This window comes from Felis catus, chromosome B2, assembly GCF_018350175.1.
Source record: "Felis catus isolate Fca126 chromosome B2, F.catus_Fca126_mat1.0, whole genome shotgun sequence".
Lineage (NCBI taxonomy): Eukaryota > Metazoa > Chordata > Mammalia > Carnivora > Felidae > Felis > Felis catus.
Window position 1 is genome coordinate 60,238,917 of NC_058372.1, and position 72,089 is coordinate 60,311,005.

Consider the following 72,089-nt stretch of genomic DNA (forward strand, 5'->3'; position numbering starts at 1 on the left):
GCCAAACTTTTGGTGAAATTCTGCATAAAACACTATCTTTCTATTATTTCCTATTTCTTTTACACTAAACATATATACTACTTTATTTCTACTAACATGAATAAAACCTAAGCATGAGTGGGTCAAAAGGAGATACATAAGAGATAAATCATTAAGCAAAGTGACACTTCAGGATACAAAAGTGATTTTTTAAAGTTATTCATGTCACTTGGAGTAAGTTGATGGCTTGACTCTCTATTAAATAGTACTCTTTACATAATAACTTTCTTAATGTCTGAAGGAAAAGTCACTTAAATCTTTTGCCAAAGTACCAATGCTTGCTTACCATTTAGCAGTTTTCTCATTCCTATTTTTTTTTTCCTTAAAGCTATTTGCCGGGGCGCCTGGGTGGCTCAGTCGGTTGAGTGTCCAACTTCGGCTCAGGTCATGATCTTGCATCCGTGAGTTCGAGCCCCACGTCGGGCTCTGTGCTGACAGCTCAGAGCCTGGAGCCTGCTTCAGATTCTGTGTCCCCCTCTCTCTCTGCCCCTCCCCTGCTCATGCTCTGTCTCTCTCTGTCAAAAATAAAATAAACATTAAAAAAACTTTAAAAAAAAGCTATTTGCATATTCCACAGGCTCATTTGTTATGTTTATCTTTCTTACCATATCTAATTGAATGGAATAGGATGATTTGTCTCATTCTGTGCACAGTGTGGTCTCTGCAGGCATGCTTCTCAACTCATTTTCATATCCTAAAAGAAAACCCTATTAGTGCAAGATAACTTTCAGATTAAAATGTAAACATGCCAGTCTATTGCCTTACCTTGTTTGAAGTCACAGGAGTCATGAGACAGAAATTTTTAGGGTCTAATACAAATATCTTTGAGATAAGGATAATGAACTTTGTATCATAGAGAATAGAGCTCCAGAAGAGTCTTTTCCTTTATTCTGGTCATGTAGAAATGCTATGTAGTGCTTAACATATTTATCTAATTTACTTTCATATTGTAACTGCAGTAAAGGAAATAGAAAGACTCTGGAGTTAAAAATGAATTTTAACAAAACTCAATAAATAAGAGGAAGGTAGAGACTAAATCAGCTAATCAAAAAGGACTAAGTAATCAGACATTCATGAGTTTACTATATCCATCTCTACCATTGATAGGCCAAGATATAATAGAGAATGATTATTAAACAATTAGGAAATTAAATTTAAGGAAAAAGAATTGATGTCATAAATTATCATAAATGCTAAAGACTAAGTCAATGGCATAAAATGTAGTAATCAGGTCTTTATAATTTCTTTTTTTAAATTTTTTAATGTGTTATTTATTCTTGAGAGAGGTGAGAGAGAGAGCGAGCAAGAGAGAGAGAGAGAGAGCATGAGCGAGGAAGGGGCAGAGAGAGAGGTAGACACAGAATCGGAAGCCAGCTCCAAGCTCCGAGCCGTCAGCACAGAGCCCTACGCAGGGCTCAAACTCACCAGCCGTGAGATAATGACCTGAGCTGAAGTCGGACTCTTAACCGACTGAGCCACCCAGGCGCCCCGAGGTCTTTATAATTTCAAGTTCAAATATAGACCTTGGAGCTAGACTGATCACAAGAAAAAGTTTTCTGCTCATTTGGAGAGGTTTAAGTTTGGTGTTACATATGTGTTTATCTTTCAGAGAAAACTGTACATAGGTAAAACAGAGGTCCATTTAGAGGTAAAGGGTAGTGAGAAAACATGGAAGCAAAGGGATAATAAAAATCTGTCAACAAAAAGAACATCCACATTTATGAGGACCTATCAATAACACACTATGTCCCTACTTCCATCTTAGCTCATTTTGGCATTGGTATTTTCAGAAGCCACTCAAGGTTTAAAAAGAACATTGATTTCAAGAGAACTATCTGCCAAGGTTATTTGAGAAAATAGTCATAGGATATTTATTCATTTATTTAACTGTAATGATTGTGATTGGAAAACATTTCCTAGGAAGAATAAATTACCTTGTAGAAAATCATCTTTGGGCAATACTACCTTGAAATGTGCAGGCTAAAGTTTTGTTGCATTTGTTCAAGCCAGGGAATAAGGCCTTCCAGTAGCATGCATTTCTGAGATCTCTCTGAGCTTTCTGGTTAAGACCAATGTTTAACTGGTATTAACATAAATAAGCCCAGCAAGTGGATAAATTCGGGGTTCTCAAATTGTAGCATATACCAGAATTACCTGGAAGACTTATAAAAAACGGATTTTTAATTTACTTTCAGAGTGTGTGAATCAGTACCTCTGGAGTGGAGCCTGATAACTCATATCTGTGATAATGTCTCAAGTGGTGCTGATGTTTCTTCCCTGGAGACCACCTTTCGAGGATTAGTTCCATAAGGCGTAGTATAAATATTGCTAGCATATGCATATTAAAGAAGATACTAACAATTTAGATCTAGTTAGACAGCCTTGATTCCTATAGCTTTATGTATTTGTATATTATACGACATTTCTACTATTATTAATATATGTTATATGATATAAATTGTTTAAACTGAACACAACACTGTACTTTCAGGAAAATGACCATGGGACATACTATATATCAATAATTTGAGTATTATTCCCAATTTACGTGAAACTGTCATGTAATTTTACAAAATTTCCATCATTTTAAGACATATAAACAACTGCCAAGAGAAGTGTATTGTTTAAGGTAACTTATATACCCATATACACTTGCCTTATTGAAAAATTGCAACATATTACACTGTCATTTGTGGCTACATAGCCTTATCAGAAAAACTATATGGACTCTTAGGTCACCAGAGTACTTCATAAAAGCAACATTTTTACACGATAAATAGGGCAATTAATTTAACTTAAAAAACAAATGGAACATACGTACAATGGTGAGCTATGTGGCAAGATAAAAAGCAATATGGTTGACCTCATATTCTTCCTGTGGAGATATTAATGTTGTGACCATGGCTTTAAATGAAGCTGTAGTTGATACTTCCAAGCCAATTTCCGCAAAGAATAAAGTCACAAGGTGCTAAATTCTGTTACAAAGTAAACCTGCAAATTTCTGTACAAGTGATTGCTCAAACTTTACTTTTTCTCTTTCTTTTTTACACACTGGATATTCATACTTTTTTTTTTTTAAGTTACTATCTTGGCTTTCTTATTTTCATCTAAACAATATTGTGTTAAAGATAAGATGAGCCAAGAGAACAATATGATCTAAGTAGTTTTTTTAACTTCAGAGAGAACAAGAAATTTAAATTTACATTGGAAATTTCTAATTGTGATTTTTATGATCCTTATTAATTTAGTTAATATTAGCACTTCTGGTCCAATGTAAACTGGGATGGATTTAGATAAATTAAGCTCATTATGTGTATAGCACCATGTACAAATACAAACACACTCACACACATGCTTACAAACACACACTATGCACATCCGTGGAGCACATCCATATGAATTGAAGGATCAGACTCATGTTTAAGGGAAATATGTCAAACATTTTGAAAGCCACACAATGGGCAAGCCTATATATATATATATATATATATATATATATATATATAGAATATTTTATATATTTTATATATTTTATGTTTTTTGTATATTATATATATTTTTTTTATTTCAGAAGCTTTTTTGTAAGAAGCTCATCTATGACTTTGCCTCCATCGAAACCTATCTATGTTCTTTCTGTCTGGACAGAGACTGAACTTTGAGCTCTTATCCAATAGAATACAGAGAATGGACACTATGGGACATCAAGGGATAGGATATAAAAGGGAGTACAGACAGGTTCTGCTTGTGGCTCTCCCCCTCTATTTATATGTGTGTGTGTGTCTCATTTTTATCTCTAATACTTCAAGCTCTTTTACTGGTTTTTTTTCACATTCTATATCCTTAAAATTGTCGTTCTTGTTTATTTTACATCAGTTTCTGCTTTTTTTTTTTTTATATATGAGGTTAGGTGCATGCAAGTTTTTTTGTTTTTTGTTTCTTGTTTTTTGTTTTTGTTTTTGTTTTAGAGAGAGAGAAAGAGAGCACACACGTGTGAGCTGGAGAGGGGGCAAGCTCCACACAAAGTTTGCAGCCCAACATGAGGCCTAATCCCAGGACCCTGGGGTCATGACTTAAGCTGAAATCAAGAAGTCTGAAGCCCAACCAACTGAGGCATCAAGGTTCCCCACAAACAAGTTTTTTTTTTTTTTAATAATGTTTTGGACATAGGAGAAGGGGAGGAGAAATAAAATAAGAAAAACAGAGGGAGGCAAGCCATAAGAGACTGTTAACTATAAAGAACAGGGTTGTGCGAGGTGGGTAAAGGGATGGGCTAAATGGGAGATGGGCCTTAAGGAAAGCAATGGTTGGGAGGAGCACTGGGTGTTGTAAGTGATGAATCACTGAATTATACTCCTGATACTCCAATACTCCAATACTATACTATGTTAACTAACTTAAATTTAGTATTTAAGTATGGAGTATACTCCAATACTACACTATGTTAGCTACCTTAAATTTAAATATAATCTTGGAAGGAAAAAAGAATTGCACCTTTAAACAAAAAGAATAAAAAATGTTTTGGAGGATATTGTTTTCTTTCTTTCAGTAACTATCATTCCCATTTATCTTTAACCTTTTTTAAATTTTTTTAAAATCATTTGAAGTATACCAATATTACTGTACCAGCTATTTTCATTTATCATTTACAAAAACTTTCTGTTAGAGTCTGTTTCTGATAATTATCTTTTAAGAGTCATATAGATTAGTCATAGCCTTATATAAAATCTCAGTTTGTGTCTTTTAATAGGTATTATGAATTTATGAAAAATTACTCTGATAATATAATATTTGAATCATTTCCAAATGTCACTTTGTATTTTGCCTACGATTCTTTCTCTATGTATATTCTTTTCCTTTCATCTTTAACTGAAAGATAGATATTAATATATACTTTTTCCCATGATGGTTTTCTTCTTTGATAATTTACCTTAAATATTTTTTACACCCAAAGATGTTTAATGTACTTATCCTTTCCCAGATCAAGACAAGGAACTTGGCATGTCTTAGATTTTCTCAGAAATGTGTTCCTGGACCTTATTTGTTATTATTGTGTACTATTTTAGATTTGCTTTTCTTAACTCACATGCAAAATGATCATTACCGCTTAAAATTAATTAGATGTAAGATCATATTTTATTAAGTATTTTCTAACCATTCTCTCTTTGATCACTTATGTTTCAGCTGATACATACTTTCAGCAACAGTTTCAGAGGAGATATATATTTGTATTGGTATGCCTAAAAATATTTCTATATATTTCTTTAAGTCTTAGAAGATATATATATTTTATTTTCCCTAATAAATGAAGTGGTATTTTAATGTATTTCAGAAACTGATTTTAAATATAGGAAGCCTTTAGTAATCTATTGTAATTGTTCATAAACAATTCTAAATTTTCTCTCTAGGTGTCATTAGTATTCTGTCATTTACTTCATATTTTTTTATTTCTCAGTGTTTATTTCTATTCATCCATACTTATTTTCCTTCATGTGTCTTTTTGATTTAAGGATTCATATCTTTCTGAAGTTAAGAAACATTCCAGATAATATGTAATTGAATATTGTCCTGTCAATATTTCCTATATACTTTTCTTATAGACTATCTATGAAACGTGTACTTGAAGCTTTCCTTCTGAGCTCATTCTACAGTTTATCTCATTTATTGATGCATTGTTTTTGTTTCAATAACTAAGTTTTATAATTATTTATATATCTTCCATACTCACATGTTTTCTATTCACATCATTAGTTCCTCCCCACGACCCCCCCCCCCCTCCACACACACACACACACAAGTTCTTGTCTTTGGTAATGGAGATAATAACTTCCTTTAGATTTGACAAACTTACACACACACATAAAGTGCCCTTTTTCCATTGCATTATAATTGTAATTTCCTCGGCAATACAGTCTTTAATTTATTGACTTTGTTGGAAATGATATAGATTTCTTTTCCTGGGTTTAACAGTTTAGCTTGTAGGGGTGCCTGGGTAGCTCAATTGGTTAAGCATTGGACTTCAGCTCAGGTCACGATCTCAGGATTCATGAGATCATGTCCCACTTTGGGTGAGCTAGACTCCCACTTCTCTCTCCCCCCCTCTCTTTCTGCTCCTGATGGGATTCTCTCTCTTTCCCTCACTCACTTGTGCCCTCTCTCTCTCAAAATAAATTTTTTTTTTAGCTTGCAATTTTGTTTCTTCTGGTAGCTTCCTTTTTTTTCATTTTCTTTCCTTGACTACTTCTCTGTATTTGGTGACTTTATTCTCATCCTTCCCTTCTCTCTGCCCTTCCAGTAAAGTCTTATGGAAAGAAACATTCATATATTGGTAATTTAATTGTAATATCTTGTAGGGATATTGCAAATTTATTCCTTAAGCCAATGTCCTGTTATCCATTTCGTAGGGAGGTGGGTATGATCTATACTGTCACTTTACGAAAGCTGCTACTTTTATGAGCAACAGCCTACAAAGTGTAGGCACATTTTCTAAATCTTTGGTTCACACAGTGAATCTGGGCCAAGTCTTAAGCCACCATTTTCTATTTCCTCTTCTAGTTTCTACCTCCACAATCTGCTTTATCTGTTTCATATAAGGTCAGCAAGAGAGATTTTCTTTTTATTTTACAAGTATTGTTATGTTTGGATTTTTCTGTATATTAATTTTATTGTCTTGACCAGAATTACAAACACATATAAATATATATATAAATATATAAATATATATAAACATATATATATAAATACACACACATATACATATACATTAATATATATGTGCGTCCATATATATGTGTGTATGTGTGTATATATACATATATGTGTATATATATATATGTATATATACACACATATGTGCATGTATGTGTATGTGTCTTTTTTTTAAGATCATGATTTTCTCTTTTGAATTAGAATACAGGGTATAGGTATAATATGAGGAAAAAGATTAACTTCTTTAATATCTTTTCTATACCTTTACTTCAGTTTTATGCTTGTCATAGAATGATATAAAGACTATTCTGTGACTGTTTCCAAGAAGTGTGATGCTGCGAGATACCCTTTTTGCAAGACTGTCAAAGTTCCAAATTTATTCTAGTTATAAGACTTAATTTGTAAAATATGGCTCCATTTAGGAAATACTTTTCTAATATGTCTGTTTTCACTATAAGCACAGAATTATTAAACATTTCCTCAATATTTGGGTCATATGCAATAATGTGAGAACTGGCTATATCTCAATATAATGTGTCATCTGATCTGTAGACTCACCAGCTACTTGGTTTCCAACAAGAGCTATTCTAATATGATTAAATATCCTTAACAGTGAAGTGTATCTGTTGCTACTTGAAAATGTATTATCTTTTTTAAAAAAATTAACCAATCTTTTAGACCGCCATATGCGTTCTTGAATATGTTGCATGTGTCTACATCAATCACCACTGTTTTTATATTTTAGATAAGTTAGTGGTTAATATCAGTTTACATATATATATAGTGTAAATATACATTAGTTGTGTACATTATATATTAATATATATTATATATACATCATAAACTTTCTCTTACAAGAATTCTGCACCTTCTATGCCCATTTTAACATAAATTTCCAGAAATAATTATATAATAATTCGAATCTTTGTTAATAATTGTTAAATATAACAATCTGATTGTAAACACGTTCTTTTGGAGAACTGTCAATCTGAAGAATAAGAAAGGAGAACTGTAACCAAAAGAAGAAAAATAATAAGTAGAGTGCTTGAAGGCAAAGAGAATATCTGAATGGGGTCTAAAAGAATATCTTTATAATGCTGCTACCTAGAGGTTGGAATATTAATCAAAGCTAAATATTAATTCTCTTTCTTACCTTTCCATCTAGAACTTTAATTTGTTTTTTTTTAAAGTAATGCCTTATTAAAATTAATAGCTCTTTTCATTTTTGACTTGGCTTGTCAAAAATTGTGATTTCAAAATGATAACTTTCCTATTTGCCATTATTATGAGCAAAGACAATGAAAATTTGAGAGTACAACAAAATAAAAATTACCTTAAAAATAAAAGTATACCATAGCTTAAAACAAGGACCAATTAACATACTCTCTTTTTATTCATGAGTGTATTTCCTAAATATCTAGAGCTTAATGTTTTGCACCTATAGTTTGTTAATCTTTAGCTACTTAATAATGATTATTTTCTATGAAATGGTCAATATTTTGAAATGCTTAACATTGCTCATCATCAAGGACATACAAATCAAAACCACAATGAGATACCACCTCACACCTCAGAATGGTTAACATTAACTCAGGCAACAACAGACGTTGGTGAGGATGTGGAGAAAGAGGATCTCTTTTGCACTGCTGGTGGGAATGCAAACTGATGCAGCCACTCTGGAAAACAGTATGGAGCTTCCTTAAAAAATTTAAAATAGAACCACCCTACAACCCAGCAATAGCACTACTAGGTATTTATCCAACGGATACAAGTGTACTGTTTCGAAGGGACACATGCACCCCCCATGTTTATAGCAGCACTATCAACAATAGCCAAAGTATGGAAACAGCCCAAATGACCATTGATGGATGAATGGATGAAGAAGATGTGGTAAAAGCTTTTATATATAATGGAGTATTACTCTGCAATCAAAAAGAATGAAATCTTGCCATTTGAAAATATGTGGATGGAACTAGAGGGTATTATGCTAAGTGAAATTAGTTAGAGAAAGACAAATATCATATGACTTCACTCATATGAGGACTTTATGATACAAAACAGATGAACTTAAGGGAAGAGAAACAAAAATAATATAAAAACAGGGAGGGGGAAAAAACATAAGAGACTCTTAAATATGGAGAACAAACAGAAGGTTACTGGAGGGGTTGTGGGAGGGGGGATGGGCTAAATGGGTAAGGGACACTAAGAAATCTACTCCTGAAATCATTGTTGCGCTACATGGTAACTAACTTGGATATACATTGAAAAAATAAATTAAATTTAAAAAAAGAACAACAATTTACTTATGTTTTAATAAAGCTTTAATTCTGTAAATTTGAATAAATTAATGCAGTTGAAGACTTGCCTTATTATTTGGAGGCCCAATATCCTGTCATAACTTCATAGATAGGCTAGATTTGCCCTTAATCTGATATTCTGTATATAAATGTCATGCCAACATCTACTTAGGTTCACACACCAACATCCTAGAGACCTCTTAGACTACTCCTCTCTTTCTATATCTCCTGTGGCTAGTCAATTACCAGGTCATATGCTCTGTTCTCTAAACATACTTAAAATCTATCCCTCGTCACCACACTCTTTCTGTAGTAATTTCCAAAATAGAGAACATTTTCAAACTTCTTCAGGTTCATCAAACCAATCAGTCACAAGTGATTGTTGCAACATTTTCAGATCTGATAATACCTCTTTCCTAAAAAAAAAAACAAAAAAAAAAAAAAAAAACATTTAAAGGGCTTCTCCATTTTCTTTAGAATAAAATCCACTTTCATATTAATGTCATCTATGCTTTTCCCCAATACTCTCTCTTGCTTCATTCCTTTTCATATATTCACACAATAAACATTTTTAGAGCGCTTACTGTGTATCAGGTACTGTTCTAAATGCTTTACAAAAACCTGCTATATAAGTAGGTATTACCCTCATTTCCATTTAACAGCTGAGGAAGCTGAGGAAGAGAGCAGTGAAGTCACTTGGCCATAGTCACAGCTACTAAGCAGCCCAAACTGCATTTGAATCCAGATTCTCTGGGTCTAGAATATTGGCATTTGATCATCCTTCCTCCTGTGTCTGTTATTTCTGTTTCATGAAGAAATTAACCATACTGGAAAATCATAATTATAGAGCTTTTTTTTTTCCTACTAGATGATTCATATTTCCTTTTATAGTGGTGTCTTCAAGTATTCTATACTTTCTCTTTGGAGTGTGTGTGTGTGTGTGTGTGTGTGTTTCTCTGTATATATTTTTTTCTCATGTTAAAAATGAACTCAAGCAGGAATTCTTTGAGACTTTAAATTTCAAATGTTTCTCTGATTCCTTTTTCCTTTGCCTTCCCTCAGTTAACAAGATATCAAGTGCACACATCTTTAACTTAAAAAAAAAAAAAGAAGGAAAGAAAGAAAAGAAAAGAAAACTTTGGGGCGACTGGGTGGTTCAGTCATTTGGGCGTCCAACTTCAGCTCAGGTCATGATCTCTCTGTCCGTGGGTTTGGACCCCACGTTGGGCTCTGTGCTGACAGCTCAGACCCTGGAGCCTGTTTCAGATTCTGTCTCCCTCTCTCTGCCCCTCCCCTGCTCACGCTCTGTCTCTCTGTCTCTGAAAGATGAATAAACCTTAAAAAAAAATTTAAAAAAAGAAAAGAAAAACTTTTTTATTATCATTTCTTTATCTCCATGGGTGTCAGTGTAGTTCTAGCCATACATCCTTATGCACAGGCCTCAAAAAGAACAGTTTAACAAAGAGGCAAATTCACAGTGTGGCCGGGGTAAAGAGAAACCACATAGAATAGTGCACAGACTAGTATGATTCCTTCTATAAAGGTGTTACAGAACAGTTAACGGAACCAGGAAACAGGGCCCTGTGCAGAAGACCACTTTGCGCATAGTAATGCTTCCAGCCAAAGGCCACCATGCAGGGAGTGATCCAGGGAGATACACACCTTGATCTCAACCTTCTTTCTACTACATGCTTTTTCTAGGGCTCTCACTGATAGAATCCACCTGGAATCTAGAAAGTAGGGAGGTTTGTTGATCTAGTACATAAAGGTCAAGCTCCTGGGGCAGAGAGCAACATGAAAAAAAGTGAAGAGCAAAATTGGAGGGGCAAGATGAAGATTCCTGGCACACATATCCCTCACATTAGAGAATGACATTTCTCAATCCTTGGGCATTTGCCAGGATACATAGACTGCTCTACAGTAACAATTAAACTGGTTTGTTTAAGATTGAATATTTAAGCAGAGTTGAATGTTTAAAAAATTAACGTAAGTAGTGTTAAGCATTATGGTTGTCAATAGCTAATCCGTATTAAGACCAACAGACAAATAAAACTTATACAAAATAAATGATTTCTTGCTTCACCTATTTAACATTTCTGGCTCTTTGTTTGCTACTTGCTTTTCCCAGTCAAGAAATATAAGGTTACAGACCTGCACTTCCATTATATCCCCACTAGTGTGTCAGAGAATATAAATATCCACCAGTATTGATATTTTTAGGTCAATCATTAAGCAAATTATAATGTGACAAATTAGTTCTGTTGATAAGATACACAACATAACTAGATACACTATTTTTAGCATCCTGTAGTCATGGATGCCATTTTGGCCTAGTTGTAGATGATTAGACTAACCAAAGGGGGAGAGATTAGTGCTGTTTAGGTCAATTAAAGCAAAAAAATTAAAATAAAGGATCTTAGGATACCAGTTATGAGTTTAGTGACTCTTGGTTTTTATTCTGCCTCCTTAAGTAGTGTAAATTTCAAATATTTGTTGTTAGTACACACAGTGGTCCCTGTGTTTTTGTTATAAGAGCTGAAATTCTACACAGACTTCTAATACTTATAGTCTCTTTTGGAATGGATTATTAAAAATGAATATGTATACTGGTGAAGATAAAGAGAAAAAAAGGATGGTGCTATGAAGAATTTATAACGATACAAATTCTGATACAACCAATATAAGCTATAGGGTGATTTCTACTTCTAGCATTATGGGAATTTAGATTTCTTGCACTACTAATCTTGTGACCAAAAAACCAAATATGCTAGATAAAATCATATATGCATAGCTGAGCTGGCAAAAACTTATGGGATCCTCAGAAACTAAATGTAAAGTGAAATTCCTAATCCTGAGAAGAAAGCAGTCAAGCTGATTTTGTTTTTGAGCAGGTTCCAAATCCTGGGGCCTTCAGTTTCTGTTTCAACCACCACCCATATAGTGAACAATAGAAAAACCTAGGGTTTTCTCCCCAAGTGGGAGTCTAGTAGGAGTCTGTGTAAAACTGTTTCTACTCTTAGTGAATGGGTGGACTAGAAATAAACCTACTCCTGAGAAGGTGAAATTAAGAAAATTACTTGAATTTGGCTCTGTGTAAAGACAAATGTATTATCCCTTGAGAAATTACAACCACAAACTAGATCTCATGCTGTTTTTCAGGTGAAATTCTCACAATCTGGTCTGAGAAAACTTTCTGAAAGTATGGTAAATGTGTGCTATGTTGGGGGAGCCCATCAAACCATGGCATGGGCTATAAAAAATGAAAATCACCATCAATCCGAATCAGACCTTTGTCCCAAAAATAAAAGAATAAGAATTCACAATCCAGAATGACCAAATGAATGAGATCAGCAAAGATTCACATGCTGGAAATACCAAATACTGATTATAAAGTAAATATATGAAATATGTATTAAAAAGCAAAAGGTAGGTATTAAAATATGTGAAGAAATAAAAGGTGTAAAAATAAGCAAGCAGGTCCAAAAATATATTGAAGGGATCACCCAGAATTAAAAAAAAAACGTAATAATTGAAAAAATATAAAAGAGAATATTTAAACAGTGGAAGCTGTCTTTAATGAGTTGGAGGCACGTGTAATGATTATCTAGAATTCTGTAAAGAGGCAGGCAGCGCTGGATAGGGACATGCAGCAAGGGTACTCATCACATACAGTGAGTGTAGTGGTCCCTGAAAAGAAATGGGGAGGAGGGGGAGGCAAGCATAAGAGACAGGAAAAAAAGTGGCAGTTCTGACATATACCTTATGACAGTAATGAAAATAATGAGAGATGATAGCTTAAAATTTGCCAAACTCAATGGAAGCTACTCAAATTCAGTAAATGCAATCCAAAGAAAATTAAATTTAAAAAGATGTAATGAGACCAATCTTACTCACAGTGTAGTATATACCAAATACAACCTAAGCATTTCAAAACTGAGAGTTTTACTTCTTTTTTTAAAAAAAATAAAACAAAACAAAGGCAAAAACAAAACAAAATCTTATGAATAGACTGTTTTTTTTTATATGAAATTTATTGACAAATTGGTTTCCATACAACACCCAGTGCTCATCCCAAAAGGTGCCCTCCTCAATACCCATCACCCACCCTCTCCTCCCTCCCACCCCCCATCAACCCTCAGTTTGTTCTCAGTTTTTAACAGTCTCTTATGCTTTGGCTCTCTCCCACTCTAACCTCTTTTTTTTTTTTTTCCTTCCCCTCCCCCATGGGTTCCTGTTAAGTTTCTCAGGGTCCACATAAGAGTGAAACCATATGGTATCTGTCTTTCTCTGTATGGCTTATTTCACTTAGCATCACACTCTCCAGTTCCATCCACGTTGCTACAAAAGGCCATATTTCATTTTTTCTCATTGCCACGTAGTATTCCATTGTGTATATAAACCACAATTTCTTTATCCATTCATCAGTTGATGGACATTTAGGCTCTTTCCATAATTTGGCTATTGTTGAGAGTGCTGCTATGAACATTGGGGTACAAGTGGCCCTATGCATCGGTACTCCTGTATCCCTTGGATAAATTCCTAGCAGTGCTAGTGCTGGGTCATAGGGTAGGTCTATTTTTAATTTTCTGAGGAACCTCCACACTGCTTTCCAGAGCGGCTGCACCAATTTGCATTCCCACCAACAGTGCAAGAGGGTTCCCGTTTCTCCACATCCTCTCCAGCATCTATAGTCTCCTGATTTGTTCATTTTGGCCACTCTGACTGGCGTGAGGTGATACCTGAGTGTGGTTTTGATTTGTATTTCCCTGATAAGGAGCGACGCTGAACATCTTTTCATGTGCCTGTTGGCCATCCAGATGTCTTCTTTAGAGAAGTGTCTTGAATAGACTGTTTTTTGACTATCACTTCACCTCTCAGCAACAGGGAGAATATGAGAAAGAAAATAATTCAAACATTTCAAAGAATGCAAAAGTATAAAAAAAATGGGAAAAAATATAATGAAAAAACCCTTTACATAAAATGACTACAATCAATCCACGCACATCCACATTTAATAAATGGAAGTTAAACCACCCAATCAAAAGACAAAGATTGTCAGACTATTTCTTTAAAAGCTCATAAAATGAAGTTATATGTTATGTACTGCAGGCACACCTAAAATATAAGATCATTGAATGTTTGGCTAAGTAGCTTGTAATTTGATTTTGATAAACTTCCTCCAAGAGAAAAAAAAAAAAAAAAACATCCTTAAACAGATAGTTTATGTAAATCACTAGATTTGGCAAATCAGTCATGCATTAGGAATATATTGGAAATGTATCATGTGCTAAGAATTATATTACCTTTCTTGGGTAATTTGGGGAAGAATTAGGAAAATAAGCTCTGGCTATATAAAAAAAATCATCTATTAAGAATAAAGTCATATTTTCTCTGTATGTGTATCTATAGTGTTCAGACAAGATGAAAAACAAGGCTGGCTCACTTAAGTGAATTGCTTTATAGGGGCAGACAAGGGAGTAATCATTTAAAATATCTGGGAATTAGTCTGATGGAGCAAAGAGAATCTTTGAAAGTTTTTGCTATCGGATATAAACTAACAGAAATGTACGACATAGATATATACTATAGGGAGAATAACAGCTAGTCAAAGATGTCCATGTCTTAATACCCAGAGCCTGTGAATATGTTAGGTTACAGGACAAAGTAGAATTAAGGTTGCATTTTGAATTAAGTTTGCTAATCAGCTTAATTTAAGATAGGAAGTTTATCCTGGAATACTTGAATGGGCTTAATATAATTACAAGGGTCTTTAAAAGTGAAAGAGGGAAGCAGAAGAGTCAGATAAGCAAATGTAACAAAGGAAGCAAGTTTACAGTGATGCATTTGCAAAGAATTTGACTCACCCTTGCTAACTCTGATAATAGAGGAAGGGTGATTTTAACCAAAGATTTCAAGCACCCATTAGAATCTGGAAAAAGCAAGGAAACAGATTCTCCCTGGGAACTGCTAGAAAAATATGCATCCTACCAATACCTTGATTTTAACCCAGTGAAATTCAGACTTCTGACCTCCAAAACAGTAAAATAACACAGTTGTATTGCTTTAAGCTGCTATGTTGGCAACTTGTTACAATAGTAATAAAGTGAATACAGTTCCTAAAAAAAAATCAGATGTTCTATAACTATTACTTGTACTCTAGCATCAGAAAGGTTTAGGGGCGCCTGGGTGGCTCAGTCATTTAAGTGTCTGACTTTGGCTCAGGTCATGATCTTGCAGTCTGTGAGTTTGAGCACTGCATCAGGCTCTGTGTTGACAGCCCAGCCCGGAGCCTGCTTTGAATTCTGTGTGTGTGTCTCTCTCTGCCCCTCCCCTGCTCATGCTCTGTCTCTCTTCCTCTCAAAAATAAATAAAATTTAATTTTTTTTAAATAAAAAGAAGGAAAGGTTTAACAAGACCTAAGTCATTAAAGTCAATCAAACCATATTAAAGCACGGCTATGTATTTAACATTTTGCAGTGGCAATACAAATTAAGTATAGTCAGTTAAAAGCTGTTTAAAGGATTGGAGGAAAGAGAATATGTATGCATTAAAATATTAAAGCACACAGCTGTTAACGTAGAGTCAAATATGGCCCAAAGCAATGAGAGAAGATAGAGTGGTAAACTCTAACCTGGAGGAGTCTGGATGTACATATGAGAGTGGGACAGCAATAACCATCTCTAAGCCAGAAGGAGCACCTGCACAGGGGAGACGCAGAGGGAAAGGAGCCGCAGCCTACCAATTTAGGAATCTCTCTTACACATACCTTCCCACAGTGTATACCTAGGTGACCGCCATCTTTCTTATTCCCTGTCCCCGACCCCCAATTTTTTTTTTTCTTCCCAGATCCTATGGCTTTGCTTAACACTTTCCCACTCTGCATGCCATACCTTTTCAGCTCTTTTCAAGTTAGGTTATAAACTCTTTCCAAATGCAGCTCAATGATACTTTTTACATGTACCTCTCTCTTGTATGACCATTTTGCTTTTTGTCATAGGGCTCAAAACAGTTTGTTTACTTTCTTAACATACCCTTCTTCTCCCAGTATAGGTTCCTCAGTGGAGTTCCCCACAGAATGATTTCTAGGCAACCATTCTTTGCATTTCAGAGGAGTAGTGTGTAGCTGATAGCAGGCATTACAAACAAGTAGGGAGTGAGGTAAGCATGTGATTTTTTTAATACCAACATATCAAATTTTCAAAAATTTATAAATCTCAAGGAATATGTTCAAACTTCAAAGACAGACACTAGCTTACTAAATTTTTTCTCTTGTTTTGATCAGGTAAATCTTTTGTCATGTATTGATAAAAGATAGAACAAGTCCTTGAAATAAAATTTGAATTAGGCGCGCCTGGGTGGCTCAGTCGTTGAGTGTCCCACTTCGGCTCAGGTCATGATCTCGCAGCTCGTGGGTTCGAGCCCCGAATTAGGCTCTGTGCTGACAGCTGGGAGCCTGGAGCCTGCTTCACATTCTGTGCCTCCCTCTCTCTCTGACCCAGCCCACTCGCATTCTGTCTCAAAAATAAATAAACATTAAAAAAAATTAATAAAATTTGGATTGTTTTCTGTCACTCAAATTATTTTCTGCTACTTAAGATCAAAGCTAAATGATCTTGTTTTTTAAGCTGAAAGAAAAATAAATGAGTCCGTAATAACCATAATAAATACCTAGAACCCTAAATAGGTCAAAAATATTATTTTTAAGAAAAAGTGAGCAATGGAGATAACAATGATTATAGAAATGATTCCATATCCCAATGAGTTTAATTTCATTTCCTATTGCTTTCTCTTCCTGCAAATAATAGCATAAGTGAATAAAGCATACTTTGTTCAAAAAAATATCATTTTATATAAGTTATAAAGGGGATAGGCAGAAGAATCATTTGGCAGATTTGAATCACATTTCAGTAAGGGCTGAATCAGTTGGAAATAGGTTTTGGGGTGAAAATTACAATAATGCCTTTGTTTAAATTCCTGTAAGTACTACAGAAAAAATGAGCAAAATTATCATGAGACACTTAAAACAAAAACAAAAACAAACCTTTGGACATTTAAAGGAAATAGTGAAAAACCATAATGTTTGAAAAACATGGACTGTCCCAAGAGCTACATAAGCCAAGCCGAGTAAGAAAGAAAGAAAAAAAAAAAAAAGTAACCCCAACATGCTTAAGGATTTTTTTTTATTTTTCTTCCCTCCAGAGAATTGTATGGGAAAAAAAACATGCACACATACACATATATATTGATTCAGTAATATTTGCTTGAACTGTTCCTCTATTTCCTGTTGTATTTCTTTTGCAGTCACATTTTTCCTGTCATAATGTTTCCAGAGAACAAAGAATAGGAAATTATATGCTTGAGGAAATGTTAAATGTAAAAGCAACATAAGTTTTTCCTGCCTAAGATAAATTTCTCAACAAAACTTAAATTTTCTACAGAACAAAATAGAAAAAGAAAAGTGAACAGTCTGCGGTTTCCATGTTTTTTTAAAGTTAAAGAACAAGTTACAACGGCTACATGAGTAACCATTTCAGTGAATTAGATTCCCCATTCACTGTGAATAGAATCTGGCTCTTCGATTAAAAATAATATTCTTCATCTTAATTATGATAGAACTTAGCAAGGCTAGATGTTAAATACATTTGAATTCCATTTCTTCGTCACCAACCAACAGATACCAACCATACCTCCATTACCAATTGGAGCATCATAGTAAAAAAAAAAAAAAAAAAAAAAAATCATTTTGTGCTTCTTTTCCTACCATGATCAATAAAAGTTTATTTCAAATGAAGGTTTATTTAGCTCCTAAAATAAGACAATTTTTTTTAGATGGCAAGGATGTGGCAATTTAGGTGGATTAAGTGATTAGATATAACTTGGTTTGCCCTCCTTTTAGAAGAGGCTGAATATATTCTATCTGTATAGAATAGAGGAAGAAAGGAAGAGTAAAGGATAGAGGAGGAAGAGTAAAATGGATTCTTGATTATTGGAAAGAGACTAACTACCTCTTCAAGTGTTTTATTTGCTTCCTGGGCATAAAACCAAACCTCTTGTCCCACTCTGCTTTTTTAGTTTAATGTCACCTGTTCGATTTGTAGCCAATGGAATGTGAAAAGATAGAAGGTTCACTTTCAGAACACTTCCATGATTTAAGTCAACAAAATCTAGGAAAAACAAAAATAAAAACCTGGGAGCCACATATTGAAATGAGCCATGCCACAAAGTGGAACAAGCCTTAATTCTAAACGAGCACTTGGAAAAGAACTAATTCCTGATACAAAGTGTGCTACTCCACTGAGATGTGGATTTTTAATCTTTAACAGCAGCTTGTAATTACACTAACTAATGCAAAGATATCCTATAGTAGATCACACTTTTAGATTAACTACTTTCTGATAAACAGTTGTCTGGATAAAGATAAAAGATAAATAAAAATGCATGAGTTATTTAATAGGCATGGGCTGTAAAATTAAACTTGATATGTATTTCAACCCTACCGACTACTATTTATGATACTTAGTTATTTAAACTTAAGGATAAGCATCTTTTAATTGTTAATTGTGGTATCTTCTTTTGGGAAGTGTTTTGCAGATGGAAAAAACATTTGTAAATTTTCTAGCCCTATCTGTCAATACCAAGAGTGCTCAAATGCTGGTTCCAAATATAAAAGATGCAGTCACTCTTCATAAATAGCTGTTTCAATTTCCTTCTACAGATTGGATTTATAGTAAATCACAGGAAGATATTTACTGTATGGATGAGAAACTTGAACAAATATATTAACATTTATGATTATGTTTTGCTATCATATATTATATATCTTTGATTTCATGGCTTTAGTCCCTTGGATACTTTTTTTTTTCTTTTCGTTTTCTCTTTTCTTCAAAGAGATCCCCTGTAGGACAACCTCTTGACATTGTAGCACTGTGGTTTAATATCCAGAATAACTCCCAGGGAAGGAAAAGTCCTCATAGTTTAAGGCTATAATTTGAACAACACATATATTTTTTAAACTACATTGGAAAACTGCATCTTATGCTTGGTTTTGGGACTCAACATCTGAAAAGATGCAAATGCACATTTGAAAACTTGACTAAGTGAATGCCTATTAAAACTTTTGAACTAGGGGTACCTGGGTGGTTCAGTTGGTTGAGCATCCAACTCTTGATTTCAGCTCAGGTCATGATCCCAGGCGTTGGGCTCCACGTTGAGCCTGGAGCCTGCTTAAGATTCTCTCTCTCTCTCTCTCTCTCTCTCTCTCTCTCTCTCTCTCTGTGTGTGTGTCTCCCTTCCTCCCTCCCTCTGCTCTTCTCCCCTGCTCATGCCCGTATCTCTCTGAAATGAAAAAGAAAAGTGCTTAAAAAATACTTTTGAACTAAAATAAAAAGTTTCTGTCATACATGTGTTTTGGGAAAAGCGTCTCTGGTAAGTAAATAAGTATTTGAAATAATCAAATAGTTGGTATAAATAAATAATTTAGCTTAGAAGTGGCACGGTTAAATGAGATTTCAACTGCAGGGAGATAATAATCTCAATACTAATTATGTTATATATAATGTATCCATGCTTACGTTAGAATATTGATGTCTCCCCTCCCTTACAAAAAAAAAAAAACAAAGACTGAAAATTCCTAATGGGAATTAAATATGCTTATTTTTCCAACAAGTTAGAGGTGAAATAAGAGACCGTAGTTTTAATTTTTAAATATAGATCTAGTTGTAGTATACAAAGGGGTCTTGTCTGAAAACAAGTTTTTCTGATTTGGAAAAGAGATACCAGTTTGTATACTACAGAGATGAAGGGAAGTAATTTTGATGTAACAGAGACTTGTACATAGCATGCTCTTTTGCTGCCTCCAACTGAAGCCTGTAGACTCAAGGAAGAGTCCTCCAGGAAAACACAACAGGTAGTAGATGGAAAGTTTGGATTTATTGAGGAAAGTCCATGTAAGATTATATTCCTATTTAAAATTCTTGCCCCTTACAGTAGTTTTGTTTTTAATGTACACTTATTTATTTAATTAATTAATTAACTAATTTATTTATTTATTTTGCGAAAGAGCACAAACAGGAGAGGGGAAGAAAGAGAGAAGGAGAAAGAGAATCCCAAGGTTCGCAGTGCTCAAACCCACCAACTGTGAGCTCATGATCTGAGGAGAAATCAAGTTTGGATTGCTCAACTTACTGAGCCACTGGGTGCCCTACTCCTTATCGTAGTTCTATTATCAATTCAAACATCTTTTTTTAGCTGCTCTGCACATTTTTGAAAAACAAAAATAAGCTCTCTGTGGATTTTTCTGAATTTATTTTCAAACATTGGAAAAGCAGCATGATTACTTGGTAATATACTGTGACCTGCAAAGCTGCCTTGTGGCCATTTTCTCAGATTCTGCCATCATCTTTCTCTGAGTAAATATTTTCCTCCTTATATATAGCTAAACAATTCAAAACTGTATAAAGTAATCCAGTACAACAGTTAATATTATTGTATTCCTTTTGTTCAGAGGTTAATATATTATTTTGTTCATTTATTGAATACATACAATAAATGTACATATAGAGCACTAGAAATTCACCACCTACTGTTCCAAGCCCTGAAAATGTGATGAATAAGTTAGATCTGATGTTAGTAGGGTAAAGTGGTCAGTTAATTCTTACCAATGAACAGAAGTAAGTGATTTTCAAGAGTAATAACAGTGTTCTGAATGAAGCAAAAAAGGATTATAGGAGAGTGACTTGGGGAAGGGAGGGTTTCCTTAAATGGCAGGGTAGTGAAGGAGTCTTGGAAAAAGATATATTTTAATTAGATCTGAATGGAAAAAGCAGCTAGACATATAAACTTCCTTATACAGATTACATTTTGCACAGGAAAATACAGTTTAAGAACTAAGATGAAGAGAATTTGGGGAAATTATGGAAGAGAAAAAGGAAAGAGCCTGGAGCATTGGCGACTAGGCATATTCACAGCTTTGATGGAGGTCTGAGTTAGAAGGCTGGTCAAGTGTAAAGTAAAGACTCTGGCTGGGCAAGGAATTGCATACTCATTGAATCCCTTTGAAATGCATCCTGACAGTCCTTTATGGGCCAGAGGTGCAGCAGGGAAACTTGTTAGGTTCTTCTAATTATAGAAGTTTAGGGAAGAAGAAAGAGAATATTGGACTAGAGGAGTCGCACAAGTGTTGGGGGAAAGGATCATCCTTTGGAGACATGATCAATAGTATTGCGATTAATTTAGATGAGGAGAAATCAGGGAAATGCAATTATTAAGGATGACTGCTAGGTTTTGGAGATAAAAATATTTATACATCTTTATAAATATGATATTAGGAAGGCTGAAGAAAATTATTGTAGGGAGGCAGGAAGGCATCAATATTTTCAAACTGGAGATGTTAAGTTTGAGATGTTTTATATGAAATCTAAGTGAAGATTAAATTTGCTATACTAAGTAATATATCTGTATTAATCTAGAGCTCTAGCACAGGTAAGAAGTGAGGATATAAAATGCAGTATGTAGATAGAATTGTCTCAGAGACCTGAATGAGTTCACTTGAAGAGAAACTGAAAATAGAATGTTGAGGGAAGATATAGAAGAGGAAAATAAAGAAGAGCTAACGACTGAGACCCAGAATGTCCTTTAGAGAAAGAAGGTCCAGCAATGGATCTGAGAAGGAGGATACTTTTGAAAAGATTATTTAGCATATTTCAGATCCTTAGACTATATTGCATCAATGCACCTATAACTTATTAGATGGTATTATGATAATTATATGAAAGAAACATTTCTAGACTGAAGGAAATCTGAATCAATCATTCTTTCTGAGTCTCTCTCATTCCCTCTCCCCTCCTCTTCTCTCCCTCTCTTTCCTATCATTCTCTCATGACCTTAAGAGTAGAATTGAATGAATTTAATTATAGTTACTGATTGAATTAATAACAATTAAAATGTGGGGCACCTGGGTGGCTCAGTTGTTAAGCATTTGACTTCAGCTCAGGTCATAATCTTACAGTTCATGATTTCAAGCCTGCTTTGGGTGAGCTCATGCCCCGCTTTGGGTGAACTTGAGCCCTGCTTTGGTAAAACACGAGCCCCAGTGAGCTCGCTTCTCTTTCTCTCTCCCTCTCTTTCTCTCTGCCCCACAGTCATTTGTGCCCTCTCTTAAAAAAATTAATAATGAAATTTTTCCTTAATGTTTGTTCATGGGAAATGTTATTTATTTTCTTTAATTCATTTTTACCTTTAAAAAAGCTCTAAAAATTCTAAGAGTAAGTTGTGTCTTGAATTGCTCTTCACTTTCAAAAGACAATGTTTAGGGGTATGTGTGTGTGAGAGAGAGAGAGGGAGAGAGAAAGGGAGGGAAGGAGAAAGAAAGGGAGGAAGAGAGAGAAAGAGTGAGAGACATATGCTAGTTATATAAATGCTACTTAACCTTTATTTATCTCCCTTTCTGTAAAAGAAAGAACATGATAGCATGTGCCTTTATAAAGTCATTGTCAAGATTAAATGTGTTAAAAAAAAGATTAAATGTGTTAATATATTTGTGTTCTTAAGAATATCTGGCAGTTGGAATAATCAATATTAACTATTTTATTATTATCATCATCATTATATTTTATTGCTGTTGTTCCTACTCTACATAGAGTAAAAATTTATTAGTTAATCAGTATATGTTTGATACATGTTAAGTGTAATACATTTTCTTTTTTTTTCATTTAATACATATTCTTGAGGAAGTCAATCATGTAAGATAGAGTAATTAACAAAAACATTTTTAAATTTTATTTATTTATTTATTTATTTATTTATTTACAGAAAAAGGGAGAGCACTGGGAAGGAGTAGAGAGAGAGGGAGAGGGAGAATCTCAAGCAGGTTATGTGCTATCAGCACAGAGCCCAACATGGGGCTCGAACCCACAAACTGTGAGATCATGACCTGAGCCAAAATCAAGAGTTGGACACTTAACCAACTGAGCTACCTAGGCACCCTAACAAAAGCTATTTCGAATTTCATTAAATTTAAATGAATATTTTATGAATTATATAGTTCATATATGCACACCACTTTTAACTAATTTATTTAACTCATATTAAAAATATTAGTCTCAAAGGTTTATCAGTAAATGTCCTAAGTAGTTGAACTTCCAGAAATGCAAATTAGACAGACTAATGCTGGGAGATATTCTATACTAGGGCTACCTTTCTTGTATTTTGTGACACATTATTTTGACAAAATCTCACTGGTGTGCCCTGGAATGATGGGTCCCTGGTTGATGAGCTCCTCTCATGTCGGGGCTACTTCATACATGCTGAATGATGCATGGTTCTCAATTCTCTTGTTTTCCATTTTTCTAGGAATTCTTTTGCTTCCTTTATGACACTTCCTCCTTCTGCATTGCCCACTTCTCCACAAAATGCCCTTGTATATTTATAGTTTATATATTCTAAAGCCAACTCTGCCAGGAAAGTTAAAATTTTCTAATGATTAATAGAAGAGATTATTTTGCCAAAGACCAAATGGGCCAATAAGGAGAAAAAATGAGGTTACTTTTATCATTTGTAGAAGGTTCTCAGAATTAATTTGACACGTGATTAAGGATTCAGAGAAGTCTATATTTTACCGAAGCATAAGGATAAAAGTCATATAATGTTAATGCTAACTGATCAGCTGGAAATGCAAAACAAGGTGGATTGGGTTAACTCTAGGTAGTGAAGTTCTTTCACAAAGAAGCGTTTTCATTGTTTGAATAACCAACACGGTCAAATTAATTGCACAGAGTTTTCTACTTCAATGATTTGATTAAGCTTACACTGACAGTCCCCTTTCACAAAATGCTGTGGCCATTACTTTTAAGTGTTGACAGTATTACTTAATTTTGTCTGATAGACATAATGGCAGTACCATCTTTCTTTACTGGCTATCATTTCATTTAAAATTGCATCTCTTCTTATACTTTTTAATAAGGACTACACTCAAATAATGGTATTTTTAAAAATTCATATGGGTGGATGAAATATATGATTATTAAGAATAGGCACTGATCATTCAAGAACTATACGATAAAATCTGAGGTTATTTAAGGTAGGTAACTGTAGAGTCCTCTGTCCAGATTAAAGCTCTTTATTTAAAATGATGTCAGCTCTTAGTAAAGCCTCCATGGAATCATCAATAATCAATAGTGATTTTGAAAACCTTTTTTTTTACAATAGGGTGTCACAATTTCGCTAATATTAGAAGGCATAACACAAAATATTGAACTAATGACTTGTCCAAAATGTCTAAGCCCTTAAAAAGAATGTTGTTTTAGTGACAAATGCAAAAGACAAAAGAGCTTATGATATAGAGAGAAATGGAGTAAAAGTGAGTAGTTAAGCAAATACAATCAAAGAGAAAAACAAACTAAAAATAGACTTAAAACATCTTAATAGAAAATGATGAAAATACATGCAAAGACTTGGAAAGTAAGCTTGAGAATATTAAGATCGGCTGTAACTAAATGACAAAACAAGTTTTACCACTGTTTCTGCCTTTGAAACAAGTATTATTTGAGATAGTCAGGTATGTCTTATTCAATTCCTTAAACAAGGGTTGAACTAACATGTCTTAAAATCCAAAAAAACCTTGGGGCGCCTGGGTGGCGCAGTCAGTTAAGCGTCCGACTTCAGCCAGGTCACGATCTCGCGGTCCTTGGGTTCGAGCCCCGCATCGGGCTCTGGGCTGATGGCTCAGAGCCTGGAGCCTGCTTCCGATTCTGTGTCTCCCTCTCTCTCTGCCCCTTCCCCGTTCATGCTCTGTCTCTCTCTGTCTCAAAAATAAATAAACGTTAAAAAAAATTAAAAAAAAATCCAAAAAAACCTTGAAATGATATGAACATTACATTTATGTCATATTTTAAATATATTATATATCATAACTATGTAATATTCATATAAACTGTGTACAATATGGAAACCCAGGCCGAAGTGTTAAATAAATATTTTTGAATGAGTAAATAAATTGTTGTATTCATCACTTCCATCCCTGTTTCATAGAAGGTAGTATCCTGGTAAGAGCAGGGAAGATCAATTTTGCCTCTTTTCTATGCCAGTGCCAATGACAGTTTCTTTACTGTCACCTGCAGATATTCATCAACAGAACTTGGATTGCATGCTGAGTTGCTGACCAAAATAAGGGTGGTAAAAGGATGTGCTTAACTCCGACATTTTCTCAACAAGGACATGATATTAACCTCCCACTCAATAAAATAGTTCCACCCAATTTCCCGGAATGAGTTCTTAATTTAATTGGTCATTTGAAGTGCACTTGTGTATAAAGAGACTATAGCCTTATATGAAAGGAGGAAACCACTTACAGATGAAAATTTTTAATGTCAAAGAGAAATGGAAGAAGAATATTGAAGGAACTAATGAAGGTTAAGAAGAAAATATTACCTAAAATAAAGATGGGTGAAATTCATAGGAAACATCAAATGTACAGAATTCAATGATACATTTTTAATTATATGCTTAAAAGAAGAGGACCAGCATATTTAAATATGTAATAAGTTAAATATTTGGAAGAACTCCTGGGGAAGAAAATTGCAAAGCACTAGAAAAATTTTTAAAAGAATGGTTAGAGCTTCTCATCAGAAAATAAATTACCCTGGGGCACCCTGGATAGCTTAGTTGGTTAAGCATCCAACTTCAGCTCAGGTCATGTTCTCATGGTTTGTGGGTTTGAGTCCCACATCAGGGCCCTGTACTGACAGCTCAGAGCCTGGACACTGCTTCCGATTCTGTCTCTCCCTCTCTCTGCCCCTCCCCTGCTCACAGTCTGTCCCTCTCTCTTTCAAAAATAAGTAAACATTAATTTTAAAAAAATTAGAAAATAAATTATTCCAATATGATATAATGCAACTGTATCATCTATGTTCTTAGAAGAAAGCAAAACTAAATATTCAATCAGGAAAGTCTAGATCAATAGCAACACTGGCAGCACTAGGATTCATTTTATACATTGTATCAATAAGTATTCTTCCTACACTGAATTCTAATCTATAGGTTGAGGTCCTGTGTATCAGAGAAAAATTCTTCAAGATTTAAGAATTGATTTGAAACCCATACTTTCCTTGTTACCATCTTGTATGAACTCGTATTCTGATATCACATATTTATATTTTAACATTTTCATATTGCATATTACATTTTTTAACTTTTCTGCATGTTTTTAAACTTTTTAAATGTTTGTTTATTTTGAGAGACAGAGAGAGACAGAGTTCGAGTGGGGGAGGAGCAGAGAGAGAGAGAGGGAGACAGTCTGAAGCAGGCTCCAGGCTCTGAGCTGTCAGCACAGAGCTTGACACGGGTCTCAACCCAAGAACTGTGAGATCATGACCTGAGCCAAGGTCGGTCACTTATCCAACTGAGCCACTCACGTGCCCTGCAGATTGCATTTTAATATAAAACTTAAAGTTTTGCTTCCTTGAACTTACATTCCTCGAATTATTAGTGAAATTAACTTATGCTGAAACCAACCATATATAAACAAACTTTATTCAGTGTGTGTGCCTGTTAATAATCTGAGATAAACCATGAAAATTTAAAGGAAGTCTCTTTTATCTGCTTATTTCTTAAATAATTATGTATGAAAATAATAGTCTATCTTCTCAAGTCTATTCAATGTTTTCTTTAAAGAAATATACTAATTTAAAGTTCTTAAAATTTAACTGAGCCAGTACCTAAAACTTATCTATAATGCTCAAGTACTGCATGGGTCAGGATGATAAACAGTGAATTTTAAAAATAAACTACCTAGAATAAAAATTTTCAAAATGAAAATGACTTTGTCCAAAAGGCTTTTATTTTTTCCAGGAGCACAACTTTCTAAATCAAGTCATATAATTTTTTGAAAGTCCAACTTCACACTAAAACTCTTTATTTTCATTGCACTGTTTTCTATTAAGAAGAAAGAAAAAGGGTTTTACCCTGAAAAGTAGTTTTGCTGACAACCTTATTCCTATTGGCTACAGCTACTCTAGGAATGTTCAGATTTTCACCTGACTACACAGCACACATGTCCTTCCCTCCTTGTTTCTACATAGCTTTCCACGTAAATACGTAGCTCCTGATGATTTGACAGACTCTTCTTATCCAGAATTGATATGCAATGATGCAGAAGGAATGACAGGAGAGCCATAGCCTCTGTTTTTCATAGAACACCCCGTTTTTCTGTTTGCCTAATATTGCCACAACATAGAGTATTTTCTATAAAAACATGACAGACACTTTGAATGTGTCTTAATTAATTTTAGTGATCTGTACCAATTAACTATTTTCTATTCTTTTCTGTTTAATACATATTGGCTGAATGACTTACCTTTGTAAGTGAGGAAGAATCAGTAAGTATTCAAGATTGTAAAATATGTATCAGCATTTAAAATTATTATATACATGTTTCACATGTGTATTATATAGTATTATGTATATTATATCATATATATTAGTGTATACATAATATAATTATGTATATTATATTATATTATATTATATTATATTATATTATATATACTATACTATATAGTGCTAAAGTGTAAAATGCTTTTCTATTTTTAAACATAAGAGAAAGTTGTCCAAGTCTATGCTGTGGAGGGAATCAGCCCTGAGTCTGACTACATCAAAGATAATATGGATAAATGAATTCTGAATAATGGTACAGTTTTAACTTGTTTGAACTTTTACCTTCTAAAATGGCATAGAATAAAATAATAAAATGACTAACAAGGCATACCTCTTAGATTGTGATTTTTTTTTTTTGGTTGGCACAAATTAATTTCATCTGTCTGTAAACAAGGTCCTTAATAGTTATGGCATTTTTTAAAATGTAGATTAAATCAGATGAGTTAGACTATATCCCAGATGTAACAAAGTGCAGGGAAGGAAATGGAAAAATCAGCAACAAGATTTGTTTTTGAATGTATACATTATCCATAAGGCCCAAACAATAGAAGCAAACACTAGAATGTCCCTAAAGTAGTGCCATTTGAAAGGCACTAAGTCAGTTAAAACCCATCTCACAATAGCAACAGTTCATTTTATATGCATATGAAAAAAAAAATTCATCACAAAACAGCCAAGTCCACAATAATGCAACTTCATATAAAATCTGAAGCTGCAAATAAAAATTGGTCCTATTAAGAACAAACTAGACACACTCCAGATGGTTATGTTGGGATACCTAATGTCCATAATGGCTGCCTTTTACAATTTTACTAAAGAATAGAGCTGGTGTGCAAATTAGAAAAAAAAAAAAACAGGAACAAAAATCTGAGCTATGGCAATGATGGGCTGTCCCTGGGCACTCATTCCGTATGGTTACTGTAAGGTCGTGGGAGGAAGTGCCTTTGCTCTTGTTTTACAATTGCACTCCTCATAGAACCTACAGAAAAAAGGTCTGTCTCTACTCAAATTCAACAACAAAACTAAAAACAAGCTACTGCAGCTTTCAATAGCTCCTCAACAAAAGAGATATTACTTGGCTAAATAAGCCAGGCGCTGTCTAAAAGAAGGAAGCAAACCAAATACCTATATGCAAAGGGAAAGGGTGAGTAGAGGAATGAAGGAAAGATGCATGCACTTCTTCCTCTCAACCATGCGCTGCAGAAGGAGGACTAAATGAGCTGTAAAACAAGAATTGTAATAACAGATTTAAAATATCCACATTTCTGGGAGGAGTAGATGAGAGAAGGATCTTAAAGTTTTTACAATCTCTAATATAGTTTACAATGAAATTATATTATTGGTGAAAATTAAATCCACTAAAAAATAATTATTATAGTCTAACATCTTTGTTATTCAAAATGGAGGCCTATAAGCTAACTGCATTAACATCACCTTCGAGGTTCTTAAAATACAAAACCTCAGGAACACTGACTCAGAATCTGTTTTTTAACAGCATTCCTGAGCGATTGACATATATGCTGAAGGTTTGGAAATGGTGGTTAAAATATGCTTGAAATTGATAAAGCAGTGGGAAACATTGTTACACATTTTTTGCCATAAAACACATGTTCTTACTCAAGATGGCAAATGTTTACACTTTGTAATAGCTGTATGAGCACTTTTTGGCCTTGTGAAAGGGCCAAAGGGTTGGTTTTCCCTTCTAATTTGAGCTTAAAAGCTCAAGAGGTTTTCTGTCCTCTTTCAGAGATGCTATAGGATGAGTAGAATAGAGGGACTAATTTCTCAGTAGTGTTCTCTTGTTACCAACATTCAAAGAATACTCTTGAAGAGGGTGAGTTGGATTAAATGTATTTGTGAGGTTTTCTTTTCCTTCTATCAGATTCCTATTTTGACTGCCTCCAATAACTACCTGTTTTTAAGGACTATTATATTTAGTTGTCTGTCTCCCTCTTCGAATCCTATTTTTTCTCAGACTTTTGGCAGTTCATGAAGTTTCAGCAATGAGGAGAAAGTCAAAGCTTAGCAAGCCTGAGTCAGGCAATTATAAAAGCTCCAAAGAACAAAACAATGATGCTGATGCAGACATGATTTTTTTTTTTTACTTTTTGGTGGCAAAAAGTCCTTTACAACTTTGTATTTTCCCAGTTGCACTTTGAAACCCATAATCTAGGTGCACAAGCAAGGGGACAGATGCTTCTTTGTCAATGCTGTTAAGTTCCAGGTGTTTTACCAGAATGCTTAGTAGGCACAAAGATGGTTTTGTATAGGCTTAGGACCTCATGAAAAGCATTTAATTTATAATAACTTCTGTTTCAAAATATTGTTTTAAATGTACTAATTGATCAAGAATACAGGATTTTGCCCGAATGTGGTGCAACTCAAAACAGTATAATTAAAACCATCTCATTCATTTGGTGAAATTTATTGAGTACTTATTCTGTGAGTCATGGGGTTTCACACTGGGCACATTATGCTGAATGAAGTAGATAGGGTCAGTGACCCTATCAATACCAATTGAAAACAAATAATTAAGTACAATTCTTTGATAACACAAACTTGCAAATTGATCTGAATATGTTTCGCATAACTATGTAATAAGAAAACTGACCAGGAATTTCTTATTACTTTTACTGTTCAGGAACTACCTCTGAATAAGTGTTGTTTAAAAATAAGACCTTAAAATTAAGTAGTAGTCATTCTCATAAATGATGGGTCGAGAGTAATGACAGTTGTGGATATAACATATGGAAAGACTAAACTGGGAGTTTGACAAAAAGCTTTCAGTAGTAACTGTCAGAAAATTAGCAGAAAAGATATACAAAAAATGTGAAGAAATCAGATGAATGATTTCTAAATGTTGAGTACTTACTATTTCCTGAAACTGTATTAACACCTACATGTATATTTCTCATTTTAATTAAAACATCTGTTTTGTGCATTAATTTTTATACAAAAAATTAAAATCAATTACACATTACCTTTTTAACTAAAGTCCTGTCTTGAATGGATTTAAAAACTTATTAAAAATCAGCTATAGGGGTGCCTGGGTGGTTAAGTCGGTTAAGTATCAGACTTTGGCTCAGGTCATGATCTCGCAGTTTGTGAGTTCAAGCCCCAGGTCAGGGTCTGTGCAGACAGCTCAGAGCCTGGAATCTGCTTCAGATTCTGTGTCTCCCCTCTCTCTACCCCTCCCATGCTCATGCTCTGTCTCTCTCTGTCTCTCAATAATAAATAAACATTAATTTAAAAAAAATCAGCTGTATTTATTTGAATATCAGGAGTTATGAATGACCCCTAGAATTTCAATTACATATTTTACATATCTATCTCATTTTCCATGTTTAATTAGATTTTAAAAGAGTAAAACTATTTTTGATCTTGATCATCATAATAATGGCTAATTCAGTCATTTAAATGCTCTATCACTCTGTGTTGAATATAATTCTCATTTCTGGCTAGCTGTCTCAAGCAAATAACAGAGTAGATTCTAACAGTCACCAATACTGAAATACCATCTGAAATTACAATATGTAGAAATTGAAATAGATATATGTATACTTACACCTTTTCCTAATCCTATATGTATACCTATCTATATCTCATTCTTTAGTCATGTCCTCTGTACTTTTTATATTTATCTTTCCAGATTTTTTTTATCCATGGACTTCAATGTTGTTACATATACATATATACTAAAATGTGACTTTTTATGAAAATAAAATTTTTAATTTTATATTAAATTTTTTTAATGTTTATTTATTTTTGACAGAGAGAGAGACAGAGCATTAGCGGAGGAGGGTCAGAGAGAGAGGTAGACACAGAATCCAAGGCAAGCTCCAGGCTCCGAGCTGTCAGCACAGAGCCTGATAGGGGCTTGAACTCACAGACCCCGAGATCATGACCTGAGCCAAAGTCGGACGTTCAACCGACTGAGCCATCCAGGTGCCCCTTAAATTTTATATTTTTATTTTAACAGATTATTTGGAATATGCTTAATATAAATTATATAACATATAATTGTGCTGGTGAATCATAATTTCTTTAAATATTTTCCTTTACTAATTTCCTGAATTTTTAACATTCCAAATAATTCTGATACAAATTATCTTTTTGACAATAATTGAAATGGGGAAATGATTTGGGAGTATTTCAACAGGGTTAATACCTAATGTGGAATTGCTCAATCAACAGATATTGACGAGTTTAATTGTGTTAGATATGACCACACCACCTTGGAAAGTGTTTAAATTTTCCTTCCTAACTTACAGAAATATTACTGAGTATTGCCAATATTTACATTTTGTTAAATTGAGGCCATTGAAACATTATTTTAATTTATATTGCTTTGTTAATCTAAACAATACTATCTAGACCTTTTTTATTTATTTTTATTTTTTATTATTTATTTTTTTAATGTTTATTTATTTTTGAGAGAGAGAGAGAAAGACAGAGCACGAGCAGGGCAGGGACAGAGGATAGGGGAAGACACAGAATCCAAAGCAGTTTCCAGGCTCTGAGCTGTCAGCACAGGGCCCGATGCAGGGCTCGAGCTCACGGGCTGCAAGATCAGGACCAGAGCCGAAGTCAGACGCTTAACCAACTGAGCCATCCAGGCCCCCCTACTATCTAGACCTTTTAATCATTATCCTAAAACTCCAAAATGACATTTTTATGAGTTTTTATTCCATATAATACTATCTTCTCAGTGTATAGCATAAATTAGGGAGTCTGAATTAAGTTTATAACTAATGATATTTAAGAAATGTAATCATGAACAGTAGCAATCATCCAAAGATTGGTAGAAATAAAATAAAATTTAAAGTTATTTTTCCAATTATATTTTTCAAAGAAATTCATGAAAAATAATGAACTTTATTTCATTCTCAATGAGTAGTAAATGATGATGATGATGATGATTCATAGTGATGCAATTAAAGATTCCTTGAGGATTTAAGATCTTTATTCCAGCTTGATCTTTGTAGGAAATACAAATGGTAACACTCTTTCTCTTTTAATCTCCCTTGACCTGGACTATTTTTGTTTGTTGTTGTTGTTGTTGTTGTTGTTGTTTCTAGGAAAGTATCTCTTAAACTCAATCCAAATATTGTAGAAAGTCTCTGAAAGTTAAATGAAACCTTAAATCTATATTTTAGAAAAGACAGCACTGAATAAAGAAAGAGATGTTTTGTAAAATTAAAATGGTCATTTTATTAAATTAAATCCCCCTATGTTTTAAGGGAAAATATTACTTTTTAAAGACCAATTAAAATATGTATCAGCATTCTTCATAGAATTATCTGCATTTTATGCCAAGAAAGGGCCATGGACAAAGATGTATGTTTATCGTTTATGAAATTAAGGAACATTGAAGATAATAGATATATAGTAACATAACAGAAACAAGAACACAGAATTTAACGTGGCTATACAGAAATACATTGCAAGTAGTAGAAGGAAGATTACATAATTTACCTTGTTTTTTTGAAGGTCAAGACAGAAGCTGAGATGTTTGAAAATGGATCCATATGATTTTAAGTGATAAACTGAAGGTGGAAAAATTATCCACCAGGAGCAAAAAGAAGAATAAGTGTACAAACACCATCATGAACAAAGTCTAGAAAAATATTTTTTTTTATTCTTTTTTAATCTTTATTTATTTTTGAGAGAGAGAGACAGAGAGAGAGAGAAAGAGTGTGAGCGATGGTGGGGTGGAGAGAGAGGGGGCGACACAGAATCCAAAGCAGGTTGTAGGCTCTGAGCTGTCAACACAAAGCCAGATGCAGGGTTCAAACTCATAAACCGTGAGATCATGACCTGAGCCAAAGTTGGACACTTAATCGACTCAGCCACCCAAGCGCCCCCAAAATTGTTTTTAATTTAGATATAATTAATATATAATACTAGTTTCGGGTATACAACATAATAATTCAATATTGGTATATTTTGCAAAATGGTCACCACAATAAGTCTAATTAACATCTATCACCATAAATTGTTACCAAATGTAAGGACATTTCCTTACAATCCCTGTAGCAACCGTAATTTATAACTGACTGTTAACCTTTCATGTATATCTTTTCTCAATTTTTTTAAAAGAGTTATTTATTTATTTTGAGAGAGGCAAGGAGGGGCAGAGAGAAAGGGAGAGAGAGAATCCCAAGCAGGCTCTGTGCTGTCAGTGCAGAGCCTGATACAGGGCTCAATCCCACAAACTATGAGATAATGACCTGACAGGAAATCAAGAGTGGGCCACTTAACTAACTGAGCCACTCAGGCACCGCTATTTTTTTCTCGTATTTTTTTGCTATTTGTCCATGTGTGTCAGTCTTTTTCACTGCAGCCTGCTTTTTCTAGTACCTCTATTGTTATTACCACAATGCTGAGGATGCATTAGATGAATTCCAACCTTCGGATATGAGATTGCAGTAATTTACTTTATGGTTCATTTATATTCAAAAAGTAATACTGAAAATGATGGCATCAAATGCTCAGTAACCTTGATGCTTCATGATTGATCTCAGAACACATATTCCATTCCATTTCTTCACATGAAGAAACTTCAAAGTAATTTTATTTATTTATTTTTAATTCCATTTATTTATTTTATTTCTTTAAGTTTTTGGTTTTTTTTTGTTTTTTGGTTTTTTTTTTAGAAACAGAGAGAAGCAGAGAGAGGAGAGAGATAGCTCTGTCAGAGCAAAGCCTGATATGGGCTTGAACTCATGAACTGTGAGATCATGACCTGAGGCGAAACCAAGAATCAGACACTTAACCAACTGAGCAACCTAGGCACCCTACATCAAAGGAATTTTAAATCCAAAATAGATTCCCTTTGACATTTTATAAATATAAGTGAGAATGAAAAATTGATATAGATATTTTTGACTTTTGTATTAAAGAGGTAGTCTTTATAAAGGTGCTGCATTTAAACCTGTAAAATATGCTCTTCATGTGTTATAATCCAGAATGCTTTACTCCTCTTCCATGATATATTATAGATAATTGTTTAACTTTGAAGTTTCTGTTGTTACCAAATTTATATCAAAGCTATAGATTACAACTTCAATAGGGACATATTAAAAAGTAAAAGCTAGTGATAGCTCTTCCAGAGAACTCTATGTCTTGAAACGGTTTGTATTTATGTATACAAATATACAATAAGTCACTTTAGTAATACAGATTTCCATGTATAGTTAGACGGTTTAATGATGTCCGGCTTTCAAATATACATAATACTAAACAGAAAAGTATGAAAATTATGGATCTTGTGGAAAATGGAATTGTATACATAATAATGTCCATTAATTTGGAACCATTTCATCATGTAAATTATTAAGGATTCAATTATATTATTTTAAATTGTCATACTTTTTATTATAATTTTAAATCTTTACTAAATATGATTTAGAAATTGTATTATTCCCCTCTAAATGCCACATAAAACATAGATTATAAGTATTTATATTGCACATTAATTTTCAAACTGGAGGCTTTAGGTTCAACATGTCTAGATTTTATTTGCTTTTTATTTTAGGTAATATTATAAGCAATGTTTGAATGTTCATCTGGGTTACTATGAAAAATATTCATTTCATACAAAGGAAAAGGTTACAATTCAGGTAATCAACAAATGCTTTTCAAACTCTTTAGTGGCTGGTTTCAGTCTTACATCCAAAAGACAGTTGGAACTCATATTGGCAGGCTTTGTAGCATGGTGTTAAGAGCTCGTGATTTGGATTCAGATTGCTGAGAACTGAAGCCCAAAACACTCAAACTATAATCCTGGGCAATTTATTCACTCTCTCTGTATCTAGGTTTCTCCTTTACAGAGTAAGGACAGTAATAGTAGAAACACTGGTGATACGCTTATCTTTTTTAATAATGTAGCGAATATTCAACAAGTTTTTATTGTTATTGTATTTATTTGGATTTTTTAATTTTCAATAATTTCTAATATAGTATCAATAACTTGTCATTCAAAACTGAAACTTTCAGAGCACATTCTCATGAACTAATATTTAGTGAGAAAACTCATTAATTATTTTAGAACATATAGTATTTTATCACACTGAGATTTACATTAACCTATCATTTTATATTTTTGTAAATTTTACTTGACCTTATTGATAGAAATTTTCTGGAAAAAAGAAAATTTATTTTTCCTTTGTCATAATTGTCTCATAAATTAAATTTAGTTGCTTCTTTAGTAAACATCTTTTTACTCAAAGACCATTTAACAAAAACTCTAAATAGCTATGAATTATTAAAGTAAAACCATCATTGAACCAGCATCCTGATCAAATCATTATGGCCAGTGTGGATATTTTTTCTCTAATTTTTTATAACTAGCAATAATTATCATCAAGAAGTTTAGACATTTTTATAAATGCTGACAGAAGTGCTCACTTAAAAAACGCATGGCTTCTGAGGATTTATGAGTACATGTGTACACCCAAAAGGTAGTTTGGTCTGAAATAGATGACACTCAACTACTTCCTGTTAGAAGTAAGAAAATGTGTTAATTGCATTTAATATAGTTTATTACACTGTAGTCAACACAGGCCATCTGTCCACACAGCTGCCTCTTGGTGGTTTCAGCAAAGTGAGTGTATGTATTTTAAGGGGAAGCACAATTGAAAAAAGCAAAACAGCCCACATTGATTGACTTGGTGTTACACGACTATGTGCTATTTTTTTTTTTTAATTTATACTGAGTAAATACGATGTTTACCAGATTTCCTCTTGGGGTAAGAAGTGACTTTGTTAACAGTGTGTCTTGATAAACTACTTTACTGAAACTAAATGTGAGGGTTTGTACTGACTAAAGACAAAAAAAAATTAAAACCCTTAAAATGCTTTGTTTAATATATATAAGTAGAAATGTGGGTCTGGGATTAAGGAGAGGGTAGAGAGCATCGAGAGAGGGGCTAGAGAAGGATGAGACAATATGGCAAGGACCTAGAAATTGTGTTAGAGAAATGAGTTGGGGTCCTATTTTTTTCCCTGTGTACCAGTCATCTTTTTGTGAGTGTTAATTCTCAATTAGGGTATGAAAGGATTCAAGGATGCCAAGCAAAGGTCAAGGTCACAAATGCAGAATGTGCCTCCACACTGGCCCTCTTCAGTGGTATTTGTGTAGCTTCTCATGTTTGAGTTCTTTATAAGAATGACAGTAGTTGAAAAGCCCATAAGATGCCAGCACCATAGAAATCCCAGCAAGGCTCCCTTTCTTCACATTGACATACTTGTCATAATACCTCTAGTAACCTCTTTGAAATGCTCCAGCAATGGCTTTCAGGGAAAAATTCCACATCAGTATCCAGCTTGACAGCTCTCCTAGTTTGAAATCCAGGAGCTTCTTCTCATTCACTGGTACAGATGACATCATTGTGGAGTCCTGGGTGTCCACTATGCCCACCTGAGGAGAACTCCAGTTGGGGTACTTTTAAGAGCAAGAATGATCACTATATAATTGGTTATTAGCATTTCTGTGATGTATTCCAGAAAAGTATTCCATTAAAATGGAATACATGGATAATAATGGAATAATGTATTCTATTAAAAGTTTAGTAAAGTATACTAGTCACACGCAAGAATTGTCATAAATAAAAAAATTGTCACAAATATTATGTTTTTGCTTGGTAAAGATCAAAGACAGTGCCGTACTGATAGTTGTGTTCAGGTAAGAATCAAAGGGAAAATCATTGAGTGATGGAGTCAGACCTAAACTGAACAAACTTAGGTGAAAAACTTCTAGAAGGATAAAGATAATCATGCAAACCTGTTACCCCCTTTAAGTTCACAGTTACCTTGAGATGAGGATGCAACCATCCCCAGGCAGATGAACCTTAACTAACTGAAAGTGAACTTAATATAATGTTACTATAATTGGCATAAGCTTAATTTATGAGGAAAAAGTGGCCTAAACAGGTTTCTCTGTTGTGTTGCTTTTTGAGGAATGATACTTGAAGATAAGCTCGTTAATTCCAGTCAGAATATATTGAGTGCTTTTCTGTGCCAGATGATTTTAAGTCACTATATATATCACAGTGAATAAAGGAAACAGAAATCCTTGCGCATGTGATGATTACACTCTAATGGAGAGAAGAGGCAAAGAAAAAAATAAACGAGTCAGATACACAGTATGTTAGTTGATAATAAATACTATGAAGTAAATAAAGCTGGCAAGGAATTATTAGGGAGAGGACATAATTTTTATTTGAGCAAAGACCAAAGGAAATGAAAGTACAAATCAGACAGAGACCTGTGTAAAGAGTCCCAGACATAGGAAAAAAAAAAAAAAAAAAAGAGTACCAGACATAGGAATGTGTAAAAACCCAGATTCTCAATTTGACCTGGCTGTTCAAGAAAGAACAAGAAGATCTGGAATCACAGATTATAATAGTGTCTTAATGTCAATCTTCTCTTGATGGAAATATCACCAAAGTGAGTACTAGCTGAACTAATCAATATAGATTTATTTTATAAACAGAATTATTGAATAATATTTCAAATTTTCTGTCTGACACATTTATAACCCCTAACCTATACAAGAGCATATACTACCCTGAAATGTTATTTTACTATTACTCTTTTTATCCCTACTCCATAAGCAAAGTAACTAGGTATTATTTTGGATCCCTCTGTTATTTAATGCCATGGTTAGACATGGGATGACACAATATATGAAACATTTCTGGAGATCTTTATTCTCTTTTATCAGAATAAAACTGATAGGGTGTCAGACGTACAAGGGAAAATAAACAAGATATATCTTATAAAATATATATGTATTCATTTCTTCATTTCAACGTGTTTATTGAGAAACTGCTGTATGCAAGCAGTGTGTTAAGCATTGGAATTACCGTTCTATAAACAGACATGATTTTGTTCTTAAGATGGTGGTAGGAAATTCGTGCAGCATGCAAATGATACACCAAGAGAATATGAAAAAAGACGTTTTATGGAAGCATGTAGTGGCAGGGACTCCTCTTGCCTTGGAGATCAGAGAAGGCCTCACAAAATAAGATACTAAAACTCTCACGGGATAGAAAGTATTATTTTGGTTAAAGATAAAGTGATCAAAGATACTAAATGATACTGATAATGGGAATATTTCCAGTTCTAACAATTGGTCACAGGATTGGGCAAAGGGGATATGATAGGTGGTACGTAGAGTCTGGGCACAGTGGTAAAAATGCAGATTGAAGGATATTCATAAGAGAGTGGAGGAGAGGGATCCTTGGACCTACACCTAAACCAAGGCCTAATGGAAGCCCCCTTATGGAGTTTTGTGATGGATAGTGAGGAAAAATGAGGCAGGAAGTGAAGGTGGTATTAAAAGTGTTTTTTTTTTAAAGATTAGAATTATATAGCATTTTCCTATGTTTATAACCACTGTTTTAAATTGATGAATAACATAAAGTTGATGTCAGTCACTGAGGGGATTTCATTAGAGGGGAGGGGAAAGGATTTAAAACAGAGGTGAAAGAGGGGCGCCTGGGTGGCGCAGTCGGTTAAGCGTCCGACTTCAGCCAGGTCACGATCTGGCGTGAGTTCGAGCCCCGCGTCAGGCTCTGGGCTGATGGCTCGGAGCCTGGAGCCTGTTTCCGATTCTGTGTCTCCCTCTCTCTCTGCCCCTCCCCCGTTCATGCTCTGTCTCTCTCTGTCCCAAAAATAAATAAACGTTAAAAAAAAAATTAAAACAGAGGTGAAAGAGAAGGCCTTAGGTAATGCCAATAACTATTCATCCAGAAGGCAGAGTATGTGTTTCCCACGCAAGGAGATTCATATACTCAGGAGATCAAGAATTTCTCTTCTCATGCCTTTAATTTTCTCAGTGGGAAACTAAAAGTAGGATTACCAGTTAACTGGCAATTAGAGAGTGGGTCTTGGTAATTTAAGAAGAGAGAGTACATGAAATAGTTGCTGAGTTGAATGGTCATGAATTTAAATTAAAACCTTCAGGCAGCCATGTTCAGGATTGGGTTTGCAGGTGGGGTATAGGTAGGGTTTAGGTTAAACTAAATATTGTAGTTGCATCAAGTGCATATGATGAAAGGAGAGAGTTGTAGAGAAATTGAGATTGTATACAAGGGAGTAGGTCAATGATGGAAGATAGAATTTAGCCTGTGTTAAGGGAGGAGTAAAGACATCAGAGGCTCTAGACATTACAAATGTAGCTGAATCAATGAATAAAACATTCCAATGGTGTCTAAGAGTTATTAGAGATGGGATACTAAAATGAGTCAGCTGGAAAGATGGAGGTGGTGTCCAAAGAATAGTGTTGACATTGAAATTATAGTAGCCTGCTGTTGATATTGACAAGGGTAGGTAATAAGCAAGGGATTAGGTAATGGTCACTGGAGGAGAGGAAGTGAAGGAATTGTGAAGCCAGAGTATCAGATACATTATCTACCTGAAAATGAAGTTATTATGACTTATGATAGAACGAATGTTGCAGAAAGTTTATATGTCTCAGCCGCAATCCACATCCAGCTGCAGGTCTGTGGGCCAAAGTTATTACACATTTAAGGTATGAGGATCTTTTCGGACCATTTTGTCTTCAAAATTGTAAAATTTGAGGTGGTCATGAGGCATTTTAGGGACATGTGTCTCAGTAGGTGTGACATAATCTCACTGCCCACACATAAACAGCAGTTTTCTTTAGTGAATATTCAGGAATTCCCTTGATTAGCAATTTCCCTCCATATGCAGAACAGTAAATTGATGTGCACTTCAAATTTATTAAACCCTTGCACTCTGACTCTGACTTTGTTCTACCCAATTAGAGTTCAGCATTTGTTGAAAATGTGTTAACTCTCATCGCTGGCAGAACAGGCAAGAGGGCCCAGTGGTATATTCTGTGCAGCCAAGAAGTGGCCTGGTGATCACAGTTGTCAGATAGATAGTGGCCTTTAGGATGCCACAATGTCTTCCAGGAGCCATCAGTAATTTTCTAAACCTTTCAAATGTTCATTTTATAAGAATTGCGATAATCTGTGAACTTTGAATCATTGGAGAAATTCAATATTTAAAGTAACTCATCTCATCTTCAGCATCCTAGAGTGTTCAGACATCTGAAGTAGGGTGTAGTTTTATATTACTGTCTATGTCTATATATGAGAAATGCATTATCGAAAATCTTTTTACTTAATAAAAGCTTATATTAGTTTACTAAGGTCCTATATAATGTGTGGTATTAACAAATTACAAAGAAATGGGCTCTCACTCATTCTCTAACTAGTCCTGGGACAATATGAAACTAGTCAGAGTTTCTACATATTCTCTACCCATCGTGTCCTAAGGCCTATTTTCCTCATTGGCCATCTAGGTACTGGGGTAAATAAGGCAGAGTGAAAACCAAGAGATTCTTTATGAACAATTATTATGACTATTCCTGGATGATGTTTTTGAAATAAAAATATTCTGATAGGACCAATAAAAATATATCTTTAAAACTAGTAGTGAAATGGAATTAAATAAAACAGACATGAGAACATTTCTGTTATAAAGGCAGAATTAGTGATCAATTTAATCCTAACATGAAATAATTACATTATCTATCTCCTATTAAATTCATACTATTTTCTCTTTGCCAGAGACAGGTTTTCCAGGTGTATAAGTGTAGATATTTTCTTGCTCTAAATATTTTTTTTCTATTAAAACAGTTCTAAAAATATTTTATGTATCAGTATTTCTGCATGTCTGTGAGTATATCTTCATGTAGGTACCATATACCTCATAAAATGGAATTGATAAAATAAAGATGTGAATTTTTATATTGATAAATAATTGATACAAAGTTTCCTGATAGTTTGTGTTCCTAATAATAATGTGTAACATTAAAGTTTCACACACATTATCAAAAATTTATATTAATTAATTTGTTCTAAGTCTTTAACAAGCTAAGTTCTGAAAATGACATAGTATTGATTGCTACATAAATGTATTTTTTTAAGCTAGAGGTCACATATTTTAAATATTTTCATTTGTTTCCTCTGCTGTACCTATTCATAACTTTCACTGTTTTTCTTCTGTTAAAATTTTCTCATCGTATTAAAGCAATATGTATATTGTAGGACTGATTTCCTTTATCATTATTATAAATGTGGTTTCTCTAATTTTTATTTTATTTTATTTTTTTAACTTTATTTATTTATTTTGAGAGAGTACCTGCATGCACACATGAGCGGGGAGGGGCAGAAAGAGAGGGAGAGAGAGAGAGAAACTCTCAAGCAGGCCTTGTGGTATCAGCACAGAGCCAGAAGAAGGGCTCAGTCTCAGGACTTATGAGATCATAACCTGAGCCAAAATCAAGAGTATTATGCCTAACCGACTGAGCCACCCAGGTGTCCCAGAATTCAATTTGTTTACAGAAAAATTTACTCTTGCTAAGAGATAAAAATTTACATTAATGTAGTCATCTGTTATTTAAATTTTGATTGCCAAAATTCAAATCTTGCTTATAAAAGCCTTCTCTACTCCAATATATTGTATTTTATTTTTTTTTTAATTTTTTTTTTCAACGTTTACTTATTTTTGGGACAGAGAGAGACAGAGCATGAACGGGGGAGGGCCAGAGAGAGAGGGAGACACAGAATCGGAAACAGGCTCCAGGCTCTGAGCCATCAGCCCAGAGCCTGACGCGGGGCTCGAACTCACGGACCGCGAGATCGTGACCTGGCTGAAGTCGGACGCTTAAACGACTGCGCCACCCAGGCGCCCCCAATATATTGTATTTTAAAATTCTCATATTCCTTTGTAGTACTTTTATGGTAACCACTTTTTTAAAAACATATAAATATGAATTTCACCTGTATTTTATATTGGTGTAATGGAAAATGTAAACTTTTTTATTTTACATGACTACCTATTTGTTAAAAAAATCATTTTATAATTAATAATTTCCTTACTAATATGAAGAACCACATTTGCCATTTAACAAAAGGCTCTACTATTTTCTATTGATATGTGTATTCCTGTCATGATATATAGTTAGATATAAATATAGATATTTTACTATTATACATTTGAAATGGTTAATATATGGAAGTATGCTGTTTGTTCAAAAATTTTTGGTCACTCGGAATGTTTGCTCTCTAATATGAAATTTAGGAAAATTTAGTCAAGTTTCAACAGTATCTATATGATATTTTAACTTGACATCTTCATATACTTGTGTTTTCCTATCCAAGACAAGTTTGGGTTTCATTCATGAAGTCCTTCTTTGGATCACTCCTTAGAAACAACCTTTTCTTCCTATTAGCTTTTTATAATTTCTATTAATGAATTTGCTGATGTTATTTTCATTTATTTGGCTACCGAAATTGCTATCTACTCTTACCTTATATTATCTAGCTACTTGCTACTTTTATGCGGCTATAGTACTCATACTTACAGTTTTGTGACCAGCCATTTAAGTAAATTTTATTTTATTTTATTTTATTTTATTTATTTTATTTTATTTTTAAGTTTATTTATTTATTTTGAGAGGTAGAGAGTGAATGTGAGAGTGGGAGAGGGGCAGAGAGACAAGGAGAGAGAATCCCAAGCAGGCTCTTGGGAGCCCATCAGCCCAGAGTCCCCATGTCGGGCTGGAACCCCTGAACAGTGAGATTAGGACCTGAGGCAAGATCAAGAGGTGGATACTTAACTGACAAAGCTACCCAGGTGCCCTTAACTGAATTTTAATATTGTGCCCATAATATTTCAGTTTTAAATTATCTTTAAATTTTCTACAGGTGTGTCACCTATTGATATTAACATTTTTGTTTGTTTGTTTGTTTTCAAAATATAGGCTTATTTCTTTTCCTTTGGTCAAATTTGTTTAGACAAACTTAACAGGAGTGGTATGTGCTTGTGTTGCTCATAAGTATGTTTAGCATATTTTTAGTGGAGAAATATTAAACATGATCTTAGAATAACCTTGTTAAAAGATTAAGATTCATGGGCAATGGGGTAATATAAATTATATATGCTTGTGAAAAACTTCCAACATCACAACTTAGTATTTTATTTGTTTTATGATTAATCCTGTTTTTGACTGAGATTACTTGCTCTGGAGCTAACTGACAAAATTTAGTTTCTAAATTCCAACAAAGCCCACTCAAACAGTAGAAACCACACTGCAGGAATTGCAGTGCACAGTCTGTGTGGCAATACCTCTGTCCCCTGCCTCATTGCCATATAAAGAGGTGATTAGATGAGGGAAATAGGTTCTTCATGGGAGACCAGAGTTCCGGATTTTACTAATGTCCTACATTCATCAGCAAGGTATGGTTTCTATCACAGAGTTTCATGTTCCCATAGAGACTCATTAAAATAGATTGTTTTAGTATCCATTCAAAACTTCCTGGTCTAGAGAACTGCCAGAATTTCATAACTCAAAGTGAAGGAGGCCAGGGCAAGAGATGCCAGGGGACAGCTTGCATGGACAGGGTTCTGGCATGTATCTGGGCTATGGAAAGTATAGCTGAAGTAGGCATGGCTCCAGCCTGCTTGCCAGCACTCTTCACAGCTGCCCAAGGAACAGCCTTGCTGCTATGGGGTGAGGAGAGAAAAAGGCAATGGCTACCAGGAAGGTGGACAGAGCTCAAGAAGGGTGTCTGGGAGCTATGGATGCAGGAACATGGTGATGCCACCAGCAGGCAGTCTCAGAAGGAAGATCCAAACTCTTCAGGAACTGTTGGTAGTTAGTAACCTTCATAAACTTATCACCAACCTTCCTCTTTTCTCCTTCCTCCCACAATTGAATGTTAGACTCAGGGGAACTTTGTGCCTGGAAAAAGAGGCAGGGAAATAACCCCATGGTACAAGGAAACACTAATATTGAAATCAAAAATGGTATAGTGACTAAGTTTTTTGTAATTGAATTACATTAGAAAATCACTAGATAATACTAAATTCACATATCACGAAGGATGAGATATGTTAATTGGTAACTTTAAAATTTCCCCACAACTATCAGGCCATATGGTCGTAGCACATGATGTTGATATCATTTATTAACAAAAACAAAAATATTTTATGTTTATACACAACTCATACCTGACATGTATGCCAAAATCTGGTTCTCCAAACTAGAACAATATTTTTTTTTAAATTGTTATTGCCTGGGAGCTACACCATAGCAATTTCATAATCTTAGGGTTTGAGAACCTATTACCCTGTTTTTTGCTTGCTTGTTTGCTTGTTTGTTTGTTATACAACTTTTCCGGGGATTCTCATGTGTAAACAGTGCAGAGAACCACTGCTTTAACACAGGACTTCTCAGACTGTCACGTGCATACAAATTACCAGGATGTCGTATTGAAACTGAAGAGTCTAAGCAGGTCTATCAAGCTGCCTACTGACGCCAAAGCTGCTAGTCTAAGACTACAGCTTTAATAGAAGGTTCCGTAGCGCATTTTAAATGGATAATTGGCATTATCTATTTTGAGAAATTATATTTAAATTTACTCTTGAAATATCTTGTGCCTTGTGTTGTGTGTGTGTGTGGCGGGGGTGGGGATGGGTGTGTGAGAGAGAGATCACGCATTGCATTGAAAATGTACTGGCCTTTTCACATGTCAGTTTTCTTTCAAATTATCATCTCTTCACTCACTCCATTTCTCTTGTATTTGTGTTTACTTTTTCTTTTTCATTTGTAATTTTTTTCAAGTTGGTATATGGAGGGTATTTTTTTCTTGATTAGGTTAGCTGGTGGCGTATCTGTGTTACATTTTTAACAATTTAGGTATTTCTTTGTAAAATAAACACTTTACCATTTTATTATTTTTCTAGTTTATTAGTTTTTATTACATTATTTTTGTTTTTCTTACATTAATTTTATTATTATTTACTGTCACTTTTATTCAATACACAGCATTTTCCTTTTCTGGTTTAGGAATATAACACTTTTTAACTCTTTAAACATATCTTTAGCTATTATTAGCCAAACAGCTATCTTTAGCCATCCTTTGCCATAGCCAGGAATTGGGGGAAATAGCCTGTTCTTTACAGTTATTATCTGTATTCTGCAATTTGTGTTTAAATTTCTCTTGAATTTTATTGGTTGTTTTTTTTTTTCTTTTTACTATTAAACACATTTTTTTTTAATTTTCATAAGGGAATGTGATGTTATTTTCTGTAAATATTGACATTTTCTATTTGTCCTAACATATGGGTAATTTTTACAATATTTCCATGCACTCTTAAAGAGAATAATAGCCTCTGTTTTCAATTCATACGGAGTTTAAATTAATCTATTAGATCAGACTTATTTTGATGATGAGTTTCTCTATACACTTTAAAAATTTATCCAGTTGATCTGTTATCTCTCTTATATTTTACTCTATTTCTCCATTTATTTCTTAAAAGGCTTTCATGTTCAATTTTATGGTTACTGTATATTCATGATCATAATATTTTAGTATCCCCTTTCTTTTTTTTATCTATTGCTTTTGCTTTGAAATCAAACTTTGGTTTTTTTCCCCATGCACTTGTCATATATTTGGCTGAACATTTAATTTCCATCATTTTGAGTTACTCTGTGTTATATATGTCTGTAATATTGCAAATATTTTAAATATATTTTTAAAATTTAACTGGATATATTCATCCTATGTATATTTATTCGTATATTTTATAGGAATGACCACACTTGTTTTAACTTGCTCTTTCACTTTTTTTTTTTTTTGCTTTGCCGTTTATTTTTTCTTTTTTATCTTCTATGTTTATCTTCATGGTATTATGTATTTCGAAGTTTAATAGATTTTTTGTATACCAATTACAATATTTATTACCATTTATGTCTACTGGTTTTTAATTCAAGTATAATTAACAGTATTATATTAATGTGAAGTGTATAATATGATTCAACAATTCTATACATTTCTCAGTGTTCAGCAAGATAAATGTAGTCTTAATCCCCTTTATCTTTCCCCCCCTCCTCCCCACATCCTATCTACTAACCACAAGTTTGTTCTCTGTATTTAAGAGTTTACTATTATTTTGGTTTTTTTTCTTCAATTGCTCACTTGTTTCGTTTCTAAAATTACACATACGAGTGAAATTATACGGTATTTGTCTTTCTCTGACTGACTTATTTCACTTACTATTATACTCTCTATATCTGTCCATATTGTTGTAAATGGCAAGATTAATTTTTTTACAGCTCAACAATATTTCATTATATGTAATTATTATATTTAGTCATAATTATAATTATTGTCATATATAATATATAATTATATATTAGTTATAATATATTATTATTTCATTATATAGATTATATGTTAGTATATTATATATAACATTATGTATAATTATTATAATACTGAGCAGTATTATAGCTGATATATGTCACATTCTTTATCCATTCATCTCTTATGGACGCTTGGGTTGCTTCCTTATCTTGGCTATTATAAATAATGCTGAGATATGCATAGGGATGTCTATATCTTTTTGAATTAGTGTTTTCATTTACTTTGAGTAAAGAAAGACCCAATAGTGGAATTACTGGATCGTATGGTAATTCTGTTTTTAATTGGAGCAGCCTCTCTGAAAAATAGGTGCCACTTCCTCAAAAATTAAAAATAGAGTTATCTATTTTTAAGTACTAAGAAATGAGAAAAGTATCACTCAAATACTTACTACTTCTCTTTTATGCCACTTCTCTTAGGTATGTTATTATTTTATATTTTTAAGATTCATGCTCTTATATTCTGTTTATAAAACAAAATAAATTGAATTTCTGCCATCATCCAGACTAGTTCTACACTAAAATGATGTGATTGACCACACCAACTCTTTTCACAGCTTCTACATTTCTGAGATTTATATTATGGATTATTTATGGATTATCTAGATTCATCAAGTTGTTCTTTTGCACTGACCCAAAAATAAATGCTTGCATCCTTGTTTGTCTTCTTAGTTTTTCAACTGAAAATGCATTCCATCTTAAAATGTAAATTATTTTCTGTTGCATGAATGTGAACGCTTCTATAAATGAAATCATATAACAAGTATTCTTTTATGCCTTATTTATATTTCATATCATTATGTTTTATAGATTCATGTTTGTTGACTATAGCACTAGCACATTCCTTTTCTCTGTTGTATAATATTCCATCATTTGACTGCACTACCGTTTATTCTTTCATTCTATTGTTCAAGGGTATTTGGATTGTTTCTAGTTATGAGCTATTACAAAGTAGCTTTAAATATTTTTATATATAGTTTTCATGCATATGTTCACATAACTCACTGCTGTGTATATCACATCTTTATTATAAGGTATATTACTAAGAAATAATTTATTTCCGAAAATATTTTTATCAGTTATGATATCATTAGAGTTCTTGTAGCTCCACATTTTGCCCACAATTGATACAGTCAGAAGTAATTTTAGACATTCTAGTAGGCATAGTTTCTAATCATTTTTTTTATCTATGAATTTAAGCATGTTTTAGTATACTTATTGGCAATTTGAATAAATATTTTAACAAACTGTCTCATTTCTTCTTCTTATTTTATTTTTGCAATGTCTATCTCCTCAATGTCTTTGCAATGTCTATCTCCTCCTTTTTGTATTTTCTGTATATAAGTCCCTTGATGCCTAGAAGAATTATAAATATAAGCTTATATTTTCTGCCTTATTTTCTCATGTTCTTAAAGGTGCCTTTCAATAGGCCCAATTTATTAAATTAATTTTCACTGTTCTATTTTCTTTAATGATCAATAAAATTTATACATTATAAAAATATCTTTATACTTTGTGGTTATGAAAATATTCTCAAGGATTATATTTTCACAGTCTCACTTTATAGTAATTTACTTATTTATTTAATTTGTTTTTTCACTTAGTTTTATAATCTATCTGCACTTAATATTTTAATATAGTAGAGGTAGGATCCATGTTTCATATTTTATACACCAGTATCCTATTTCCAACACCACTCATGTAAAAAAAGCATTGTTTTCCACTTTATTGAATATCCATCTTGTTATAAATAACTTAGTAACATTTATAATGATTATATTTATATTTTAGTTCCATTTCTCTATTTGCTAGACATGCACCAATACTAAAGTGACTTGGAAGTGCAATTGTGAATGGAAGTCATTAGTTTTCAGGTGGTTCTCTTCCAATCATTGATTTCATGGACCCAGGCCTCTTTTCCTATGGCTTTGCTACCAATAGTGTATGGAGCGAGATTCTGTGAAACCATAAATGGTTGAGGACTGAAACTATGAGATCAACCTGGAAATGAAATATTTTCATCATGGTCGATTTACTGGGATTCAGTCACATAGCCCTTCCACACTGCATATCTGATTTAGCTGTTTGTCCAAAAAGAAGGATTGATTAGGAAGATTAGCTAATAGTCATTAGCATAGTATATTGTTTCTAGTAATTTGCCTATTTATTTTCCTATTATTCATAATGTATTTTAATTACCTTGTTAATTTTATTAGTTACAAAGTGATTTCCACTTTTCAAATCAGTCTGTTCATTGTTTGTGCTACATCATTTTTTTTTTCTTGGCCAATACCACCAGACTGTTAGCAGTGTGTTTCTCTTTTGAAAGAACTAACTCATGGTTTGGTTGACCCATCTAATAGATATCTATATATGTAGCTGGTTTTTGCTCTTCCTGTTTTTTATTACCTGTTTTCTTTCATGCTTAATGTGTGTGCACACATGCACGTGTGTGTTAGCATTTATTAATACTGGTACATTACATTTGATATTCAAGTCTGCTGTTACAACTTTTTAACCTGGAAAAAAAACCTAATTAAAAGTTATTTAATTTGCCAGTAAACTGACTAATTTACACATCTTTTTGTTTCTCAACTATTCAATTCTGAGAATGCTAATATCTCTTTTCCATCAACACATTTTGGGATCCATCCAATCCACTTTCCCAACTACAAAGATTCTTAAAACGATGATTTTTATAATATATATGGGATGAGAGTGGGACTGTAGGAACGAACAGATAATCCCAAAGAGTTGATTATTCTCTGAAAGAAAATTCACAATGACTAGTGTTGTCTACAAGTTTTCTATCCTCTGATTTATAGTTATTACCATCCCCAAATGCCTCAGTACACATTATAGGATAGGTAAAATTGGCTCCTGTATCAAAGGCTATACTTACTCTCCTGGGAACAATTACCATACTTGAATTGGCACAGAGACTTGGTCTTAGATGTCTGTTACTCCCAAGTATATGAATTCTATTCAGTGTTTGAGGTAAGGCTACTCATAGAAAAATATCATGGATGATAACGAATGCTCAATAAATCTTTTGACCATTCCTTTCTCAAGATTCCAAATTTCCATGATCTAACATCTGTTGGCATACTATAAATCTTACATCTATTATATAATTTTCCTAAATAATTAATGGGACTTTTATATCCCCCAAACATTGTAACACACTGAGGATTCTTGGCTAAATCACTCAACCCCACATGGCATCTCATTTCAGATATATTTTTATAGATTAATAAATCTAAGTCATTACATACAGTCCTTTGTGTCATGAGTTCATAGACCCTTCAAAGGCAGAATTTTTTTTTACATGCAGCTAAAAATGTGTACAGGTGGATAGTACAGAGGATATGAGATGGACAAAAGGAAGTAGAAAAGAGATACATTCAAGTTTGAGAGATAAGTGAAAGGATGTGTGCATGGCAGATGGGTATAGGAGGCAAGAAATAAGTATAATTATCTTGGTAGTATATTAAATGCAGTACTTAGATTATAAGTATATCTACCATGTGTTTACACATGTATTTCTAGCCCATTTAAAAGACCTATGAGTAAGATGAACAGATCCAAATCATACAATAAAATACTTGTATTCTTTCATTATCCATAATTTCTGAGCTTTACTCATTCATTCATTATTCAACCTGTTTGCAAGTCCTTCAATTTAGGACACAGCTGTAAGGTGCACAATGCCTGCCTCCATGAAGTTCACAGAAAAATAAATGAATAGATATGAATATGACAAACCTATCAAATAATAGTATGTATTTAACTGGGCAAAGAGGGGAACATATGATCTAGTCACACTGGATAGTGGGGAAAATGGAGTATTTTTCATTCAAAAAATCTGTTTATGTGAATCTTACAGAATAAGTAAATTTCATAGGGACACATACTAGCTAAGATCAAAGATATGTCAGCAACTGACATATTCTGAGGGAAAAAATACGCAGAGACAAGAAGATGTAAATGAGCATGATATAATGAAACAAACTTAAGTAGCATGATGTGAAACTGGAAAGGGTCTTTTATGACACTTTAAATCTTTAGTAATTAGACTAAAATGAGATCAGACTGCTTTTTAGAAATATAAAATATATGGGCATGGAAAGGGAGAAATAGGCAATGATGGGATGGAAAAGAAGAAACAGCATGAAGAAAATTTTAGAAAATACAGTAGCAGTGCTTTTTGACCAATCAGATAAAGAGCAATGAGGGAAAGGGAATGATGTCTCATCCACTAGAGAATGGCGGTCTCAGGTGATTTCCATTATTCAGGTATGCCTGGCTAGACCACTGATGCAAGAGCTAGGAGAACAGAAGATGGTATGGGGGAGGGGGCTAATAGGGGGGTGAGAGTTGAATGTAAGCCTATATAATAACAGATATGTATGAGGCACCTAAGGGAAACTCCCTGACATGAGTGATCAAGGGAATGACTTGGTGTCATTAGCCTCTCTGTGTTAGCTGAACATGATGATATGAGTGACAAGGCCAAGGAAAGTTTAGGAGGGTAACCAGTGTGTGGGTCTGTATAGCCATCTTTAAAGATGGAACCTGAAAAAGACTCTCATTTTGTGGGAAGGTCAGGAGAAAGAGCCTGAAAAACAGAGAAGAGAAACTGAGAAATAGTGAGAAGAGGAGTTGGAAGAAAACTAAACTTTTTGCTTAGAATCCAAGGGAAGAGAATTTTAAAATGTCAGAAGTGCAGAATAATGTCACAGAAACAAATATAAAGTACATCACAGTCTCTGAGGTATCTCATCAATTTATCCTTAGAAGAACCATTGGAGATCTAGGGAAGTGTAGTGTCTGTGGCAGGTCATTATCAAAAATGTAAATGGAGGAAGAGTGAATGAGATATTAGGAACTGGAAAGTGTAATTGTAATCTACCTTTTCTACTAAGAGTAGATTGGAAGCCAAGGAGAGGCAAGGCAGGAAGAGAGATTTTAAGTGAAGGAAGAAAATTCTTATTTCAAAAACGAAGAAGTAAGTGTATCACACAATATCTAATGAAATGTAAAATAAGGACAAAAACTATGCAAAACAACCTAAGCTGATTTTAATAGTTTATGAATCAATCAACCAATGTATTGTGAATTTAAAAATAAAAATTGTGTATTTTGGTAGGGTGAGGGCAATTTATGGATGGCATTGAAAGTCAGCAAGAGAGGGGCGCCTGGGTGGCTCAGTCGGTTAAGCGTCTGACTTCAGCTCAGGTCATGATCTCCTGGTCCGTGAGTTCAAGCCCCGCGTGGGGCTCTGGGCTGATGGCTCAGAGCCTGGAGCCTGCTTCCGATTCTGTGTCTCCCTCTCTCTCTGCCCCTCCCCCATTCATGCTCTGTCTCTATCTCAAAAATAAATAAAACGTTAAAAAAAAAAAAAAAAGTCAGCAAGAGATTAGACCTGACCTTTTATTTGGAAAAGGGTAAGAATGGATGTTACTTACACCTTTTCAGACAGATGGATATCTCTTTTTGACAAACGTTCAAAAGAGAAAACTAAAGAATTATAATTTTCAAAATCTCATTCCAGTATTTTGAATATCGTTGTCTAATGATTTACCTATAATCAGTCTGATTGTATTATCAGCAAAATTAGGTGCCAGATGCTCAGTGGCTACGTTATAATAGCTTTTAGTGTGTATACTAGCCACCTATAAATTAACTTACATCTTTCAACAATGTGAAAATTATCCTCGAATTCACCTCATCAGATCATAATCAAGGAAAAAATAAAAATTATTAATCTAAACATAGCCCTTTAGTTTCACATAAGAGATATTAGGAGACATTTTATGTATCAGGAAGTAAATACTGTACTTTTATTCCAATTTTTGTTTCCTCTCGTCACTAATACCATTCATGAGGACTCAGCCCTCATCTCATCTAATCCCGATTATCTCCTAATAAAGGCCTATTTCTTAATACCATCACGTTGGCGAATAGGGTTTCAACATACGAATTTTGGGCACACACAAATATTCAGTCTCTAAGAAAATCTTTAACATGTTTTTAATTTTGTAATACAAAAACACTTTGAAATCATTAAGGAGAGGTGAACTCAAAATACCCAACTCATTTTGAGAGTTCATATTCCTGAGCTTTTCTTAGAAACCAACACCTCAATATGGCAGTCAGGCTGTATGTGTGTGTCACTCCTTACACAAACGTATCATCTGTTAAGAATAAATGGGAGGGGTAATATTCACCACCAGAAACAAAGCTACAATGGTGACCAAGTTTACTCCGAGGACACTTAACCACCCCCATTCTGTGATTACCTGTCAGGGATGCTTGTTGCCACAGGCTTAGGACTCAGATGGCCTCTGCTGAAAAAACATGAGTACAAACTTTAAAAGATCAGGTAATGAAAATCAGTGCAGGGTAAAATTGTTTTTAAATAGTCTTCCAAATAACTTTTGTATTGCATTTTCATGGAGATTTCCACTTTGAATTAACTCAATGTGTCTCTTTAGCAGGTAGTTGTTTTTTTTTTCCCTCAGTTCTTATTTTCTAATTATATAATTAGTGACCATTGAATAAAATTTTCTAGCCAGATAAACAGAACTAAACAGAACAAAGACTTGAAGATGAAAACATCTTTAGACTTTTTACAATCTTTAATCTATATTTTAAAAACAATGTATCTAAAAGGTCTGGGTGTCTGAGTCTATTTAAATTGCCTTAAATTGGTATTATTTTTCTTTTTTTTTTTTTTGGCTGACTTACCTAGTTTGATTTTAGTGTGACCTCCTATATACTGGTGCCCATAGTTATATTTTGAGTAATTTGTCAATGTTATACGTCAGGGTGAGAATTGTTTGACAAAGAATATAATAATAGATTTAGGGGCACCTGGGTGGCTCAGGGAGTTAAGTGTCTGACTTTGGCTCAGGTCATGATCTCATGGTTTGTGACTTCGAGTCCCGCATTGGACTCTGTGCTCACATCTCAGAGCCTGGAGCCTGCTTCAGATTCTGTGTCTCCCTCTCTCTCTGTTCCTCCCACCTATGCTCTGTCTCTCTGTCTCTCAAAAATAAATACACATTAAAAATAAAAAAAATAATAATAATAGACCTAGCTGTACATCTTCTCTAAGTAAATGGTGTGACAATTGTAGAATAATGCCTATTTAAAACAATTCTAGTTGCTTTTTAGACCTAGATACATGCTACTTCTTTGATTTCCTGGATTTGAATGGCAAACATGTTTCTATGTGTTCTCATACATATTACTATTTTGTTGTTTTTGCTTTTGTTTTAGTTTAGTTTTGTTTTTTAGCTGTCATCACACCCGCCCTAACGTCTGTGACACTAAATTCACATTTCTCTTCAGTCTGTCTCAGTCCCAGCCTGCTGGGGATTACTGGGCATTTGTATCCGTGTATTGTGACTATGATCCAGTCTCAACCCTGTTTACACAGGATTCTGTTTCAGTCTTTGCTCCGATGTCTTTCCTGCTCCTTCTGCTCTTACACCCTGATCTCAGTCCAGCAACCTAGATAGCTAATTATGGAGACACATCCTAATTTTTAATGTTGCACAAGGTAGCTTTATTTTTGCATGTGATTTTTAACATGCCTTTTTTTGTTTGTTTTCGAGATCATTTGCATTAAAACTCTGCCCTTCATTCTTAAATGCCCATCTGTTCCTGCTGTTTATTTCTAGACTTAAATAGTGAGTGACATCATTATAATTTCTATGGCAACCAACTGCATTGACATTAAAAGATGATACAGCCTTCAGATACTATAAAAACAGCAGAAGCTTGTGAACTGTTAAAAACAATGTCTTCTGTTCATGCAAATGTCTTTAATAAAACAGGAAGGATTTGTTGTAACTCTTTGAAGGCACATACATTCTGAGGCTCTGAAATCCTGATAAGCCCAAGAAAATCTTTTATGTACTAAATATTCTTGTTTTCAGCTTTAATATTTTCTTAAATTCTATATAAACATTCCATTTTTCTAATTTTGGAATGAGAAATCATTAAGGGATAAAAGAGTATTTATAAAAATGTCATTATAAAATTGTGAATAAAACAGTTCATGGGTTTACTCAAATATCCTCTAAGTCTTAACATCTAAGATCATATTGAGCTAGGCCTTTTTAATTGTGCCAGAAATGGAGATTGTGTTAGCAGGAAGTGTCAGGAAACTAACAGAGTAAAATAAGCCCTGAAATTAGGAGCATAGAGATGAAGAAATAGGTAGTCTGAGATATTCTGTTATATGGTGTTTTTAGGGCATAGTCAAGGCCAATGTGTGTGAGTGTGTATGCATGCACATGTCTGTGTGTGTGTGTGTGTGTGTGTGTGTGTGCATGTGCGTGCATAAGAAAAAGACAATATATTGCACATGATGAATAATCTAAATAAGAATGCTAGAATATTAGGATGGAAGCTATGATGTACCACTCTACCCAAGCATACGTCCCCCAACTGCTAAGAGTGTTGGCAGATGACCACTATCAAATGAGCTTTCCAAAATTTGCCTTCAGCCAAATCAAGCTGTACCCCAATGTAGCAGCCAATATCACCCTGTACCCCATGTTCAGCCTGTATTCTTTGGCAGAAATATAGAGGCCAGTCCATGTGGAAGAATATAGAGGCCCAGCTACATTTCTTCAGTGTTGGACAATTCCAAAGGGCGGGCACAGCTCCAGCTCTCCCTGAAGGTCAACTAAGATTTTTGTGCTATGACTGTTTCACAGTTTAATTCTTCTTTCTGCCTAATCATAGTTCCTTCATTTTCCCATGGGTGATGATTACTAGGGTACCCCTAATAATTTCCTGCATACTAATCTGTATCTCAGAGTTTAATCCCTGGAAACTTGACCCAAGATAATTGATGTCAGAAGTAGTCCAAAGAAGTAGACTCTAAAATTAGATTTTTGAAGTTAATCATCTAATGTCTGACTGGCAATAAAAAGATCAAAATTGTTGGTAGGTGGTTATTATCCCTGTGGTGATCCTGATAGGAAACTAGTCAAAGAGAATGCATTGGTGGCAGCAATACCACAGTCATTTGAGAAGTTAAGAGGAAGTCTTTATTGTAGGACTATGGAATTGGTTGGCTGTTGCTGGGTCAATGGACGTAGCGGAAAAAGAAAATGAAAGGCTTAGGGTGTGAAATTAAAGCTAAATCTGAAAACAAGAGGTCTCTTTTGGCAACATGTAAGAGTCTCATCTTCTGTGGCCAGAGGGCAGAAAAAATTGAAGGCTAGGAACTTAATTATAAGGATAACAAAGCTCCAGAGGAGGGGGAATTCTCAACTACAGCAAGTTGGTTACACAGAGATTAAGACCCTGATTGAGAAAGAATGACACCCTCAGAAATGGTGTGGGGACACTGGAAAACTTTAAATTCCTGTATCCTTGTGAGCTCTCCAGGTGGGAAAGAGTGCACACCATTTTCTCTTAAAGCCTAGTACTCCCCTTCTTGAAGGAAATGTTACCATAGCCCCTGACTTGCAAGAGATGAGCACTCCATTCACAATCTGCTCCTATTTCACCTCCAGGACATCAGAATAATAACTAGAGTTAATTGACCGTGATGTACCACATAGATCCTCTACCCAGGCATACATCCCCCAACTGCTGAGATGTTGGCAGATGACAACACTTCCCATCTTCTTAGAGAAATGCTGGACCTGTTGAGAGAGAAAAGAAACAAAGGGTGTCTGGGTGGCTCAGTAGGTTAAGAGTCTGAATCTTCATTTCATCTCTGGTTATAATCTCAGGGTTCATGGGATAGAGCCCTGCATCAGGCTCTGCACTGACAGTGTGAATCCTGCTTGGGATTCTCTCTCTCCCTCTCGGCTCACACTCTCTCTATCTCTCTCAAAGTAAATAAACTTAGTTTTTTCAAAGATATAAAAGAAACTATATTTCAAAAGAATTTTAGGAACTAATCAATATGTAGCAACAGGAGCCTGGAGAGTATGCAGTGGACTGGATTCTGAGGTGCTGGATCATGAGGCAGCAGAATATAAAGTTATAGCAAGAAGAGTTTATTGATCTGGGATTACTATCCTAGATAGAGGCATTACTACCATGTTAAGACCCCCCAAGAAACTGCTTAAACATTACTAGAATGATTTTTGGAAGCCTGGAAAATGTGGTGACTGCCACTATATAGAAATGAGAGAAGTACCTTGGTAAACATGAAAGAAAAGATCAAAAGATTCAGAGAAAAGGGTGGATATTTTAACTAAGGTCTGAACACTCACCAACTGACCATGTTCCCTGGATTCTGAGAGTGGTTTGACTTTATCAAAGCAGTAGACACTGTACTGGAGAAAGAAGCAAAGCATCGCAGAGAAACTCGGTGTTGGGTTTTCTCAGCAAGTCAGAGCTGAGAGTAGATGATGCTATCTGGGGTTCCAGATAGCAATGGGAATGAAAAGTTCCCAAAATATCAGAGGGCTCATGCTGATGCTTAATTATTAAAAGCAATGGAGTTGGAGTGTAATTAATGTAATGAGTGCCAAATTATAGCAGCAAGATTACAATGGCAATTCCACACTTGGGAATATAGATTCAACACATTTTTTAAGTGATATAGAGGCTGCCAGCTTTGAGCGACTCTAGGAGCAAGAAAGGGTCCATGCAGCAGACCTAAATTATTTGCATTATACCTAGTCACAAACAGTTACTGGAGTGCTACTGAATTTGGGGAGAGGAAAAACACCTATGTGACATTAGGTGAATATGCAACTGGAAGTCTTTCATGGCTTGAATTCTATTAAACCCACCAAATCTACTACCCAGCAGCAACCCATCTTAAGATACAAGCCCAGGAACGAAAGTGAGAATGTTCTGACTTTCCCCTAGCTCACACTTATGGCCAGATAAGGAGGTAGGTATCTTTTATGACCAATGGATTGAGGAGGATATATGTTACCCTTGGTTAGGAGATGGTTTGACTCAGTGATTGCAAACAAACACTATAGTCCATATATGTGCGGCACTGAAGGGGAATGGCTAGACATAATCCTCCCAGTGGTCAGATCTTTAGGTCATTTTCCTTGTCATCAATTTTTTGTTTAAAAAGAGGTGGCTAAGAGCTAAGGATACATACTTGCAAACTCATGAATATTTGGTTGGTTTATTGGACTGTTGGAAGCAGCCTGTAATGCTAGAGACAAAGAAATCTGGAGAAAAGGCACATGGATAGGCTTCACAAACTTTGATGATCTTTATATTGTATGTTAATTAATATGGAAGAGGCACAAAACTACCATGAAAACAGAAGGACTTTACCAGCCAGCTTTTCTTATCAGTCTTCAGTACTGGCATAATGACAGCAGGATTGGAGTAACCAAGGTTAAAAGGGACATAGACTACCCAAAGGCCCTATGATTTGGGCCCTACTCAACTCTATTATTGTTGTTGCTGAATATCAAAACTGCCTACAGCAGAGACCAAAACCTATGCCCCGATGTGGTACTTCCCTCAAGGAGACCAGTCAGCCAGATGGACCTCCAAAACCATAGTAATTTAACTGACATCCATATGTGTTCCTGGTATGGCTTTGCCTTCCCTGCTCTTAAGCTCCTAGCTAGCACCTCTATCTGATTACTTATAAAATCTTGATTTTCTTACAGAGTATCTCATGTAACAACTAATCAGACCAAGAGATCCAACTTACAGCAAAGGCACATGGCAGTGAGATCCAATGGTAATATCTAGAGCAGAACATGGCCTCTGAAGGTGGAACTGAAGTGTTGACTTGGAGTTGATAATAAAACAATGGTTATAATATGATGCTATGTGCCCAATAAATAGGAAACTTGGGTCTGATTACCCAGTGGTGAGAGTAGGATGGCCTTGCTTACATCACACCTAGTTGCCTACTCAAGGAATTTATACTTCCCATACCAATTCTCTGGATTTAGAGGTGCTCACTGTTAAAGAGGTATGATTCCACCAGGAGACACATAGTAATAGTTCTAATAACTTTAGTTTGTGACTGCTGCTTGCTTAGTTCAAGCTTCTCATGCAAAGACACCATGGGGCAAGAAAAAGGAGCTATTCTTTTCTCCTGAAAAATTGGCCAGTTATTAATAGAAGATTGAGATACTCTTAAAACTTGGGGATGTAAGGGAGGCACCTGAGTGGCTCAGTCAGTGAGGCGGCTGACTTTGGTTCAGGTCATGATCTCACGGCTTGTGGGTTTGAGTCTGTGCTTGGAGCCTGGAGCCTACTTCAGATTCTATGTCTGCCTCTCTGTACCTCCCCTGCTCACACCCTATCTAGCTCTCTCAAAAAATAAACACCAAAAGAAAAAAAAACTTGGGGACATAAGTGAGATATATGGTTCTTCAGTTACCCTTTGGAGGCATCTCTTGGTATTCTTTGGTGAAAGTTTGACAGTAAATGCACTATTGTGTTTGCCCTGACCTGAAAAGGGTGTGGCACCTGGGGACTTATACCATTGGAAATGACATTGTTGATCATCCCTCCACAGAAGTACCAGCCTGAGTTAAGGAAAATCTTGAATGAAAAGTAATTGAGAGAATAGATACATATCAATTGAGATCTCTGGTCCAGTGGCAATGGTGGGATAGGGATGTGGGTTGTGGAGTTCATCCCATTAACCTTCTTAAATGTTTTCTCAGTAAAGGAGATCAAACAGAATGTTATGACACTGTTTGAACATTTTATTACTAAAAAAAAAATTTATCAGAGTGTAACTAGGGTTGAGATGAGTAAAATCTTTGGTAGGTTGCACAGACCTATCCTTTATGATTGAAGCATTCATCCAGCTTCAATGTGCTGCTGAATGTGTTGAAAGCTGACAGCTCACAACCAAGTTGCTCTGCAAGAAATGCCACCTGTATGGTGGTCACAAGCCCTCCCCAAGACATGCTAAATTCAATGGCTGGTTTATACAGTGGTATAAAAAATAAGCCTCGCTGTTTGAAGGCAGGATAACTCGGAATCGCCATTCTAGCTCCAGAGATCTCCATCACATTGGCTGAGTCCTTGGTGCAACTACATTCCAATTTAATTCCTTCATCTGTGTAATCCTTCTTCTTTCACTCCCTCACAGATGTTGATTCCAGGGGCACTCCTATCCTACATTGAATAAGTCTCCTGCGTGGGCTCCTAGGCAGCCTGATCTAAGAAAAATGTCTATGAAGTTAAAGTCCTTAGAGATGAATGTCATGATGTGGTGTATTTTCTTTTACTGGAAGCAGGTGAGCCTAAACTTAGCTAACTCCAAGAAATGTATTATTAATGGGGATTTTTATATTAGATGAGGATTTGATTCTAAATGATTAATTTATAATTTGAAAATTATTTAAAAGATATGTAATTTAAACTCTCATCCAATATAAGAGTCCCCATCAATAATATGCTTCTTGGAGCTAGTTAAGTTTATGCTTACTTGCCTCCAGTAAAAGAAAATACACTAACTACATCATGATGTACACTTCTAATGACATTAACATTCATAGACATTTTTCATATATGAACGTAACATATAAATTTATATTTAAATATATAATAAATATGTATTATAAATAAATATGTAAATATTTATAAATATACATTAAACATATGACAAAATAAATGCAGCTTATGGGTGTTAAATTAAGAATGACCTCTTCTGGGGCGCCTGGGTGGCTCAGTCAGTTGAGCATCTGACTTCGGCTCAGGTCATGATCTCACAGCTCGTGAGTTCAAGCCCCACGTCAGGCTCCGTGCTGACTGCTCAGAGCCTGGATCCTCCTTCAGATTCTGTGTCTCCCTCTCTCTCTGCCCCAACCCACTTGCATTCTGTCTCTGTCTCTCTCAAAAATAAATAAACATAAAAAAAAATTAAAAAAAAAATGACCTCTTCTGGACTGCTTGGGTGGCTTCGTCAGTTGAGTGTCTGGCTTAAGCTCATGTCATGATCTCACAGTTTGTGGGTTTGGGCCCTGTGTCAGCTCTGTGCTGACAACTCAGAGCCTGCAGCCTGCTTCAGATTTTGTGTCTCCCTCTCTGGCCCTTCCCCGCTCGTGTTGGCTCTCTTTCTTTCTCTCTCTCTCTCTTTCTCTCTTTCAAAAATAATAAATAATTTTTTAAAAAAAGAATGACATCTCCAACAGGCTGAAGATATTCCTTCTTTTTCCCAACATTAAGTTTAAATCTATTTATATAAGATTATATAGTTGTGAATCTAGATTAAATAAATGACTATATAATTAAAGGAAGGAGAAATTTTGATTAAAAGTAAATTGATATGTCAGCTCCCAGAAAATTAAAATTTTGGTAAATTATAATTACATGCATTTTGAGAAAAATATTTCATTAGCATTTTAAATGAAAATTTACATTTTTTTAAATCTTTCTCTCCTCATATTGGTGCTATTATCAGCACTTTTCTTTCCTAGAATTGTCAGCCCTCTATAAATATGGTTAACTGCTTGACTAAGAAAATAAATTAAACTTTGAAGATGGTAATTTAAACTTCAGTTTATTTGATAGGGGGAACTAATGAAAGGAAGTGAATCAGGACTCCACAGCCATGTGGCCTATTTGCTGACTCAAGTCAATTTGCTATACATGCTCTTTCCAACTAAATAGATGTTTTTTTTTTGGTTTTTTTCCCCACAGTGTGATAGAGTTGTGATCGAAAGAGCTATAATACATAGCTATAGATGCATCCATCCTTATAACCATTATTTTTACTTTTCTAACACTTTCAAACACATTATTCTGAAAAAATCACTACCACATCCTTTGGTTCAAATCAATAAATGAGAAAATGATGTGCAGTTCTGATTACCTTAAATACACATATTAGAAAAGTATTACATTGTGTTAAAATAAAATTTAATTTTATCCTTTTCTCTTTAATCTTTTAATTTTACATATTTGTCAAATCACTCTCCTAAATTAAATTTAGCACACACATGCATTATATATGTTATGTATGCTGTACCTATGACATCCTAATTTTTGAAACTTCTAAAACAAAAAAAAATTCACGTTTTCATATAGTAACACTTCCTTTCTACTCATTTAAGAATTTTTTTTAATTGAGGGGACACACCATGCCAATATGTTCTTTGACTCTAGATATGACTTTTTCATTTTTCATGAACTTCCGTTTAATGAAAATAAAAGATATCATGAGAAAAATGCAACAATAGCATGGAAATTATTAAGTATTCATATATTTCTATAACTTTTTTTCTTTAAAGAATGTATTTTATTAAAACAGCAAAAGCAAAACTTGAAGACATTCATTTCTGCAATGAACACTTATCTTTTCATTATGGTTAAACAAGTAAGGGAATAAAATTAAACTGCACATACCTCTTGAGATTCTGAATTGTGGAACATATTGGAGAGAAATTCTGGATGCTTCTGCAATTGTTTCTTTTAGTGTGAGGAGTTATCTTCACATGCTTCTGACTAGACAAACTGTTTTTCTTTTTTTCCAAGATAGAATTGTTCTCTTGCAATGTGATATGTTTTATCAGATGGCTTGAAATTATGATCCCGGAGATTCCTTACACAAAAATTTACAAAGATTGGAAATTTGTCAGCACATATTTCCTGTGTTGGAAATACTGCTATATCTCATTTCAATTTTCTCTTGCCTGGACATACAGAAGACTCACTTTCACCCTATTTATTTTTATATGTAATTGTGTGCTAACTCTACTCAATAATAGAACTAAAGTGATATATTTCACATCATGGCCAAGCCAGAGAAAAGACTATGCATTGTTTTCTAGTCTCCTTTTGCCTCTTCTTGATGACGAGAAGGGGCTTATGTTTCCAAGGGTGGATTTCAGAGTGGTAAAGTCACCATTATACTGAAGCCCTGAGAGGCGGTATGGCATAGATGCCTACCCCAACTGTAGTGGATATACAGTTGAAAAGGTATCAGCATTTATCACATTACACTACTAAGATTTGGGGGTTAATTGTTGCTTTGCCTTAAACTAATATATCTGGATCAATAATATATCTGTACTAAGAGATATTGATATATAAAATTAAAGATTTTATTAAGATTTGAGATGACAATAGCAAGCGATCAGTGTAGTGAAATACTATTTCAGAAATCTTACCAGACTACTATTTTGGTTTCCCAGTTTTGTTTTCCTCTTTTCCTCTCACCTGTATTTAAACAGACTCAATATTTAGGCTCCTTGCTTTTGCAGAGAGATGTGACAAAATATATTGATATGTGCTCATTTTTTAAAGCTTCTTTTGCATAGGCCACTATCTTTCACAGGAGAAGATCACTGGGCATAAATAAATGTATTGGGGAAATGGGATTTGAGAAATGCAGTTTCCACTGAATGGAGGAATACAGAGTAGAAATGATAAAGCATTGGTATGTTCTAAAAAAAGGGCCTTTGCTCCTTATGCTCAGGCAGAACGACAAGCAGGCTGCACAAAAACTCAAATGAAAAAGATATAGAGTAAGAATAGATAAGTAGGGCATATCGAGTTTTCTTTCTACAGAAAATTATAAGAAGAGCAAGGTGAGTCACAAGTCCACATAAATGGCCTTGAAACAGTAGATACAATAGTCATGAAGAGACCTAGAGGATAGAATAATGTCTCATGATGAACTAATTAAATTACCATGAGTAAATACCAGAGAGAATGTTGGATAGCTCTGGAATCACATGTGTGGATTAACAACTAAAACCATATAAGAACAATGATCAAATCAGAAGCGATAATAGTCAACACCCATAACCAGTCCTCTGAAAAGTTCTATAACTCAAGCAGACATGGAAATAGTGAAATAAGGAAAATCTACAAATTAAAACAATGAGTTTAAAATTTTACTACCTTAGAGAACCATGAGTTCAAAATAGAAATTATAGTAAAAAAAATTAAAGTACAATTTATTGTATACTACAGTTGTGAGCTGACATCCCATCCCTGCTGTAATAACAAATAGAGAAAGTGAAAACAATAATTATAATCTGAGCTTTATAAATTAATCTGATTTACTTACACCTAAAGATTTAAATGTGTCCAGATGCAAAAGTTAAAGATGCCAGTTTTGTGGGGGTGCCTGGGTGGCTCAGTTGGTTAAGCAACCAACCGACTTCGGTTCAGGTCATGATCTCGTGGTTTGTGAGTTGGAGCCCTGCGTCAAGTCTGTGCTGACAGCTCAGAGCCTGGAGCCTGCTTCAGATTCTGTGTTCCCTCTTCTCTCTACCACTCCCCTGTTCATGCTCTGTGTCTCTCTGCCTCTCAATAATAAATAAATGTTAAAAAAATTAAAGATGCTAGTTTTGTGGACTTTCCAGCCAAAGAAATATTCTCTATATCTATGTACTGTTTATAACTCAAATAGCTTACATCTCGAGATATTAAAAAATTATCCCAATTTGACCAGAGATCAACAAAATAATAAAAGTCAAATAGTAAACATTTTAGGTTTTCTGAGCCATATGGTATGATTTGTAACTACTCCATTCTATTATTGTAGCATGAAATCAGCTATAGATATTTCCAAAGTGAATGAGTCTGACTGTGTTCCAATAAAATTTTATCTACAGAAAGAGGTAATGGACTGGATTTGGCTCATGGACCATAGTTTCTCTATCCCCAGTCAGGTTCAAAGCATAGGGTATTTTTTACAATTTGGGGACCATCACTTCTCCGCCTTTTGGCTAATATCAAGTGTAGTATCTGTTCTTATCAGTTTAATATCTGATATGGCCTCTTTCTGAGGACAATATGCTAACGGATTTTTGGAGCAGGAAGATGGAATAGGACCTTGTTCTGTCCACTGCAGGCATTCACCAGGTATTGCACCAGGGAATTGCACCAGGCACCAGGAAAGCTGCACCCCCTCCGGGGAATAACCAAGCAGCTCCAGTACTGTTGACCACCTGTAGTGATTCCTGAGCTTCTGCCCGGAGGGTCTTAGTGTATCTATGTGCCAGGTGCCTTCACTCTACAGGTGCAACTAGAGTCAGGAAAAGTCAGTCAAGATTGCAATGCAGGAGTGTATGGAATATATATCTACACATCCACTATGGTCTTCTTACATACTAGGAAGATGAATACAAGTATAAGCCAATAGTGGAAGTGGTTTTCCTAATTTTTTTCTGTCTTCTGTTTCTGTCTTTAGTGATTTCCTCTCCCAGGTTTTGTTTTCTTATAACTTATTTTTTGAAGGAAAAAAAAATCCAAAACTTTGGGATCATTTTTTTCTTTACTTTTTAAAAGCCATTTTAATAATCTTCTTTTCATGTGTTTATTCATAAAATGTGACTTGGCTTTCCCATTGACAAGTAATTCCAAATCTCCAAAGTTTAAATAAAATGATTTTATAATTAGGACATTGGAATGAATGATAACTGTATGTTTGGAGGAAAATGGAGATTGACAGGCAACTTCTATAAATTGGCAGTCAGAGAAAAAGTAGCAGAAAAAGAAACTATGTCACATTGGAATATTTTTTTTAAATATATTGAAACTTATGGCACTTTTTCCCTCATTTTAACCCTGCATGTCTGTGCTTTTTCATCACTGATAGGCAGAAATGTTTATTCTCCCTGAAATGCTGAATCTGACCCAAACTTCAATACATTTCACAAGTAAGAATCTGCTATGCAGAATATATTTCTTTTGCACAGTTAACAGCATTCCTAATGAGCTGTTAATGAGCTGTCAGTTTCTAATATAAACTAAAGAGCTAGAGTAGTCACAGAGGAATTCTAGAAACAAAAATGTTGCATCCCCAAAACATAATCAAATGAATTATTCCAAGATTTATAATTACCCTTAAGTTATACTGATGTTATGTGCCATTTCTAAATTACTAGCAGTGTTTTTGAAGATCAGTTTGTGATCTTAAGTATTATCCACTGCACAATGTTACTATTTTTAATATTTGTTACTATTTTAACTATTACTAAATATTATTTATTATGGAACTACTCTGTGCCAGCCAATGTATTCTCGGAAGTTATGATCTATTGAGGAATACTATGACTTGTATAATTATTTTAATAATAATAAATGATAATATGGTAATACCTGGGGTGATAAGAAAACTTATCTTAAGGTAAACACCCTGAATATCTTAGGCATTTATAGAAAACTATTTGATACAGGTCTAGTAAAATTTAATTTACCTAATTCAGACTTTCAAATAAAACACAATTTTTATTTTATTTTATTATTATTTCCTTGTGGTAAGATCACTAAATATGATCACCTCACAGTTTAGAAAAAGAACAGAAGGAAGAGTATGGTGGTCAAGGCAATAATCTCTTTATGGAAACTGGTCATTCTTGAAGTAGAGCTATTCATCCCATTCACTGTCCCCTCCCCCAGAGGTACCCAAAATGTGGTTGACTGAAATGTTCTTACAGGGGTGACTGGATGGCTCAGTTAATTGTCTCTGGTAATGATCTTACAGTTTGTGGGTTCCAGCTAAGCATCGGGCTCTGTGCTGACAGCTCAGACCCTGGAGCCTGCTTCAGATTCTGTGTCTTGTCTCCCTCTCTCTCTGCCCCTCCCGGGCAAGATCTTGTTCTCTCTCAATCTCTCTCTCTCTCTCTCTCTCTCTCTCTCTCTCTCTCCCTCTCTCAAGAATAAATAAACATTAATTTTTTTGAAATGTTCTTACAATTATAAAGCCAGAAGTGTCAAACAAGAGGCAGGAGAGGAACTGTAGATTTTTTCAGTGAGAGGGCTTACCAGTGAGTCTACTGCATTTCTACAGTGTAGGTATTCATATATAGGTAGATTTTCCTGAGCCATGAGTCAAAAGGACAAAATAGTGAACTGTCTTTCTAGCATTCCATCAGCAGCTTCATCCTCTGGAAAAGAGGACTGAAGACATTTCTCATCATCACTCCAAACACATTGAAATCAATATGAAATACAATAGGATATTTATTTTATTTTATTTTTTAATTAAAAATTTTTTTGTTTATTTATTTATTTTGAGAGAGAGAGAGAGAGAAAGACCACAAGAAGGGGAGAAACAGAGAAAGAGAGAGGGAATCCCAAGCAGGCTCCACGTTGTCAGCACAGAGACAGATGTAGGGCTTGAACTCAGGAACTGTGAGATCATGACCGAGGAGAAATCAAGAGTCAGTCAGTCTCTCTTGACCCAGGCACCCACAACAGGATACTTAAATGTGTACTTCAGTTCTCCAGCAAAAAGGGAATTTTCACATATTGGAAATAAAGAAGGAAAGAGTGCCATTATAGAGCAGAAAGTGGAACCACAAAGTTTTAGGGAGTATTGAAATGGGTTACTACCTTTGGGCAGGGCTTTGGCTAATAAATGAGGTAGGATGCTGAGCCAAAAGTCTTCTTTGTACTTTGGAGCTGAAACTCCAAGAAAGGGCAGGTCATTTCATGTAAGATCTTTTAAAATAACTGCAGCCCTTGGCCTAGTGATCTGTCAAGGAAGTGAGTAACTTGGGCCTGGGTTATATGTGTGGTAAAGCATCACTGAGAAGTAATGAGAAACTCAAGCTATGCCATGTGCTGGTATGGATCCATATCCACATTAAGTGTGTTATTCAGGTAACTTAAGATATTGACATGTTGTACATAATTAGTTAAGCACGTGATATCACAGTAGAGTGGTATTTCAGGCAAAAGAAACTCAAAACTTCTCTCATTTCTGTATGTAAATCTATGTCAATACATGTCTCAGAGGGCAAAGAGAATCTCATAGATAAGAAAACCTGCTGAAGATTACTTCAGAATTTTAAGTTACAAAGCAAAAAAAAAAAAAAAAAAGAAAGAAAAAAAAAAGAACCAAACTCAGTGAGAAAGAATCTGTAGATAAAACAAATATGAGACGTGACACTCAAGAAACAGGTAATATAGTAACATGAGAGATGCTTTAAAATATGTGTATTCATGTGTTCAGAAAGATATATTAAACAATGGAATTGATGAAGCACTAATAGAGCATTTTGAAAAGCATTTTGAAAAGAATTTGAAAAGAAACAAAACAGTCATAAAAATTCTAACAATTGAAATAAGTATTAAACTTGGATTGGGTAAATTGTATGCAAAACTGAAAAACAGAAACCACCCAAAGGTGGCATAAGAGCTAACATATAGATTCCAATATGATTCTCAAGAGTTAAATGTAAAATGCTTACACAGTCCTTGGTATATTTTTAATGTACAATAATGATAGCCATTATTGTTATGTATTGTTTTTATCAAAAATTTGTTACAAAAGATAAAATAATGGTAATTGAGTGTAGGATAAGGTCCTGTATTAATCTACAATGAGTTTTATTAGGACACAATAGAAAAAATGAAGGTAAGATGATACTAGAAGTGACTATGGCTGAGCACCTGGGTCAGGATTTCGGCTGTGGTAGTGAGGTGGAGCCCAGCTGTCATCTCTGCACTGAGCAGGGAGCCTGCTTAACGTTCTCTCTCTCCCTCTCCCCCTACTCTTCCGCGATTTGCTCTCTCTCTCTCTCTCTTTAAAAACAAACAAACCAAAAAACCAAAGTGAATATGGCTGATAATTTTTCAGAATGGATGATATAGTCCTAAATTTGAAAAAACACAAATTTTTGTGTTACTGCAGAATATCAAAAATAAACTGAAAAGAGATGCTAAATGGAGATACTAAACACAAAGAAATTACAATTACAGATTACATCAGCTTTTTGGATGCCAAAGGATGGTCGAATAGTTTAATGGTTGAAAGAAAATATAATTAAATTCTATTAAATTTATCCATTTTGTTCTAAATCTTGTCTATTTTTTTTCTGATTTATGAAAGTGTTTGATTTTTAATCAGCTAGGTCAATTTTTATTGTTTTCACTTTCCTGAGAAAAATTTTCAGACTTGGCTTAGTTATTTTATAATCTGTGTTTTCTAATTCCATTACCTGAGGTGCCTATGGACCTTTTTCTGTTGGTTTTTGTTTCTGCTAGTTTTTTCTCAGTATGTCTTATCTCTTCAGGTATTTGAAAAATTATGTGTAGAAAAAATTGAACCCCAGGATTTTATCTTGTTTCACAGATGCTTTTCATTTGTTCCTGCCCAGGAGCTTGGAGGCATTAACAATTCTGGATGAACTTGATAGTGTACCTGCATGTCTGGTTTGCCTGGAGAAAGCCAGTTTTATGCCTATTTATCTGGTATTCTATCTGGTTTTAGTATTTGCATGACTTTAAGAAATGATGAATAATTATCAAAAATTGCTGCATTAAAATAAGCTGGGATGGTTTGGGTAAATCTCTGCTTTTACTGATGGATGCTCTATGAAGACATGATGGTTGCAAATATTGAGATGTTTAGGCAGATCCTCCAGAGTGTGGTAGAGTTAAGTGAGCATGACTCGTTCACCTACCTGCACTCCATTGGAAAAGCAGAAGGAGGCTTAGGAACTATCTAGTTCAGTGCTAAAAGTATCCATACCGGGCAGCACCAGAGCTAATATAACTAAATCAAATGAATGTTTGGTCACAATTAATTGCATAAATAGAATCCACAGCATTGTCAAGACAATTATGCAAAATCTGAGGTCACTGAACAGAAAACATTAGGTCACTGATAGTAGGAAAAGTCATGATATATGAAATGGAAATAGGTGATATGAACAAGGGAGACCTGGGCGAATTGAGTCTCCCTGATAGCTGGACCAATTGCTCTCGCTTTTACATCAAATCTGTTAATGCTTTTTTTGAACATCTCACCTGAGGAAGTTACCCAGTGAGGTGAAGCCAGTTCAATTTGGGCCTCACCCATGACTGACCTCATTTTCCCAAATTTGTGGAGTCAGATCCCAGCACACTCAGGGAAATGGATGCTCTTGCCTCAGGTTTATTTATATCAATCCTTTTCTGCTATGATTTAGGCCTCAGAGTTTTTCCATCTGATCCTGCAACAAGACATGTTGCTGGCCTTTTGGAGTGATGACCTTAGGCTGACATGTCTCCAAGTGCCGAGAGTAATAGACAATCTGGATGTCTGAGATTTATGTGTGCCGAAGTATGGGATGGAAACCCCATAAAAATACAAAGGCTTATTTCCTCAGTGAAATGTGTGAGGGCCCCGTGGTTTGTTGACATATCTCCTGTACAATGTAAGGGGAAAACTACTACGCTTAGTATAATCCTGCTTGGTATGTGAATTGCTATAACTGATTCAGTTGGTGTCTTGATATGCTGCTGATTTTTTAAATGTTTACCTATTTATTTTGAGAGAGAAATAGTGAGAGAGAGAGAAAGAGAGAGAGAGAGAGAGAGAGAGAGAGAGAGAGAGAGAGAATGAATGGGGGAGGGGCAGAGAGAGGGAGAGAGAGAATCCCAAGCAGAGTCCATACATACAGTTCGAAAAACTGATGCAGGGCTAGAACCCACAAACCGTGAGATTATGACCTTAGCTGAAATCAAAAGCCAGCTGCTTAAATGATTGAGCCACCCAGGTGCCCCAATATGCTGATGTTTTGATAAGGATTGAAAGCTATAAAAGCTTCTCCATGCATCAGGGCAAGGAATTCTGCTTAGCAACTCGGCATTAAGACCCAGAAAACCAGTGCAGATTGGTATGCCTTATAGATGCTGTGGGATGAGTCAATGTAAAATGACTCCCTAGAATTTTTTTAAGAAAAAAAATCCATGCACCCTTCAGCAAGTGACTAATTTTAGTTGTCTACTCAAGGACATGTACAAGGATTCTAATTAAATTTTGTTAAATTTGAAACATCCTAGGTATATAAAATACCTATATAACTGTATTATAAAACACTAATATATAACAAATCTATATCTATTATCTGTATCTGTTTACAATATCTCCAATCCTTATTAAATCACATAGGATGAGGGGCGCCTGGGTGGCGCAGTCGGTTAAGCGTCCGACTTCAGCCAGGTCATGATCTCGCGGTCCGGGAGTTCGAGCCCCGCGTCAGGCTCTGGGCTGATGGCTCAGAGCCTGGAGCCTGTTTCCGATTCTGTGTCTCCCTCTCTCTCTGCCCCTCCCCCATTCATGCTCTGTCTCTCTCTATCCCAAAAAAAAATAAATAAACGTTGAAAAAAAAATAAAAAAAAAAATCACATAGGATGATAACCCTGAATTTTAAGAGAAAAATGCCACATTACAATATCATATATAGTATAATTTCAATTTTATATAGTACTTGGTACATACTAGATATTCAAAAATATTTACCTTATTGATGAATAAAAAAAAATAAAACCTTTTTTGTACTGCAACAATAAAACGATATATTCTTTCTCCAACCTAACTTTCCCTCACTATGTCACCCTAGTTTTCCTTTCCAGAGAACAAGTTTCATGGTGTATGTGTGTGATTTTTTTAATATGAGAGCATATTTCCTGTCTTATGTTCCTCACATCATATTTGCTCTTTCCACCCACTGCAATCTGGTTTTCAGTTCTATATTCCACTAAAATATACTGGAAAAGATGTAAAAGAATCTTTCAATGGCAACATCCATGAGAAAGCTAACTGCAATTGCTGCCTGCCCCATTCAGTCTGTGGAGCCCCCTCAGCTCTTGAGCATCTCTTTCCTTGGTTTCTCAGCACCAATGTTTGTTTTCTCACCTCCATGACCATCTCTGCTTCATTGCTTATGTTTGCTCCTCTTTCTTAACACTGGTAACCTTTTCCCTTTACTAATTCTCTTATTTTCTCCCTCCAGGGTATTTTTGCTCCTGTAGCTACCATAGAATTCCCAAATCGCATTTCCACTGAGCTCTCTTCAGAGTTCCGATCTAATCTACTCACTTCATTATCATTCTCCCCACTTTTGATCTTGCACCACCTTCTGTGTCTCCAATCTTAATGACACCCTTCTCCTTTGACATGCAAATCAGAAACAACAGAGTAATCTAACACCCTCCTTCTAATAACACACAAAGCATTTTTATTTCACTTCATTAACATTTCTCCTTTCCATCCCATCCTCCCCATTTCTTTGGCTTCTCCCTTACATTTAGGCCCAATCATTCTTCCTCTAGATTATTGCAGTGGTCTCTGGATTTAAAAAGTTCCCTTCCATTTTACGACTCTGCAATTCCTACTACAATTGCTAGTGTAGAAAAATTGCAAATACTAAATGGCCTTGACATTCCTTGATGTTAATTTCAGAATGTTGTTACTAATTTTTTTAAAGGCTATAGACTTTTTTTTTTTTGCAAAAATTCACAAGAATACCTTTCCAGATTTAATTTCACAGTGCTCTTTTCCAAGCTGCTTGTAATATTCTTCATGCAGAATTATTTTTCACACTGCCTTGTTTCTATATGCTAAATCTTCTGCTTGAAAAACCACTGTACCCTGCTTTCTTCTTTCATTATTTTGTCATTTTAATGGCACTTTTCCTATATCATAGGGAACTGCCTTT

General features: G+C 34.6%; 2 pseudogenes; one reads left to right on the top strand and one right to left on the bottom strand.

Annotated features, from left to right (window-relative positions):
- Positions 1–36,548: 36,548 nt before the first annotated feature.
- Positions 36,549–36,861, bottom strand: LOC101083425 (annotated as a pseudogene).
- A 27,501-nt stretch (positions 36,862–64,362) lies between these two features.
- Positions 64,363–64,566, top strand: LOC111560719 (annotated as a pseudogene).
- The last annotated feature ends 7,523 nt before the right edge of the window (positions 64,567–72,089 follow it).